Source organism: Schistocerca gregaria, chromosome 7, assembly GCF_023897955.1.
Source record: "Schistocerca gregaria isolate iqSchGreg1 chromosome 7, iqSchGreg1.2, whole genome shotgun sequence".
NCBI classification, from domain to species: Eukaryota; Metazoa; Arthropoda; class Insecta; order Orthoptera; family Acrididae; genus Schistocerca; species Schistocerca gregaria.
In genome coordinates this window covers 12,795,756-12,867,844 of record NC_064926.1, presented here as the reverse complement: position 1 = coordinate 12,867,844, position 72,089 = coordinate 12,795,756, and positions in this window count along the sequence as shown.

Below are 72,089 nucleotides of genomic sequence, written 5' to 3'. Positions count from 1 at the left end.
TCGGAAACTACTACTGGTCTTCCAGAGAACCATCAAAGCGTAAACTGTTTGAGACACTACTCCCATGGAGGAAAGTGCGCATGGTGAATGTTGTATTCACTGCCGATGCAATTTTTGTGTTTCATCAACACTCTGATAGTCCACAGATTACAGAATGTCCCCAGATGTGCATCGAAAACTACACTGGTCTTCCAGGTAACGATAAAAGCGTAAACTGTTCAGACATTATTCCCATGGAGGAAAGTGCGCATGGTGACTGCTGCATTCAATCCCGAGACAATTTCTGTGTTTCATCAACACTTTTAAAGGTCCACAGATTACAGAAAGCCGCCAGATGTGCATCGGAAACTACTACTGGTCTTGCAGGGAACGATGAAAGCGTAGACTGTTTGAGACATTACACCCATGGAGGAAAGTGCGCATGGTGACTGTTGTATTCAATCCCGCGGCAATTTCTGTGTTTCATCAACACTTTGAAGGTCAACAGATTACAGAATGCCTACAGACGTGCATCGGAAACTACTACTGGTCTTGCAGGGAACGATCAAAGCGTAGACTGTTTGAGACATTACTCCCATGGAATAAGGTGCGCATGGTGACTGTTGTATTCAATCCCGATGCAATTTCTGTGTTTCATCAACACTCTCATAGTCCACACATTACAGAATGCCCCCAGATGTGCATCGGAAACCTCTACTGGTCTTCTATGGAACGATCAAAGCGTAGACTGTTTGAGACATTACTCCCATGCAGGAAAGTGCGCATGGTGACTGTTGTATTGAATCCCGATGCAATTTCTGTGTTTCATCAACACTCTGATAGTCCACAGATTACAGAATGTCCCCTGATGTGCATCGGAAACTACTACTGGTCTTGCAGGGAACGATCAAAGCGTAGACTGTTTGAGACATTACTCCCAAGGAGGAAAGTGTGCATGGTGACTGTTGTATTCAATCCCGCGGCAATTTCTGTGTTTCATCAACACTTTTAAGGTCCACAGATTACAGAACGCCTACAGACGTTAATCGGAAACTACTACTGGTCTTGCAGGGAACGATCAAAGCGTAGACTGTTTGAGACATTACTCTCATGGAGAAAAGTGCGCATGGTGACTGTTGTATTCAATCCCGATGCTATTTCTGTGTTTGAACAACACTCTGATAGTTTACAGATTACAGAATGCCTCCAGATGTGCATCGGAAACAACTACTGGTCTTCCAGGGATCGACCAAATCGTAGACTGTTTGAGACACTACTCCCATGGAGGAAAGTGCGCATGGTGACTGTTGTATTCAATCCCGATGCAATTTCTGTGTTTCAACAACACTGTGATAGTCCACACATTACAGAATGAACCCAGATGTTCATCGGAAAGTACTACTGGTCTTCCAGGGAACGATCAGAGCGTAGACTGTTTGAGACATTACTCCCATTTAGGAAAATTGCGCATGGTGACTGTTGTATTTAATCCCGATGCAAATTCTGTTTTTCAACAACATTCTGATAGTCCACACATTACAGAATGAACCCAGATGTTCATCGGAAACTACTACTGGTCTTCCAGGGAACGATCAAAGCGTAAACAGTTTGAGACATTACTCCCATGGAATAAGGTGCGCTTGGTGACTGTTGTATTCAATCCCGATGCAATTTCTGGGTTTCATCAACACTCTCATAGTCCACACTTTACAGAATGCCCCCAGATGTGCATCGGAAACCACTACTGGTCTTCAATGGAACGATCAAAGCGTAGACTGTTTGAGACATTACTCCCATGCAGGGAAGTGCGCATGGTTTCTGTTGTATTCACTCCCGATTCAATTTCTATGTTTCATGAACACTTTGAAGGTCCACAGATTACAGAATGCATCCAGAGGTGCATCGGAAACTACTACTGGTCTTCCAGGAAACGATCAAAGCGTAGACTGTTTGAGACACTACTCCCATGGAGGAAAGTGCGCATGGTGTCTGTTGTATTCATTCCCGATTCAATTTCTGTGTTTCATCAACACTCTGATAGTCAACAGATTACAGAATGTCCCCAGATGTGCATCGGAAACTACACTGGTCTTGCAGGGAACGATGGAAGCGTAGACTGTTTGAGACATTACTCCCATGGAGGAAAGTGCGCATGGTGACTGTAGTATTCAATGCCGATGCAATTTCTGTGTTTGAACAACACTCTGATAGTTTACAGATTACAGAATGCTTCCATATGTGCATCGGAAACTACTTCTGGTCTTCCAGGGAACGATCAAAGCGTAGACTGTTTGAGACATTACTCCCATGGAGGAAAGTGCACATGGTGACTTTTGTATTCAATCCCGAGGCAATTTCTGTGTTTGAACAAAACTCTGATAGTTTACAGATTACAGAATGGCTCCAGATGTGCATCGGAAACTACTACTGGTCTTCCAGGGATCGATCAAATCGTAGACAGTTTGAGACACTACCCCCATGGAGGAAAGTGCGCATGGTGACTGTTGTATTCAATCCCGATGCAATTTCTGTGTTTCAACAACACTCTAATAGTCCACACATTACAGAATGAACCCAGATGTTCATCGGAAACTACTACTGGTCATCCAGGGAACGATCAAAGCGTAGACTGTTTGAGACATTTCTCCCATTTAGGAAAATTGCGCAAGGTGACTGTTGTATTTAATCCCGATGCAATATCAGTTTTTCAACAACACTCTGATAGTCCACACATTACAGAATGAACCCAGATGTTCATCGGAAACTACTACTGGTCTTCCAGGGAACGATCAAAGCGTAAACAGTTTGAGACATTACTCCCATGGAATAAGGTGCGCATGGTGATTGTTGTATTCAATCCCAATGCAAATTCTGTGTTTCATCAACACTCTCATAGTCCACACATTACAGAATGCCCCCAGATGTGCATCGGAAACCACTACTGGTCTTCTATGGAACGATCAAAGCGTAGACTGTTTGAGACAATACTCCCATGCAGGAAAGTGCGCATGGTCTCTGTTGTATTCACTCCCGGTCCAATTTCTGTGTTTCATCAACACTTTGAAGGTCCACAGATTACAGAATGCCTCCAGAGGTGCATCGGAAACTACTACTGGTATTCCAGGAAACGATCAAAGCGTAGACTGTTTGAGACACTACTCCCATGGAGGTAAGTGCGCATGGTGACTGTTGTATTCACTCCCGATGACATTTCTTTGTTTCATCAACTCTCTGATAGTCCACAGATTACAGAATGTCCCCAGATGTGCATCGGAAACGACACTGGTCTTCCAGGTAACGATAAAAGCGTAAACTGTTCAGACATTATTCCCATGGAGGAAAGTGCGCATGGTGACTGTTGTATTGAATCCCGATGCAATTTCTGTGTTTCATCAACACTTTGAAGGTCCAAAGATTACAGAATGCCTCCAGATGTGCATCGGAAACTACTACTGGTCTTGCAGGGAACGATCAAAGCGTAGACTGTTTGAGACATTACTCCCATGGAGGAAAGTGCGCATGGTGACTGTTGTTATTCAATCCCGCGGCAATTTCTGTGTTTCAGCAACACTTTGAAGGTCCACAGATTACAGAATGCCTACAGACGTGCATCGAAAACTACTACTGGGCTTGCAGGGAACGATCAAAGCGTAGACTGTTTGAGACATTACTCCCATGGAGGAAAGTGCGCATGGTGACTGTTGTATTCAATCCCGATGCAATTTCTGTGTTTGAACAACACTCTGATAGTTTACAGATTACAGAATGCCTCCAGATGTGCATCGGAAACTACTACTGGTCTTCCAGGGATCGATCAAATCGTAGACGGTTTGAGACACTACTCCCATGGAGGAAAGTGCGCATGGTGACTGTTGTATTCAATCCCGATGCAATTTCTGTGTTTCAACAACACTCTGATAGTCCACACATTACAGAATGAACCCAGATGTTCATCGGAAACTACTACTGGTCTTCCGGGGAACGATCAAAGCGTAGACTGTTTGAGACATTACTCCCATTTAGGAAAATTGCGCATGGTGACTGTTGTATTTAATCCCGATGCAATTTCTGTTTTTCAACAACACTCTGATAGTCTACACATTACAGAATGAACCCAGATGTTCATCGGAAACTACTACTGGTCTTCCAGGGAACGATCAAAGCGTAAACTGTTTGAGACATTACTCCCACTGAATAAGGTGCGCATGGTGACTGTTGTATTCAATCCCGATGCAATTTCTGTGTTTCATCAACACTCTCATAGTCCACACATTACAGAATGCCCCCAGATGTGCATCGGAAACCACTACTGGTCTTCTATGGAACGATCAAAGCGTAGACTGTTTGAGACATTACTCCCATGCAGGAAAGTGCGCATGGTTTCTGTTGTATTCACTCCCGATTCAATTTCTGTGTTTCATCAACACTTTGAAGGTCCACAGATTACAGAATGCCTCCAGATGTGCATCGGAAACTACTACTGGTCTTCCAGGAAAAGATCAAAGCGTAGACTGTTTGAGACACTACTCCCATGGAGGAAAGTGCGCATGGTGGCTGTTGTATTCACTCCCGATGCAATTACTGTGTTTCATCAACACTCTGATAGTCCACAGATTACAGAATGTCCCCAGATGTGCATCGGAAACTACACTGGTCTTCCAGGTAACGATAAAAGCGTAAACTGTTCAGACATTATTCCCATGGAGGAAAGTGCGCATGGTGACTGTTGCATTCAATCCCGATTCAATATCTGTGTTTCATCAACACTTTAAAGGTCCACAGATTACAGAATGCCTCCAGATGTGCATCGTAAACTACACTGGCCTTGCAGGGTACGATAAAAGCGTAAACTGTTTGAGACATTACTCCCATGGAGTTAAGTGCGCATGGTGACTGTTGTATTGAATGCCGATGCAATTTCTGTGTTTCATCAACAATTTGAAGGTCCAAAGATTACAGAATGCCTCCAGATGTGCATCGGAAACTACTACTGGTCTTGAAGCGAACGATCAAAGCGTAGACTGTTTGAGACATTACTCCCATGGAGGAAAGTGTGCATGGTGACTGTTGTATTCAATCCCGATGCAATTTCTGTGTTTGAACCACACTCTGATAGTTTACAGATTACAGAATGCCTGCAGATGTGCATCGGAAACTACTACTGGTCATCCAGGGATCGATCAAATCGTAGACGGTTTGAGACACTACTCCCATGGAGGAAAGTGCGCATGGTGACTGTTGTATTCAATCCCGCGGCAATTTCTGTGTTTCATCAACTCTTTAAAGGTCCACAGATTACAGAATGCCTACAGACGTGCATCGGAAACTACTACTGGTCTTGCAGGGAACGATCAAAGCGTAGACTGTTTGAGACATTACTCCCATGGAGGAAAGTGTGCATGGTGACTGTTGTATTCAATCCCGATGCAATTTCTGTGTTTGAACCACACTCTGATAGTTTACAGATTACAGAATGCCTGCAGATGTGCATCGGAAACTACTACTGGTCTTCCAGGAAACGATCAAAGTGTAGACTGTTTGAGAACTTACTCCCATGGAGCAATGTGCGCATGGTGACTGTTGCATTCAATCCCGAGGCAATTTCTGTGTTTCATCAACACTTTAAAGGTCCACAGATTACAGAATGCCTCCAGATGAGCATTGGAAATTACACTGGTCTTGCAGGGAACGATCAAAGCGTAAACTGTTTGAGACCGTACTCCCATGGAGGAAGGTGCGCATGCTGACTGTTGTATTGAATCCCGATGCAATTTCTGTGTTTCATCAACACTTTGAAGGTCCACAGATTACAGAATGCCTCCAGATGTGCATCGGAGACTACTACTGGTCTTCCAGGAAACGATCAAATCGTAGACTGATTGAGACATTACTCCCATGGAGGAAAGTGCGAATGGTGACTGTTCTATTCAATCCCGAGGCAATTTCTGTGTTTCGTCAACACTTTGAAGGTCCACAGATTACAGAATGCCTATAGGTGTGCATCGGAAACTACTACTGGTCTTCCAGGAAACGATCAAAAACGTAGACTGTTTGAGACACTACTCCCATGGAGGAAAGTGCGCATCGTGACTGTTGTATTCAATCCCGAAGCAATTTCTGTGTTTCATCAACACTTTAAAGGTCCACATATTACAGAGTGCCTCCAGATGTGCATCGTAAACTACTACTGGTCTTACAGGGAACGATCAATGCGTAGACTGTTTGAGACATTACTCCCATGGAGGAAAGTGCGCATGGTGACTGTTGTATTCAATCCCGATGAAATTTCTGTGTTTCATCAACACCCTGATAGTCCACAGTTTGCAGAATATCCCCAGATGTGCATCGGAAAGTACTACTGGTCTTGCCGGGAACGATCAAAACGTAAACTGTTTGAGACATTACTCCCATGGAGGAAAGTGCGCATGGTGACTGTTGTATTCAATCCCAAAGAAATTTCTGTGTTTCATCAACACCCTGATAGTACACAGATTGCAGATTATCCCCAGATGTGCATCGGAAACTACTACTGGTCTTGCCGGGAACGATCAAAGCGTAAACTGTTTAAGACATTACTCCCATGGAGGAAAGTGTGCATGGTGACTGTTGCATTCAATCCCAATGCAATTTCTGCGTTTGAACAACACTCTGATAGTATACAGATTACAGAATGCCTCCAGAAGTGCATCGGAAACTACTACTGGTCTTGCAGGGAACGATCAAAGCGTAAACTGTTTGAGACATTACTCCCATGGAGGAAAGTGCGCATGGTGACTGTTGTATTGAATCCCGATGCAATTTCTGTGTTTCATCAACACTTTGAAGGTCCACAGATTACAGAATGCCTCCAGAGGTGCATCGGAAACTACTACTGGTCTTCCAGGAAACGATAAAAGCGTAGACTGTTTGAGACACTACTCCCATGGAGGAAAGTGCGCATGGTGACTGTTGTTTTCAATCCCGATGCAATTTCTTTGTTTCATCAGCACTCTGATAGTCCACACATTACAGAATGCCCCCAGATGTGCATCGGAAACTACCACTTGTCTTCCAGGGAACGATCAAAGCGTAAACTGTTTGAGACATTACTCCCATGCAGGAAAGTGCGCATTGTGACTGTTGTAATCAATCCCGATGCAATTTCTGTGTTTGAACAACACTCTGATAGTTTACAGATTACAGAATGCCTCCAGATGTGCATCGGAAACTACTACTGGTCATCCAGGGAACGATCAAAGCGTAAACTGTTTGAGACATTACTCCCATGCAGGAAAGTGCGCATGGTGATTGTTGTATGCAATCCCGATGCAATTTCTGTGTTTCATCAACACTCTGATAGTCCACAGATTACAGAATGACACTACATGTGCATCGGAAACTACTACTGGTCTTCCAGGGAACGATCAAAGCGTAGACTTTTTGACACATTACTCCCATGGAGGAAAGTGCGCATGGTGACTGTTGTATTCAATCCCGATGCAATTTCTGTGTTTCATCAACACTCTGATAGTCCACAGATTACAGAATGCCCCAGGTGTGCATCGGAATCTACACTGGTTTTCCAGGTAACGATAAAAGCGTAACTTGTTTGAGACATTACTCCCATGGAGGAAAGTGCGCATAGTGACTGTTGTATTCACTCCCGATGCAATTTCTGTGTTTCATCAACACTTTGAAGGTTCAAAGGTAACAGAATGCCTCCTGATGTGCATCGGAAACTACTACTGGTCTTCCAGGAAACGATTAAAGTGTAGACTGTTTGAGAACTTACTCCCATGGAGGAAAGTGCGCATGGTGACTGTTGCTTCCAATCCCGAGGCAATTTCTGTGTTTCATCAACACTTTAAAGGTCCACGGATTACAGAATGCCTCCAGATGTGCATCGGAAATTACACTGGTCTTCCAAGAAACGATCAAAGCGCAAACTGTTTGAGACATTACTCCCATGGAGGAAAGTGTGCATGGTGACTGTTGTATTCAATCCCAATGCTATTTCTGTGTTTGAACAACACTCTGATAGTATACAGATTACAGAATGCCTCCAGAAGTGCATCGGAAACTACTACTGGTCTTCCGGGGAACGATCAAAGCGTAGACTGTTTGAGACATTACTCCCATTTAGGAAAATTGCGCATGGTGACTGTTGTATTTAATCCCGATGCAATTTCTGTTTTTCAACAACACTCTGATAGTCTACACATTACAGAATGAACCCAGATGTTCATCGGAAACTACTACTGGTCTTCCAGGGAACGATCAAAGCGTAAACTGTTTGAGACATTACTCCCACTGAATAAGGTGCGCATGGTGACTGTTGTATTCAATCCCGATGCAATTTCTGTGTTTCATCAACACTCTCATAGTCCACACATTACAGAATGCCCCCAGATGTGCATCGGAAACCACTACTGGTCTTCTATGGAACGATCAAAGCGTAGACTGTTTGAGACATTACTCCCATGCAGGAAAGTGCGCATGGTTTCTGTTGTATTCACTCCCGATTCAATTTCTGTGTTTCATCAACACTTTGAAGGTCCACAGATTACAGAATGCCTCCAGATGTGCATCGGAAACTACTACTGGTCTTCCAGGAAAAGATCAAAGCGTAGACTGTTTGAGACACTACTCCCATGGAGGAAAGTGCGCATGGTGGCTGTTGTATTCACTCCCGATGCAATTTCTGTGTTTCATCAACACTCTGATAGTCCACAGATTACAGAATGTCCCCAGATGTGCATCGGAAACTACACTGGTCTTCCAGGTAACGATAAAAGCGTAAACTGTTCAGACATTATTCCCATGGAGGAAAGTGCGCATGGTGACTGTTGCATTCAATCCCGATTCAATATCTGTGTTTCATCAACACTTTAAAGGTCCACAGATTACAGAATGCCTCCAGATGTGCATCGTAAACTACACTGGCCTTGCAGGGTACGATAAAAGCGTAAACTGTTTGAGACATTACTCCCATGGAGTTAAGTGCGCATGGTGACTGTTGTATTGAATGCCGATGCAATTTCTGTGTTTCATCAACAATTTGAAGGTCCAAAGATTACAGAATGCCTCCAGATGTGCATCGGAAACTACTACTGGTCTTGAAGCGAACGATCAAAGCGTAGACTGTTTGAGACATTACTCCCATGGAGGAAAGTGTGCATGGTGACTGTTGTATTCAATCCCGATGCAATTTCTGTGTTTGAACCACACTCTGATAGTTTACAGATTACAGAATGCCTGCAGATGTGCATCGGAAACTACTACTGGTCATCCAGGGATCGATCAAATCGTAGACGGTTTGAGACACTACTCCCATGGAGGAAAGTGCGCATGGTGACTGTTGTATTCAATCCCGCGGCAATTTCTGTGTTTCATCAACTCTTTAAAGGTCCACAGATTACAGAATGCCTACAGACGTGCATCGGAAACTACTACTGGTCTTGCAGGGAACGATCAAAGCGTAGACTGTTTGAGACATTACTCCCATGGAGGAAAGTGTGCATGGTGACTGTTGTATTCAATCCCGATGCAATTTCTGTGTTTGAACCACACTCTGATAGTTTACAGATTACAGAATGCCTGCAGATGTGCATCGGAAACTACTACTGGTCTTCCAGGAAACGATCAAAGTGTAGACTGTTTGAGAACTTACTCCCATGGAGCAATGTGCGCATGGTGACTGTTGCATTCAATCCCGAGGCAATTTCTGTGTTTCATCAACACTTTAAAGGTCCACAGATTACAGAATGCCTCCAGATGAGCATTGGAAATTACACTGGTCTTGCAGGGAACGATCAAAGCGTAAACTGTTTGAGACCGTACTCCCATGGAGGAAGGTGCGCATGCTGACTGTTGTATTGAATCCCGATGCAATTTCTGTGTTTCATCAACACTTTGAAGGTGCACAGATTACAGAATGCCTCCAGATGTGCATCGGAGACTACTACTGGTCTTCCAGGAAACGATCAAATCGTAGACTGATTGAGACATTACTCCCATGGAGGAAAGTGCGAATGGTGACTGTTCTATTCAATCCCGAGGCAATTTCTGTGTTTCGTCAACACTTTGAAGGTCCACAGATTACAGAATGCCTATAGGTGTGCATCGGAAACTACTACTGGTCTTCCAGGAAACGATCAAAAACGTAGACTGTTTGAGACACTACTCCCATGGAGGAAAGTGCGCATCGTGACTGTTGTATTCAATCCCGAAGCAATTTCTGTGTTTCATCAACACTTTAAAGGTCCACATATTACAGAGTGCCTCCAGATGTGCATCGTAAACTACTACTGGTCTTACAGGGAACGATCAATGCGTAGACTGTTTGAGACATTACTCCCATGGAGGAAAGTGCGCATGGTGACTGTTGTATTCAATCCCGATGAAATTTCTGTGTTTCATCAACACCCTGATAGTCCACAGTTTGCAGAATATCCCCAGATGTGCATCGGAAAGTACTACTGGTCTTGCCGGGAACGATCAAAACGTAAACTGTTTGAGACATTACTCCCATGGAGGAAAGTGCGCATGGTGACTGTTGTATTCAATCCCAAAGAAATTTCTGTGTTTCATCAACACCCTGATAGTACACAGATTGCAGATTATCCCCAGATGTGCATCGGAAACTACTACTGGTCTTGCCGGGAACGATCAAAGCGTAAACTGTTTAAGACATTACTCCCATGGAGGAAAGTGTGCATGGTGACTGTTGCATTCAATCCCAATGCAATTTCTGCGTTTGAACAACACTCTGATAGTATACAGATTACAGAATGCCTCCAGAAGTGCATCGGAAACTACTACTGGTCTTGCAGGGAACGATCAAAGCGTAAACTGTTTGAGACATTACTCCCATGGAGGAAAGTGCGCATGGTGACTGTTGTATTGAATCCCGATGCAATCTCTGTGTTTCATCAACACTTTGAAGGTCCACAGATTACAGAATGCCTCCAGAGGTGCATCGGAAACTACTACTGGTCTTCCAGGAAACGATAAAAGCGTAGACTGTTTGAGACACTACTCCCATGGAGGAAAGTGCGCATGGTGACTGTTGTTTTCAATCCCGATGCAATTTCTTTGTTTCATCAGCACTCTGATAGTCCACACATTACAGAATGCCCCCAGATGTGCATCGGAAACTACCACTTGTCTTCCAGGGAACGATCAAAGCGTAAACTGTTTGAGACATTACTCCCATGCAGGAAAGTGCGCATTGTGACTGTTGTAATCAATCCCGATGCAATTTCTGTGTTTGAACAACACTCTGATAGTTTACAGATTACAGAATGCCTCCAGATGTGCATCGGAAACTACTACTGGTCATCCAGGGAACGATCAAAGCGTAAACTGTTTGAGACATTACTCCCATGCAGGAAAGTGCGCATGGTGATTGTTGTATGCAATCCCGATGCAATTTCTGTGTTTCATCAACACTCTGATAGTCCACAGATTACAGAATGACACTACATGTGCATCGGAAACTACTACTGGTCTTCCAGGGAACGATCAAAGCGTAGACTTTTTGACACATTACTCCCATGGAGGAAAGTGCGCATGGTGACTGTTGTATTCAATCCCGATGCAATTTCTGTGTTTCATCAACACTCTGATAGTCCACAGATTACAGAATGCCCCAGGTGTGCATCGGAATCTACACTGGTTTTCCAGGTAACGATAAAAGCGTAACTTGTTTGAGACATTACTCCCATGGAGGAAAGTGCGCATAGTGACTGTTGTATTCACTCCCGATGCAATTTCTGTGTTTCATCAACACTTTGAAGGTTCAAAGGTAACAGAATGCCTCCTGATGTGCATCGGAAACTACTACTGGTCTTCCAGGAAACGATTAAAGTGTAGACTGTTTGAGAACTTACTCCCATGGAGGAAAGTGCGCATGGTGACTGTTGCTTCCAATCCCGAGGCAATTTCTGTGTTTCATCAACACTTTAAAGGTCCACGGATTACAGAATGCCTCCAGATGTGCATCGGAAATTACACTGGTCTTCCAAGAAACGATCAAAGCGCAAACTGTTTGAGACATTACTCCCATGGAGGAAAGTGTGCATGGTGACTGTTGTATTCAATCCCAATGCTATTTCTGTGTTTGAACAACACTCTGATAGTATACAGATTACAGAATGCCTCCAGAAGTGCATCGGAAACTACTACTGGTCTTGCAGGGAACGATCAAAGCGTAAACTGTTTGAGACATTACTCCCATGGAGGAAAGTGCGCATGGTGACTGTTGTATTGAATCCCGATGCAATTTCTTTGTTTCATCAACAATTTGAAGGTCCACAGATTACAGAATGCCTCCAGATGTGCATCGGAGGCTACTACTGGTCTTCCAGGAAACGATCAAACCGTAGACTGTTTGAGACATTGCTCCCATGGAGGAAAGTGCGAATGGTGACTGTTCTATTCAATTCCGAGGCAATTTCTGTGTTTCGTCAACACTTTGAAGGTCCACAGATTACAGAATGCCTCCAGGTGTGCATCGGAAACTACTACTAATCTTCCAGGAAACGATCAAAAACGTAGACTGTTTGAGACACTACTCCCATGGAGGAAAGTGCGCATGGTGACTGTTGTATTCAATCCGGAAGCAATTTCTGTGTTTCATCAACACTTTAAAGGTTCACAGATTACAGAGTGCCTCTAGATGTGCATCGGAAACTACTACTGGTCTTACAGGGAACGATCAATTCGTAGACTGTTTGACACATTACTCCCATGGAGGAAAGTGCGCATGGTGACTGTTGTATTCAATCCCGGTGAAATTTCTGTGTTTCATCAACACCCTGATAGTCCACAGATTACAGAATGCCCCCAGATGTGCATCGGAAACTACACTGGTTTTCCAGATAACGATAAAAGCGTAAACTGTTTGAGACATTACTCCCATAGAGGAAAGTGCGCATAGTGACTGTTGTATTCACTCCCGATGCAATTTCTGTGTTTCATCAACACTTTAAAGGTCCACAGATTACAGAATGCCTCCAGATGTGCATTGGAAATTACACTGGTCTTCCAGGAAACGATCAAAGTGTAAACTGTTTGAGAACTTACTCCCATGGAGGAAAGTGCGCATGGTGACTGTTGCATTCAATCCCGAGGCAATTTCTGTGTTTCATCAACACTTTAAAGGTCCACATATTACAGAATGCCTCCAGATGTGGATTGGAAATTACACTGGTCTTGCAGGGAACGATCAAAGCGTAAACTGTTTGAGACATTACTCCCATGGAGGAAAGTGCGCATGGTGACTGTTGTATTGAATCCCGATGCAATTTCTGTGTTTCATCAACACTTTGAAAGTCCACAGATTACAGAATGCCTCCAGATGTGCATCGGAGACTACTAGTGGTCTTCCAGAAAACGATGAAACCGTAGACTGTTTGAGACATTACTCCCATGGAGGTAAGTGCGAATGGTGACTGTTCTATTCAATCCCGCGGCAATTTCTGTGTTTCGTCAACACTTTGAAGGTCCACAGATTACAGAATGCCACCAGGTGTGCATCGTAAACTACTACTGGTCTTCCAGGAAACGATCAAAGCGTAAACTGTTTGAGACATTACTCCCATGGAGGAAAGTGTGCATGGTGACTGTTGTATTCAATCCCAATGCTATTTCTGTGTTTGAACAACACTCTGATAGTATACAGATTACAGAATGCCTCCAGAAGTGCATCGGAAACTACTACTGGTCTTGCAGGGAACGATCAAAGCGTAAACTGTTTGAGACATTACTCCCATGGAGGAAAGTGCGCATGGTGACTGTTGTATTGAATCCCGATGCAATTTCTGTGTTTCATCAACACTTCGAAGGTCCACAGATTACAGAATGCCTCCAGATGTGCATCGGAGGCTACTACTGGTCTTCCAGGAAACGATCAAACCGTAGACTGTTTGAGACATTGCTCCCATGGAGGAAAGTGCGAATGGTGACTGTTCTATTCAATTCCGAGGCAATTTCTGTGTTTCGTCAACACTTTGAAGGTCCACAGATTACAGAATGCCTCCAGGTGTGCATCGGAAACTACTACTAGTCTTCCAGGAAACGATCAAAAACGTTGACTGTTTGAGACACTACTCCCATGGAGGAAAGTGCGCATGGTGACTGTTGTATTCAATCCCGAAGCAATTTCTGTGTTTCATCAACACTTTAAAGGTTCACAGATTACACAGTGCCTCCAGATGTGCATCGGAAACTACTACTGGTCTTACAGGGAACGATCAATTCGTAGACTGTTTGACACATTTCTCCCATGGAGGAAAGTGCGCATGGTGACTGTTGTATTCAATCCCGGTGAAATTTCTGTGTTTCATCAACACCCTGATAGTCCACAGATTACAGAATGCCCCCAGATGTGCATCGGAAACTACACTGGTTTTCCAGATAACGATAAAAGCGTAAACTGTTTGAGACATTACTCCCATGGATGAAAGTGCGCATAGTGACTGTTGTATTCACTCCCGATGCAATTTCTGTGTTTCATCAACACTCTGATAGTCCACAGATTAGGAAATGCCACCAGATGTGCATCGGAAACTACTACTGGTCTTCCAGGAAACGATCAAAGTGTAAACTGTTTGAGAACTTACTCCCATGGAGGAAAGTGCGCATGGTGACTGTTGCATTCAATCCCGAGGCAATTTCTGTGTTTCATCAACACTTTAAAGGTCCACAGATTACAGAATGCCTCCAGATGTGCATTGGAAATTACACTGGTCTTGCAGGGAACGATCAAAGCGTAAACTGTTTGAGACATTACTCCCATGGAGGAAGGTGCGCATGGTGACTGTTGTATTGAATCCCGATGCAATTTCTGTGTTTCATCAACACTTTGAAGGTCCACAGATTACAGAATGCCTCCAGATGAGCATCGGAGACTACTACTGGTCTTCCAGGAAACGATCAAATCGTAGACTGTTAGAGACATTACTCCCATGGAGGAAAGTGCGAATGGTGACTGTTCTATTCAATCCCGAGGCAATTTCTGTGTTTCGTCAACACTTTGAAGGTCCACAGATTACAGAATGCCTATAGGTGTGCATCGGAAACTGCTACTGGTCTTCCAGGAAACGATCAAAAACGTAGACTGTTTGAGACACTACTCCCACGGAGGAAAGTGCGCATCGTGACTGTTGTGTTCAATCCCGAAGCAATTTCTGTGTTTCATCAACACTTTAAAGGTCCACAGATTACAGAGTGCCTCCAGATGTGCATCGTAAACTACTACTGGTCTTACAGGGAACGATCAATGCGTAGACTGTTTGAGGCATTACTCCCATGGAGGAAAGTGCGCATGGTGACTGTTGTATTCAATCCCGATGAAATTTCTGTGTTTCATCAACACCCTGATAGTCCACAGATTGCAGAATATCCCCAGATGTGCATCGGAAAGTACTACTGGTCTTGCCGGGACCGATCAAAGCGTAAACTGTTTGAGACATTACTCCCATGGAGGAAAAAGCGCATGGTGACTGTTGTATTCAATCCCGATGAAATTTCTGTGTTTCATCAACACCCTGATAGTACACAGATTGCAGATTATCCCCAGATGTGCATCGGAAACTACTACTGGTCTTGCCGGGAACGATCAAAGCGTAAACTGTTTGAGACATTACTCCCATTGAGGAAAGTGTGCATGGTGACTGTTGTATTCAATCCCAATGCAATTTCTGTGTTTGAACAACACTCTGATAGTATACAGATTACAGAATGCCTCCAGATGTGCATCGGAAACTACTACTGGTCTTGCAGGGAACGATCAAAGCGTAAACTGTTTGAGACATTACTCCCATGGAGGAAAGTGCGCATGGTGACTGTTGTATTGAATCCCGATGCAATTTCTTTGTTTCATCAACACTTTGAAGGTCCACAGATTACAGAATGCCTCCAGAGGTGCATCGGAAACTACTAATGGTCTTCCAGGAAACGATAAAAGCGTAGACTGTTTGAGACACTACTCCCATGGAGGAAAGTGCGCATGGTGACTGTTGTATTCAATCCTGATGCAATTTCTGTGTTTCAACAACACTCTGGTAGTCCACACATTACAGAATGAACCCAGATGTTCATTGGAAACTACTACTGGTCTTCCAGGGAACGATCAAAGCGTAAACTGCTTGAGACATTACTCCCATGGAATAAAGTGCGCATGGTGACTGATGTATTCAATCCCGATGCAATTTCTGTGTTTCATCAACACTCTGATAGTCCACACATTACAGAATGCCCCCAGATGTGCATCGGAAACTACTACTGGTCTTCTATGGAACGATCAATGCGTAGACTGTTTGAGACATTACTCCCATGGAGGAAAGCGCGCATGGTGACTGTTGTTTTCAATCCCGATGCAATTTCTGTGTTTCATCAGCACTCTGATTGTCCACACATTACAGAATGCCCCCAGATGTGCATCGGAAACTACCACTGGTCTTCCAGGGAAAGATCAAAGAGTAAACTGTTTGAGACATTACTCCCATGCAGGAAAGTGCGCATGGTGACTGTTGTATTCAATCCCGATGCAATTTCTGTGTTTGAACAACACTCTGATAATTTACAGATTACAGAATGCCTCCAGATGTGCATCGGAAACTACTACTGGTCATCCAGGGATCGATCAAAGCGTAGACTGTTTGAGACATTACTCCATGGAGGAAAATGCGCATGATGACTGTTGTATTCAATCCCGAGGCAATATCTGTGTTTCATCAAAACTTTGAAGATCCACAGATTACAGAATGCCTCCAGATATGCATCATAAACTACTACTGGCATTGCAGGGAACGATCAAAACGTAGACTGTTTGAGACATAACTCCCATCGAGCAAAGTGCGCATCGTGACTGTTGTATTCAATCCCGATTCAATTTCTGTGTTTGAACAACACTCTGATAGTTTACAGATTACAGAATGCCTCCAGATGTGCATCGGAAGAAACTACTGGTCATCCAGGGATCGATCAAAGCGTAGACTGTTTGAGACATTACTCCCATGGAATAAAGTGCGCATGGTGACTGATGTATTCAATCCCGATGCAATTTATGTGTTTCATCAACAATCTGATAGTCCACACATTACAGAATGCCCCCAGATGTGCATCGGAAACTACTACTGGTCTTCTATGGAACGATCAATGCGTAGACTGTTTGAGACATTACTCCCATGGAGGTAAGCGCGCATGGTGACTGTTGTTTTCAATCCCGATGCAATTTCTGTGTTTCATCAGCACTCTGATAGTCCACACATTACAGAATGCCCCCAGATGTAGATCGGAAACTACCACTGGTCTTCCAGGGAACGATCAAAGCGTAAACTGTTTGAGACATTACTCCCATGGAACAAAGTGCGCAAGGTGACTATTGTAATCAATCCCGATGCAATTTCTGTGTTTCATCAACACTCTGATAGTCCACACATTACAGAATGCCCCCAGATGTGCATCGGAAACTACTACTGGTCTTCTATGGAACGATCAAAACGTAGACTGTTTGAGACATTACTCCCATGGAGGAAAGTGCGAATGGTGACTGTTGTATTCAATCCCGACGCAATTTCTGTGTTTCATCAACACTTCGAAGGTCCACAGATTACAGAGTGCCTCCAGATGTGCATCGGAAGCTACTACTGGTCTTACAGGGAACGATCAAAGCGTAAACTGTTAGAGACATTACTCCCATGGAGGAAAGTGTGCATGGTGAATGTTGTATTCAATCCCAATGCAATTTCTGTGTTTGAACAACACTCTGATATTATACAGATTACAGAATGCCTCCAGATGTGCATCGGAAACTACTACTGGTCTTGCAGGGAACGATCAAAGCGTAAACTGTTAGAGACATTGCTCCCATGGAGGAAAGTGCGAATGGTGACTGTTCTATTCAATCCCGAGGCAATTTCTGTGTTTCGTCAACACTTTGAAGGTCCACAGATTACAGAATGCCTCCAGGTGTGCATCGGAAACTACTACTAGTCTTCCAGGAAACGATCACAAACGCAGACTGATTGAGACACTACTCCCATGGAGGAAAGTGCGCATGGTGACTGTTGTATTCAATCCCGAAGCAATTTCTGTGTTTCATCAACACTTTAAAGGTCCACAGATTACAGAGTGCTTCCAGATGTGCATCGTGAACTACTACTGGTCTTACAGGGAACGATCAATGCGTAGACTGTTTGAGACATTACTCCCATGGAGGAAAGTGCGCATGGTGACTGTTGTATTCAATTCCGATGAAATTTCTGTGTTTCATCAACGCCTGATAGTCCACAGATTGCAGAATATCCCCAGATGTGCATCGGAAAGTACTACTGGGCTTGCCGGGAACGATCAAAGCGTAAACTGTTTGAGACATTACTCCCATGGAGGAAAGTGCGCATGGTGACTGTTGTATTCAATCCCGATGAAATTTCTGTGTTTCATCAACACCCTGATAGTCCACAGATTGCAGATTATCCCCAGATTTGCATCGGAAACTACTACTGGTCTTGCCGGGAACGATCAAAGCGTAAACTGTTTGAGACATTACTCCCATGGAGGAAAGTGTGCATGGTGACTGTTGTATTCAATCCCAATGCAATTTCTGTGTTTGAACAACACTCTGATAGTATACAGATTACAGAATGCCTCCAGATGTGCATCGGAAACTACTACTGGTCTTGCAGGGAACGATCAAAGCGTAAACTGTTTAAGACATTACTCCCATGGAGGAAAGTGCGCATGGTGACTGTTGTATTGAATCCCGATGCAATTTCTGTGTTTCATCAACACTTTGAAGGTCCACAGATTACAGAATGCCTCCAGAGGTGCATCGGAAACTACTACTGGACTTCCAGGAAACGATAAAAGCGTAAACTGTTCAGACATTATTCCCATGGAGGAATGTGCGGATGGTGACTGTTGCATTCAATCCCGAGGCAATTTCTGTGTTTCATCAACACTTTAAAGGTCCACAGATTACAGAATGCCTCCAGATGTGCATCGTAAACTACACTGGTCTTGCAGGGAACGATAAAAACGTAAACTGTTTGAGACATTACTCCCATGGAGGAAAGTGCGCATGGTGACTGTTGTATTGAATCCTGATGCAATTTCTGTGTTTCATCAACACTTTGAAGGTCCGAAGCTTACAGAATGCCTCCAGATGTTCATCGGAGACTACCACTGGTCTTCCAGGAAACGATCAAACCGTAGACTGTTTGAGACAGTACTCCCATGGAGGAAAGTGCGAATGGTGACTGTTGTATTCAATCCCGAGGCAATTTCTGTGTTTCATCAACACTTCGAAGGTCCACAGATTACAGAATGCCTCCAGATGTGCATCGGAAACTACTACTGGTCTTGCGGGGAACGATGAAAGCGTAGATTGTTTGAGACATTACTCCCATGGAGGAAAGTGCGCATGGTGAATGTTGTATTCAATCTCGCGGCAATTTCTGTGTTTCATCAACACTTTGAAGTTCCACAGATTACAGAACGCCTACAGAAGTGCATCGGAAACTACTACTGGTCTTGCATTGAACGATCAAAGCGTAGACTGTTTGAGACTTTACTCCCATGGAGGAAAGTGCGCATGGTGACTGTTGTATTCAATCCCGATGCAATTTCTGTGTTTGAACAACACTCTGATAGTTAACAGATTACAGAATGCCTCCAGATGTGCATCGGAAACTACTACTGGTCTTCCAGAGATCGATCAAAGCGTAGGCTGTTTGAGACACTACTCCCATGGAGGAAAGTGCGCATGGTGACTGTTGTATTAAACCCGATGCAATTTCTGTATTTCATCAACACTTTAATGGTCCACAGATTACAGAGTGCCTCCAGATGTGCATCGGAAACAACTACTGGTCTTCCAGGAAACGATCAAACCGTAGACTGTTTGAGACATTACTCCCATGGAGGAAAGTGCGCATGGTGACTGTTGTTTTCAAACCCGGTGCAATTTCTGTGTTTCATCAACACTTTGAAGGTCCACAGATTACAGAATGTCCCCAGATGTGTATCGGAAACTACACTGGTCTTCCAGGTAACGATAAAAGCGTAAACTGTTCAGACATTATTCCCATGGAGGAAAGTGCGGATGGTGACTGTTGCATTCAATCCCGAGGCAATTTCTGTGTTTCATCAACACTTTAGAGGTCCAAAGATTACAGAATGCCTCCAGATGTGCATCGTAAACTACACTGGTCTTGCAGGGAACGATAAAAGCGTAGACTGTTTTAGACATTACTCCCATGGAGGAAGTGCGCATGGTGACTGTTGTATTCAATCCCGATGCAATTTCTGTGTTTCATCAACACTGTAATGGGCCACACATTACAGAATGCCTCCAGATGTGCATCGGAAACTACTACTGGTCTTGCGGGGAACGATGAAAGCGTAGATTGTTTGAGACATTACTCCCATGGAGGAAAGTGCGCATGGTGAATGTTGTATTCAATCTCGCGGCAATTTCTGTGTTTCATCAACACTTTGAAGTTCCACAGATTACAGAACGCCTACAGAAGTGCATCGGAAACTACTACTGGTCTTGCATTGAACGATCAAAGCGTAGACTGTTTGAGACTTTACTCCCATGGAGGAAAGTGCGCATGGTGACTGTTGTATTCAATCCCGATGCAATTTCTGTGTTTGAACAACACTCTGATAGTTAACAGATTACAGAATGCCTCCAGATGTGCATCGGAAACTACTACTGGTCTTCCAGAGATCGATCAAAGCGTAGGCTGTTTGAGACACTACTCCCATGGAGGAAAGTGCGCATGGTGACTGTTGTATTAAACCCGATGCAATTTCTGTATTTCATCAACACTTTAATGGTCCACAGATTACAGAGTGCCTCCAGATGTGCATCGGAAACAACTACTGGTCTTCCAGGAAACGATCAAACCGTAGACTGTTTGAGACATTACTCCCATGGAGGAAAGTGCGCATGGTGACTGTTGTTTTCAAACCCGGTGCAATTTCTGTGTTTCATCAACACTTTGAAGGTCCACAGATTACAGAATGTCCCCAGATGTGTATCGGAAACTACACTGGTCTTCCAGGTAACGATAAAAGCGTAAACTGTTCAGACATTATTCCCATGGAGGAAAGTGCGGATGGTGACTGTTGCATTCAATCCCGAGGCAATTTCTGTGTTTCATCAACACTTTAGAGGTCCAAAGATTACAGAATGCCTCCAGATGTGCATCGTAAACTACACTGGTCTTGCAGGGAACGATAAAAACGTAAACTGTTTGAGACATTACTCCCATGGAGGAAAGTGCGAATGGTGACTGTTGTATTCAATCCCGATGCAATTTCTGTGTTTCATCAACACTCTGATAACCCACAGATTACAGAATGTCCAGAGATGTGCATCGGAAACTACACTGGTCTTCCAGGTAACGATAAAAGCTTAAACTGTTCAGACATTATTCCCATGGAGGAAAGTGCGAATGGTGACTGTTGCATTCAATCCCGAGGCAATTTCTGTGTATCATCAACACTTTAAAGGTCCACAGATTACAGAATGCCTCCAGATGTGCATCGTAAACTACACTGGTCTTGTAGCTAACGATAAAAGCGTAAACAGTTCGAGACATTACTCCCATGTAGGAAAGTGCGCATGGCAACTGTTGTATTCTACCCCGATGCAATTTCTGTTTTTCATCAACACTTTAAAGGTCCACATTTTACAGAGTGCCTCCAGATGTGCATCGGAGACTACTACTGGTCTTACAGGGAACGATCAAAGCGTAGACTGTTTGAGACATTACTCCCATGGAGGAAAGTGCGCAAGGTGACTGTTGTATTCAATCCCGATGCAATTTCTGTGTTTCATCAACACTCTGATAGTACACAGATTACAGAATGTCCCCAGATGTGCATCGGAAACTACACTGGTCTTCCAGGTAACGATAAAAGCGTAAACTGTTCAGACATTATTCTCATGGAGGAAAGTGCGCATGGTGACTGTTGCATTCAATCCCGAGGCAATTTCTGTGTTTCATCAACACTTTAAAGGTCCACAGATTGCAGAATGCCTCCAGATGTGCATCGGAAACTACTACTGGTCTTCCAGGGTACGATAAAAGCGTAAACTGTTTGAGACATTACTCCCATGGAGGAAAGTGCGAATGGTGACTGTTGTATTCAATCCCGATGCAATTTCTGTGTTTCATCAACACTCTGATAACCCACAGATTACAGAATGCCTCCAGATGTGCATCGTAAACTACACTGGTCTTTCAGGGAACGATAAAAGCGTAAACTGTTTGAGACATTACTCCCATGGAGGTAAGTGCGCATGGTGATTGTTGTATTGAATCCAAATGCAATTTCTGTGTTTCATCAACACTTGGAAGGTCCAAAGATTACAGAATGCCTCCAGATGTGAATCGGAGACTACTACTGGTCTTCCAGGAAATGATCAATCCGTAGACTGTTTGAGACATTACTCCCATGGAGGAAAGTGCGCATGGTGACTGTTGTATTCATTCCCGATGCAATTTCTGTGTTTCATCAACACTCTAATGGTCCACACATGACAGAATGAACCCAGATGTTCATTGGAAACTACTAATGGTCTTCCAGGGAATGATCAAAAGCGTAAACTGTTTGAGACATTTCTCCCATGGAATAAAGTGCGCATGGTGACTGTAGTATTCAATCCCGATGCAATTTCTGTATTTCATCAACACTTTAAAGGTCCACAGATTACAGAATGCCTCCAGATGTGCATCGGAAACTACTACTCGTCTTGCAGGGAACGATGAAAGCGTAGACTGTTTGAGACGTTACTCCCATGGAGGAAAGTGCGCATGGTGACTGTTGTATTCAATCCCGCGGCAAATTTCAGTGTTTCATCAACACTTTGAAGGTCCACAGATTACAGAATGCCTACAGACGTGCATCGGAAACTACTACAGGTCTTGCATTGAACGTTCAAAACGTAGACTGTTTGAGACATTACTCCCATGGAGGAAAGTGCTCATGGTGACTGTTGTATGCAATCCCGATGCAATTTCTGTGGTTCATCAGCACTCTGATAGTCCACACATTACAGAATGCCCCAGATGTGCATCGGAAATTACCACTGGTCTTCCAGGGAACGATCAAAGCGTAAACTGTTTGAGACATTACTCCCATGCAGGAAAGTGCGCATGGTGACTGTTGTATGCAATCCCGATGCAATTTCTGTGTTTCATCAACACTCTGATAGTCCACAGATTACAGGATGCCCCCAGATGTGCATCGGAAACTACACTGGTTTTCCAGGTAACGATAAAAGCGTAACTTGTTTGAGACATTACTCCCATGGAGGAAAGTGCGCATAGTGACTGTTGTATTCTCTCCCGATGCTATTTTGGTGTTTCATCAACACTTTGAAGGTCCAAAGATTACAGAATGCCTCCTGATGTGCATCGGAAACTACTACTGGTCTTCCAGGAAACGATTAAAGTGTAGTCTGTTTGAGAACTTACTCCCATGGAGGAAAGTGCGCATTGTGACTGTTGCATTCAATCCCGAGACAATTTCTGTGTTTCATCAACACTTTAAAGGTCCACAGATTACAGAATGATTCCAGATGTGCATCGGAAATAACACTGGTCTTGCAGGGAACGATCAAAGCGTAAACTGTTTGAGACATTACTCCCATGGAGGAAAGTGCGCATGGTGACTGTTGTATTCAATCCCGATGAAATTTCTGTGTTTCATCAACACCCTGATAGTCCACAGATTGCAGATTATCCCCAGATTTGCATCGGAAACTACTACTGGTCTTGCCGGGAACGATCAAAGCGTAAACTGTTTGAGACATTACTCTCATGGAGGAAAGTGTGCATGGTGACTGTTGTATTCAATCCCAATGCAATTTCTGTGTTTGAACAACACTCTGATAGTATACAGATTACAGAATGCCTCCAGATGTGCATCGGAAACTACTACTGGTCTTGCAGGGAACGATCAAAGCGTAAACTGTTTGAGACATTACTCCCATGGAGGAAAGTGCGCATGGTGACTGTTGTATTGAATCCCGATGCAATTTCTGTGTTTCTTCAACACATTGAAGGTCCACAGATTACAGAATGCCACCAGATGTGCATCGGAAACTACTATTGGTCTTGCAGGGAACGATAAAAGCGTAAACAGTTTGAGACATTACTCCCATGGAGGAAAGTGCGCATGGTGACTGTTGTATTGAATCCTGATGCAATTTCTGTGTTTCATCAACACTTTGAAGGTCCGAAGCTTACAGAATGCCTCCAGATGTTCATCGGAGACTACCACTGGTCTTCCAGGAAACGATCAAACCGTAGACTGTTTGAGACAGTACTCCCATGGAGGAAAGTGCGAATGGTGACTGTTGTATTCAATCCCGAGGCAATTTCTGTGTTTCATCAACACTTCGAAGGTCCACAGATTACAGAATGCCTCCAGATGTGCATCGGAAGCTACTACTGGTCTTGCGGGGAACGATGAAAGCGTAGATTGTTTGAGACATTACTCCCATGGAGGAAAGTGCGCATGGTGAATGTTGTATTCAATCTCGCGGCAATTTCTGTGTTTCATCAACACTTTGAAGTTCCACAGATTACAGAACGCCTACAGAAGTGCATCGGAAACTACTACTGGTCTTGCATTGAACGATCAAAGCGTAGACTGTTTGAGACTTTACTCCCATGGAGGAAAGTGCGCATGGTGACTGTTGTATTCAATCCCGATGCAATTTCTGTGTTTGAACAACACTCTGATAGTTAACAGATTACAGAATGCCTCCAGATGTGCATCGGAAACTACTACTGGTCTTCCAGAGATCGATCAAAGCGTAGGCTGTTTGAGACACTACTCCCATGGAGGAAAGTGCGCATGGTGACTGTTGTATTAAACCCGATGCAATTTCTGTATTTCATCAACACTTTAATGGTCCACAGATTACAGAGTGCCTCCAGATGTGCATCGGAAACAACTACTGGTCTTCCAGGAAACGATCAAACCGTAGACTGTTTGAGACATTACTCCCATGGAGGAAAGTGCGCATGGTGACTGTTGTTTTCAAACCCGGTGCAATTTCTGTGTTTCATCAACACTTTGAAGGCCCACAGATTACAGAATGTCCCCAGATGTGTATCGGAAACTACACTGGTCTTCCAGGTAACGATAAAAGCGTAAACTGTTCAGACATTATTCCCATGGAGGAAAGTGCGGATGGTGACTGTTGCATTCAATCCCGAGGCAATTTCTGTGTTTCATCAACACTTTAGAGGTCCAAAGATTACAGAATGCCTCCAGATGTGCATCGTAAACTACACTGGTCTTGCAGGGAACGATAAAAGCGTAGACTGTTTTAGACATTACTCCCATGGAGGAAGTGCGCATGGTGACTGTTGTATTCAATCCCGATGCAATTTCTGTGTTTCATCAACACTGTAATGGGCCACACATTACAGAATGCCTCCAGATGTGCATCGGAAACTACTACTGGTCTTGCGGGGAACGATGAAAGCGTAGATTGTTTGAGACATTACTCCCATGGAGGAAAGTGCGCATGGTGAATGTTGTATTCAATCTCGCGGCAATTTCTGTGTTTCATCAACACTTTGAAGTTCCACAGATTACAGAACGCCTACAGAAGTGCATCGGAAACTACTACTGGTCTTGCATTGAACGATCAAAGCGTAGACTGTTTGAGACTTTACTCCCATGGAGGAAAGTGCGCATGGTGACTGTTGTATTCAATCCCGATGCAATTTCTGTGTTTGAACAACACTCTGATAGTTAACAGATTACAGAATGCCTCCAGATGTGCATCGGAAACTACTACTGGTCTTCCAGAGATCGATCAAAGCGTAGGCTGTTTGAGACACTACTCCCATGGAGGAAAGTGCGCATGGTGACTGTTGTATTAAACCCGATGCAATTTCTGTATTTCATCAACACTTTAATGGTCCACAGATTACAGAGTGCCTCCAGATGTGCATCGGAAACAACTACTGGTCTTCCAGGAAACGATCAAACCGTAGACTGTTTGAGACATTACTCCCATGGAGGAAAGTGCGCATGGTGACTGTTGTTTTCAAACCCGGTGCAATTTCTGTGTTTCATCAACACTTTGAAGGTCCACAGATTACAGAATGTCCCCAGATGTGTATCGGAAACTACACTGGTCTTCCAGGTAACGATAAAAGCGTAAACTGTTCAGACATTATTCCCATGGAGGAAAGTGCGGATGGTGACTGTTGCATTCAATCCCGAGGCAATTTCTGTGTTTCATCAACACTTTAGAGGTCCAAAGATTACAGAATGCCTCCAGATGTGCATCGTAAACTACACTGGTCTTGCAGGGAACGATAAAAGCGTAAACTGTTTGAGACATTACTCCCATGGAGGAAAGTGCGAATGGTGACTGTTGTATTCAATCCCGATGCAATTTCTGTGTTTCATCAACACTCTGATAACCCACAGATTACAGAATGTCCAGAGATGTGCATCGGAAACTACACTGGTCTTCCAGGTAACGATAAAAGCTTAAACTGTTCAGACATTATTCCCATGGAGGAAAGTGCGAATGGTGACTGTTGCATTCAATCCCGAGGCAATTTCTGTGTATCATCAACACTTTAAAGGTCCACAGATTACAGAATGCCTCCAGATGTGCATCGTAAACTACACTGGTCTTGTAGCTAACGATAAAAGCGTAAACAGTTCGAGACATTACTCCCATGTAGGAAAGTGCGCATGGCGACTGTTGTATTCTACCCCGATGCAATTTCTGTTTTTCATCAACACTTTAAAGGTCCACATTTTACAGAGTGCCTCCAGATGTGCATCGGAGACTACTACTGGTCTTACAGGGAACGATCAAAGCGTAGACTGTTTGAGACATTACTCCCATGGAGGAAAGTGCGCAAGGTGACTGTTGTATTCAATCCCGATGCAATTTCTGTGTTTCATCAACACTCTGATAGTACACAGATTACAGAATGTCCCCAGATGTGCATCGGAAACTACACTGGTCTTCCAGGTAACGATAAAAGCGTAAACTGTTCAGACATTATTCTCATGGAGGAAAGTGCGCATGGTGACTGTTGCATTCAATCCCGAGGCAATTTCTGTGTTTCATCAACACTTTAAAGGTCCACAGATTGCAGAATGCCTCCAGATGTGCATCGGAAACTACTACTGGTCTTCCAGGGTACGATAAAAGCGTAAACTGTTTGAGACATTACTCCCATGGAGGAAAGTGCGAATGGTGACTGTTGTATTCAATCCCGATGCAATTTCTGTGTTTCATCAACACTCTGATAACCCACAGATTACAGAATGCCTCCAGATGTGCATCGTAAACTACACTGGTCTTTCAGGGAACGATAAAAGCGTAAACTGTTTGAGACATTACTCCCATGGAGGTAAGTGCGCATGGTGATTGTTGTATTGAATCCAAATGCAATTTCTGTGTTTCATCAACACTTGGAAGGTCCAAAGATTACAGAATGCCTCCAGATGTGAATCGGAGACTACTACTGGTCTTCCAGGAAATGATCAATCCGTAGACTGTTTGAGACATTACTCCCATGGAGGAAAGTGCGCATGGTGACTGTTGTATTCATTCCCGATGCAATTTCTGTGTTTCATCAACACTCTAATGGTCCACACATGACAGAATGAACCCAGATGTTCATTGGAAACTACTAATGGTCTTCCAGGGAATGATCAAAAGCGTAAACTGTTTGAGACATTTCTCCCATGGAATAAAGTGCGCATGGTGACTGTAGTATTCAATCCCGATGCAATTTCTGTATTTCATCAACACTTTAAAGGTCCACAGATTACAGAATGCCTCCAGATGTGCATCGGAAACTACTACTCGTCTTGCAGGGAACGATGAAAGCGTAGACTGTTTGAGACGTTACTCCCATGGAGGAAAGTGCTCATGGTGACTGTTGTATTCAATCCCGCGGCAAATTTCAGTGTTTCATCAACACTTTGAAGGTCCACAGATTACAGAATGCCTACAGACGTGCATCGGAAACTACTACAGGTCTTGCATTGAACGTTCAAAACGTAGACTGTTTGAGACATTACTCCCATGGAGGAAAGTGCTCATGGTGACTGTTGTATGCAATCCCGATGCAATTTCTGTGGTTCATCAGCACTCTGATAGTCCACACATTACAGAATGCCCCAGATGTGCATCGGAAACTACCACTGGTCTTCCAGGGAACGATCAAAGCGTAAACTGTTTGACACATTACTCCCATGCAGGAAAGTGCGCATGGTGACTGTTGTATGCAATCCCGATGCAATTTCTGTGTTTCATCAACACTCTGATAGTCCACAGATTACAGGATGCCCCCAGATGTGCATCGGAAACTACACTGGTTTTCCAGGTAACGATAAAAGCGTAACTTGTTTGAGACATTACTCCCATGGAGGAAAGTGCGCATAGTGACTGTTGTATTCTCTCCCGATGCTATTTCGGTGTTTCATCAACACTTTGAAGGTCCAAAGATTACAGAATGCCTCCTGATGTGCATCGGAAACTACTACTGGTCTTCCAGGAAACGATTAAAGTGTAGTCTGTTTGAGAACTTACTCCCATGGAGGAAAGTGCGCATTGTGACTGTTGCATTCAATCCCGAGACAATTTCTGTGTTTCATCAACACTTTAAAGGTCCACAGATTACAGAATGATTCCAGATGTGCATCGGAAATAACACTGGTCTTGCAGGGAACGATCAAAGCGTAAACTGTTTGAGACATTACTCCCATGGAGGAAAGTGCGAATGGTGACTGTTGTATTGAATCCCGATGCAATTTCTGTGTTTCATAAACACTTTGAAAGTCCACAGATTACAGAATGCCTCCAGATGTGCATCGGAGACTACTACTGGTCTTCCAGAAAACGATGAAGCCGTAGACTGTTTGAGACATTACTCCCATGGAGGAAAGTGCGAATGGTGACTGTTCTATTCAATCCCGAAGCAATTTCTGTGTTTCATCATCACTTAAAGGTTCACAGATTACAGAGTGCCTCCAGATGTGCATCGGAAAGTACTGCTGGTCTTACAGGGAACGATCAATTCGTAGACTGTTTGACACATTACTCCCATGGAGGAAAGTGCGCATGGTGACTTTTTTATTCAATCCCGGTGAAATTTCTGTGTTTCATCAACACCCTGATAGTCCACAGATTTCAGAATATCCCCAGATGTGCATCGGAAACTACTACTGGTCTTGCCGGGAACGATCAAAGCGTAAACTGTTTGAGACATTACTCCCATGGAGGAAAGTGCGCATGGTGAATGTTGTATTCAATCCCGATGCAATTTCTGTGATTGAACAACACTCTGATAGTTTACAGATTACAGAATGCCTCCAGATGTGCATCGGAAACTACTACCGGTCTTCCAGGGATCGATCAAAGCGTAGACTGTTTGAGACATTACTCCCATGCAGGAAAGTGCGAATGGTGACTGTTGTATGCAATCCCGATGCAATTTCTGTGTTTCATAAACACTCTCATAGTCCACAGATTACAGAATGACACTACATGAGCATCGGAAACTACTACTGGTCTTCCAGGGAACGATAAAAGCGTAGACTGTTTGAGACATTACTCCCATGGAGGAAAGTGCGCATGGTGACTGTTGTATTCAATCCCGATGCAATTTCTGTGTTTCATCAACACTCTGATAGTCCACAGATTACAGAATGCCCCCAGATGTGCATCAGAAACTACACTGGTTTTCCAGATAACGATAAAAGCGTAAACTGTTTGAGACATTTCTCCCATGGAGGAAAGTGCGCATCGTGACTGTTGTATTCACTCCCGATGCAATTTCTGTGTTTCATCAACACTTTGAAGGTCCACAGATTACAGAATGCCTCCTGATGTGCATAGGAAACTACTACTGGTCTTCCAGGAAACGATCAAAGTGTAGACTGTTTGAGAACTTACTCCCATGGAGGGAAGTGCGCATGGTGACTGTTGCATTCAATCCCGAGGCAATTTCTGTGTTTCATCAACACTTTAAAGTTCCACAGATTGCAGAATGCCTCCAGATGTGCATTGGAAATTACACTGGTCTTGCAGGGAACGATCAAAGCGTAAACTGTTTGAGACATTACTCCCATGGAGGAATGTGCGCATGGTGACTGTTGTATTGAATCCCGATGCAATTTCTGTGTTTCATCAACACTTTGAAGGTCCACAGATTACAGAATGCCTCCAGATGTGCATCGGAGACTACTTCTTGTCTTCCAGGAAACGATCAAATCGTAGACTGTTTGAGACATTACTCCCATGGAGGAAAGTGCGAATGGTGACTATTCTATTCAATCCCGAGGCAATTTCTGTGTTTCGTCAACACTTTGAAGGTCCACAGATTACAGAATGGCTATTGGTGTGCATCGGAAACTACTACTGGTCTTCCAGGAAACGATCTAAAACGTAGACTGTTTGAGACACTACTCTCATGGAGGAAAGTGCGCATCGTGTCTGTTGTATTCAATCCCGAAGCAATTTCTGTGTTTCATCAACACTTTAAAGGTCCACTGATTACAGAGTGCCTCCAGATATGCATCGTAAACTACTACTGGTCTTACAGGGAACGATCAACGCGTAGACTGTTTTAGACATTACTCCCATGGAGGAAAGTGCGCATGGTGACTGTTGTATTCAATCCCGATGAAATTTCTGTGTTTCATCAACACCCTGATAGTCCACAGTTTGCAGAATATCCCCAGATGTGCATCGGAAAGTACTACTGGTCTTGCCGGGAACGATCAAAGCGTAAACTGTTTGAGACATTACTCCCATGGAGGAAAGTGCGCATGGTGACTGTTGTATTCAATACCGATGAAATTTCTGCGTTTTATCAACACCCTGATAGTAAACAGATTGCAGAATATCCCCAGATGTGCATCGGAAACTACTACTGGTCTTGCCGGGAGCGATCAAAGCGTAAACTGTTTGAGACATTACTCCCATGCAGGAAAGTGCGAATGGTGACTGTTGTATGCAAGCCCGATGCAATTTCTGTGTTTCATCAGCACTCTGATAGTCCACAGGATACAGAATGACACTACATGTGCATCGGAAACTACTACTGGTCTTCCAGGGAACGATCAAAGCGTAGACTGTTTGAGACATTACTCCCATGGAGGAAAGTGCGCATGGTGACTGTTGTATTCAATCCCGATGTAATTTCTGTGTTTCATCAACACCCTGATAGTAAACAGATTGCAGAATATCCCCAGATGTGCATCGGAAACTACTACTGGTCTTGCCGGGAGCGATCAAAGCGTAAACTGTTTGAGACATTACGCCCATGGAGGAAAGTGCGCATGGTGAATGTTGTATTCAATACCGATGCAATTTCTATGTTTGAACAACACTCTGATAGTTTACAGATTACAGAATGCCTCCAGATGTGCATCGGAAACTACTACCGGTCTTCCAGGGATCGATCAAAGCGTAGACTGTTTGAGACATTACTCCCATGGAGGAAAATGCGCATGATGACTGTTGTATTCAATCCCGAGGCAATTTCTGTGTTTCATCAAAACTTTGAAGGTCCACAGATTACAGAATGCCTCCACATATGCATCGGAAACTAGTACTGGCCTTGCAGGGAACGATCAAAGCGTAGACTGAGACATAACTCCTATATAGGAAAGATGCATCGTGACTGTTGTATTCAATCCCGATTCAATTTCTGTGTTTCATCAACAATCTGATAGTCCAAAGATTACAGAATGACACCAGATGTGCATCGGAAACTACTACTGGTCTTCCAGGGAACGATCAAAGCGCAAACTGTTTGAGACATTACTCCCATGCAGGAAAGTGCGAATGGTGACTGTTGTATGCAATCCCGATGCAATTTCTGTGTTTCATCAACACTCTGATAGTCCACAGGTTACAGAATGACACTACATGTGCATCGGAAACTACTACTGGTCTTCCAGGGAACGATCAAAGCGTAGACTGTTTGAGACATTACTCCCATGGAGGAAAGTGCGCATGGTGACTGTTGTATTCAATCCCGATGCAATTTCTGTGTTTCATCAACACTCTGATAGTCCACACACTACAGAATGCCCCCAGATGTGCATCGGAAACTACTACTGGTCTTCTTTGGAACGATCAATGCGTAGACTGTTTGAGACATTACTCCCATGGAGGAAAAGTGCGCATGGTGACTGTTGTTTTCAATCCCGATGCAATTTCTGTGTTTCATCAACACTCTGATAGTCCACAGATTACTGAATGCCCCCTGATGTGCATCAGAAACTACACTGGTTTTCCAGATAACGATAAAAGCGTAAACTGTTTGAGACATTACTCCCATGGAGGAAAGTTCGCATTGTGACTGTTGTATTCACTCCCGATGCAATTTCTGTGTTTCATCAACACTTTGAAGGTCCACAGATTACAGAATGCCTCCTGATGTGCATCGGAAACTACTACTGGTCTTCCAGGAAACGATCAAAGTGTAGACTGTTTGAGAACTTACTCCCATGGAGGAAAGTGCGCATGGTGACTGTTGCATCCAATCCCGAGGCAATTTCTTTGTTTCATCAACATTTTAAAGGTCCACAGATTACAGAATGCCTCCAGATGTGCTTTGGAAATTACACTGGTCTTGCAGGGAACGATCAAAGCGTAAACTGTTTGAGACATTACTCCCATGGAGGAAGTTGCGCATGGTGACTGTTGTATTGAATCCCGATGCAATTTCTGTGTTTCATCAACACTTCGAAGGTCCACAGATTATAGAATGCCTCCAGATGTGCATCGGAGACTACTACTGGTCTTCCGGGAAACGATCAAATCGTAGACTGTTTGAGACATTACTCCTATGGGGAAAGTGCGAATGGTGACTGTTCTATTCAATCCCGAGGGAATTTCTGTGTTTCGTCAAATCTTTGAAGGTCCACAGATTACGGAATGCCTCCAGGTGTGCATCGGAAACTACTACTGGTCTTCCAGGAAACGATCAAAAACGTATACTGTTTGAGAAACTACTCCCATGGAGGAAAGTGCGCATGGTGACTGTTGTATTCAATCCCGAAGCAATTTCTGTGTTTCATCAACACTTTAAAGGTCCACAGATTACAGAGTGCCTCCAGATGTGCATCGTAAACTACTACTGGTCTTACAGGGAACGATCAATGCGTAGACTGTTTGAGACATTACTCCCATGGAGGAAAGTGCGCATGGTGACTGTTGTATTCAAACCCGATGAAATTTCTGTATTTCATCAACACCCTGATAGTCCACAGATTGCAGAATATCCCCAGATGTTCATCGGAAACTACTACTGGTCTTGCCGGGAATGATCAAAGCGTAAACTTTTTGAGACATTACTCCCATGGAGGAAAGTGCGCATGGTGACTGTTGTATTCAATCCCGATGAAATTTCTGTGTTTCATCAACACCCTCATAGTCCACAGATTGCAGAATATCCCCAGATGTGCATCGGAAACTACTACTGGTCTTGCCGGGAACGATCAAAGCGTAAACTGTTTGAGACATTACTCCCATGGAGGAAAGTGCGCATGGTGACTGTTGTATTCAATCCCGATGCAATTTCTGTGTTTGAACAACACTCTGATAGTTTACAGATTACAGAATGCCTCCAGATGTGCATCGGAAACTACTACTGGTCTTCCAGGGAACGATGAAAGCGTAAACTGTTAGAGACATTACTCCCATGCAGGAAAGTGCGCATAGTGACTGTTGTATTCAATCCCGATGCAATTTCTGTGTTTGAACAACACTCTGATAGTTTACAGATTACAGAATGCCTCCAGATGTGCATCGGAAACTACTACTGGTCTTCCAGGGATCGATCAAAGCGTAGACTGTTTGAGACATTATTCCCATGGAGGAAAATGCGCATGATGACTGTTGTATTCAATCCCGAGGCAATTTCTGTGTTTCATCAAAACTTTGAAGGTCCACAGATTACAGAATGCCTCCAGATATGCATCGGAAACTAGTACTGGCCTTGCAGGGAACGATCAAAGCGTAGACTGTTTGAGACATAACTCCCATCGCGGAAAGTTGCATCGTGACTGTTGTATTCAATCCCGATTCAATATCTGTGCTTCATCAACAATCTGATAGTCCACAGATTACAGAATGACACCAGATGTGCATCGGAAACTACTACTGGTCTTCCAGGGAACGATCAAAGCGTAAACTGTTTGATACATTACTCCCATGCAGGAAAGTGCGCATGGTGACTGTTGTATGCAATCCCGATGCAATTTCTGTGTTTCATCAACACTCTGATAGTCCACAGATTACAGAATGACACTACATGTGCATCGGAAACTACTACTGGTCTTCCAGGGAACGATGAAAGCGTAGACTGTTTGAGACATTACCCCCATGGAGGAAAGTCCGCATGGTGACTGTTGTATTTTATCCCGATGCAATTTCTGTGTTTCATCAACACTCTGATAGTCCACAGATTACAGAATGCCACCAGATGTGCATCGGAAACTACACTGGTTTTCCAGGTAACGATAAAAGCGTAAACTGTTTGAGACATTACTCAAATGGACGAAAGTGCGCATAGTGACTGTTGTATTCACTCCCGATGCAATTTCTGTGTTTCATCAACACTTTGAAGGTCCACAGTTTACAGAGTACATCCTGATGTGCATCGTAAACTACTACTGGTCTTCCAGGAAACGATCAAAGTGTAGACTGCTTGAGAACTTACTCCCGTGGAGGAAAGTGCGCATGGCGACTGTTGCATTCAATCCCGAGGCAATTTCTGTGTTTCATCAACACTTTAAAGGTCCACAGATTACAGATTGCGTCCAGATGTGCATCGGAAATTACACTGGCCTTGCAGGGAACGATCAAAGCGTAAACTGTTCAGACATTATTCCCACGGAAGAAAGTGCGCATGGTGACTGTTGTATTCAATCGCGATGCAATTTCTGTGTTTGAACAACACTCTGATAGTTTACAGATTACAGAATGCCTCCAGATGTGCATCGGAAACTACTACTGGTCTTCCAGGGATCGATCAAAGCGTAGACTGTTTGAGACATTACTCCCATGGAGGAAAATGGGCATGATTGTTGTATTCAATCCCGAGGAAATTTCTGCGTTTCATCAAAACTTTCAACGTCCACAGAATCCAGAATGCCTCCAGATGTGCATCGGAAACTACTACTGGCTTTGCAGGGAACGATCAAAGCGTAGACTGTTTGAGACATAACTCCCATGGAGGAAAGTGCGCATGGTGACTTTTGTATTCAATCCCGATTCAATTCCTGTGTTTCATCAACACTCTGATAGTCCAAAGATTACAGAATGACACCACATGTGCTTTGGAAACTACTACTGGTCTTCCAGGTAACGATCAAAGCGTAAACTGTTTAGACATTACTCCCATGGAGGAAAGTGCGAATGGTGACTGTTGTATTCAATCCCGAAGCAATTTCTGTGTTTCATCAACACTCTGATAGTCCACAGATTACACAATGACACCAGATGTGCATCGGAAACTACTACTGGTCTTCCAGGGAACGATCAAAGCGTAGACTGTTTGAGACATTACTCCCATTTAGGAAAATTGCGCATGGTGACTGTTGTATTTAATCCTGATGCAATTTCTGTGTTTCAACAACACTCTGATAGTCCACACATTACAGAATGAACCCAGATGTTCATCGGAAACTACAACTGGTCTTCCAGGGAACGATCAAAGCGTAAACTGTTTGAGACATTACTCCCATGGAGGAAAGTGCGCATGGTGACTGTTGTATTCAATCCCGATGCAATTTCTGTGTTTGACCAACACTCTGATAGTTTACAGAATACAGAATTCCTCCAGATGTGCATCGGAAACTACTACTGGTCTTGCAGGGATCGATCAAATCGTAAACTGTTTAGACATTACTCCCATGGAGGAAAGGGCGAATGGTGACTGTTTTATTCAATCCCGATGCAATTTCTGTGTTTCATCAACACTCTGATAGACCACACATTACAGAATGCCCAAAGATGTTCATCGGAAACAACTACTGGTCTTGCTGGGAACCATCAAAGCGTAAACTGATTGAGACATTACTCCCATGGAGGAAAGTGCACATGGTGACTGTTGTATTCCATCCCGAAGCAATTTCTGTGTTTCATCAACACTCTGATAGTCCACAGATTACAGACTGACACCAGATGTGCATCGGAAACTACTACTGGTCTTCCAGGGAACGATCAAAGCGTAGACCGTTTGAGACATTACTCCCATGGAGGAAAGTGCGCATGGTGACTGTTGTATTCAATCCCGATGCAATTTCTGTGTTTCATCAACACTCTGATAGTCCACAGATTACAGAATGCCCCCAGATGTGAATCGGAAACTACACTGGTCTTCCAGGTAACGAAAAAAGCGTTAACTGTTTGAGACATTACTCCCATGGAGGAAAGTACGCATTGTGACTGTTGTATTCAATCCCGATGCAATTTCTGTGTTTCATCAACACTCTGATAGTCCACAGATTACAGAATGTTCCCAGATGTGCATCGGAACCTACACTGGTCTTCCAGGTAACGATAAAAGCGTAAACTGTTCAGACATTATTCCCACGGAAGAAAGTGCGCATGGTGACTGTTGCATTCAATCCCGAGGCAATTTCTGTGTTTCATCAACACTTTGAAGGTCCAAAGATTACAGAATGCCTCCAGATGTGCATCGGAGACTACTACTGGTCTTCCAGGAAACAATCAAACCGTATAATGTTTGAGACATTTCTCCCATGGAGGAAAGTGCGAATGGTGACTGTTGTATTCAATCCCGAGGCAATTTCTTTGTTTCATCAACACTTTGAAGGTCCACACATTACAGAATGCCTCCAGATGTGCATCGGAAACTACTACTTGTCTTCCAGTGAACGATCAAAGCGGAGACAGTTTGAGACATTACTCCCATTTAGGAAAATTGCGCATGGTGACTGTTGTATTTAATCCTGATGCAATTTCTGTGTTTCATCAACACTCTGATAGTCCACAGATTACAGAATGACACTACATGTGCATCGGAAACTACTACTGGTCTTCCAGGGAACGATGAAAGCGTAGACTGTTTGAGACATTACCCCCATGGAGGAAAGTCCGCATGGTGACTGTTGTATTCAATCCCGATGCAATTTCTGTGTTTCATCAACACTCTGATAGTCCACAGATTACAGAATGCCACCAGATGTGCATCGGAAACTACACTGGTTTTCCAGGTAACGATAAAAGCGTAAACTGTTTGAGACATTACTCAAATGGACGAAAGTGCGCATAGTGACTGTTGTATTCACTCCCGATGCAATTTCTGTGTTTCATCAACACTTTGAAGGTCCACAGTTTACAGAGTACATCCTGATGTGCATCGTAAACTACTACTGGTCTTCCAGGAAACGATCAAAGTGTAGACTGCTTGAGAACTTACTCCCGTGGAGGAAAGTGCGCATGGCGACTGTTGCATTCAATCCCGAGGCAATTTCTGTGTTTCATCAACACTTTAAAGGTCCACAGATTACAGATTGCGTCCAGATGTGCATCGGAAATTACACTGGCCTTGCAGGGAACGATCAAAGCGTAAACTGTTCAGACATTATTCCCACGGAAGAAAGTGCGCATGGTGACTGTTGTATTCAATCCCGATGCAATTTCTGTGTTTGAACAACACTCTGATAGTTTACAGATTACAGAATGCCTCCAGATGTGCATCGGAAACTACTACTGGTCTTCCAGGGATCGATCAAAGCGTAGACTGTTTGAGACATTACTCCCATGGAGGAAAATGGGCATGATGACTGTTGTATTCAATCCCGAGGCAATTTCTGCGTTTCATCAAAACTTTCAACGTCCACAGAATCCAGAATGCCTCCAGATGTGCATCGGAAACTACTACTGGCTTTGCAGGGAACGATCAAAGCGTAGACTGTTTGAGACATAACTCCCATGGAGGAAAGTGCGCATGGTGACTTTTGTATTCAATCCCGATTCAATTCCTGTGTTTCGTCAACACTCTGATAGTCCAAAGATTACAGAATGACACCACATGTGCTTTGGAAACTACTACTGGTCTTCCAGGTAACGATCAAAGCGTAAACTGTTTAGACATTACTCCCATGGAGGAAAGTGCGAATGGTGACTGTTGTATTCAATCCCGAAGCAATTTCTGTGTTTCATCAACACTCTGATAGTCCACAGATTACAGAATGACACCAGATGTGCATCGGAAACTACTACTGGTCTTCCAGGGAACGATCAAAGCGTAGACTGTTTGAGACATTACTCCCATTTAGGAAAATTGCGCATGGTGACTGTTGTATTTAATCCTGATGCAATTTCTGTGTTTCAACAACACTCTGATAGTCCACACATTACAGAATGAACCCAGATGTTCATCGGAAACTACAACTGGTCTTCCAGGGAACGATCAAAGCGTAAACTGTTTGAGACATTACTCCCATGGAATTAAGTGCGCATGGTGACTGTTGTATTCAATCCCGATGCATTTTCTGTGTTTCATCAACACTCTGATAGTCCAAACATTAGAGAATGCCCCCAGATGTGCATCGGAAACTACTACTGGTCTTCTATGGAACGATCAAAGCGTAGACTGTTTGAGACATTTCTCCCATGGAGGAAAGTGCGAATGGTGACTGTTGTATTCAATCCCGTGGCAATTTCTGTGTTTCATCAACACTTTGAAGGTCCACAGATTACAGAATGCCCCAAGATGTGCATCGGAAACTACTAGTGGTCTTCCAGGGAACGATCAAAGCGTAGACTGTTTGAGACATTACTTTCATGGAGAAAAGTGCGCATGGTGACTGTTGTATTCAATCCCGATGTAATTTCTGTGTTTCATCAACACTTTGAAGGTCCACAGATTACAGAATGCCTCCTGATGTGCATCGGAAACTACTACTGGTCTTCCAGGAAACGATCAAAGTGTAGACTGCTTGAGAACTTACTCCCGTGGAGGAAAGTGCGCATGGTGACTGTTGCATTCAATCCCGAGGCAATTTCTGTGTTTCATCAACACTCTGATAGTCCACACATTACAGAATGCCTCCAGATGTGCATAGGAAACTACTACTTGTCTTCCAGTGAACGATCAAAGCGTAGACAGTTTGAGACATTACTCCCATTTAGGAAAATTGCGCATGGTGACTGTTGTATTTAATCCTGATGCAATTTCTGTGTTTCAACAACACTCTGATAGTCCCCACATTACAGAATGAACCCAGATGTGCATCGGAAACTACTACTGGTCTTCTATGGAACGATCAAAGCGTAGACTGTTTGAGACATTACTCCCATGGAGGAAAATGCGCATGATGACTCTTGTATTCAATCCTGAGGCAATTTCTGTGTTTCATCAACACTTTAAAGGTCCACAGATTACAGATTGCGTCCAGATATGCATCGGAAATTACACTGGCCTTGCAGGGAACGATCAAAGCGTAAACTGTTTGAGACATTACTCCCATGGAGGAAAGTGCGCATGGTGACTGTTGTATTCAATCCCGATGCAATTTCTGTGTTTGACCAACACTCTGATAGTTTACAGAATACAGAATTCCTCCAGATGTGCATCGGAAACTACTACTGGTCTTGCAGGGATCGATCAAATCGTAAACTGTTTAGACATTACTCCCATGGAGGAAAGGGCGAATGGTGACTGTTTTATTCAATCCCGATGCAATTTCTGTGTTTCATCAACACTCTGATAGACCACACATTACAGAATGCCCAAAGATGTTCATCGGAAACAACTACTGGTCTTGCAGGGAACCATCAAAGCGTAAACTGATTGAGACATTACTCCCATGGAGGAAAGTGCGCATGGTGACTGTTGTATTCCATCCCGAAGCAATTTCTGTGTTTCATCAACACTCTGATAGTCCACAGATTACAGAATGCCCCCAGATGTGCATCGGAAACCACACTGGTCTTCCAGGGAACGATCAAAGCGTAGACCGTTTGAGACATTACTCCCATGGAGGAAAGTGCGCATGGTGACTGTTGTATTCAATCCCGATGCAATTTCTGTGTTTCATCAACACTCTGATAGTCCACAGATTACAGAATGTCCCCAGATGTGCATCGGAAACTACACTGGTCTTCCAGGTAACGATAAAAGCGTAAACTGTTCAGACATTATTCCCGCAGAAGAAAGTGCGCATGGTGACTGTTGCATTCAATCCCGAGGCAATTTCTGTGTTTCATCAACACTTTGAAGGTCCAAAGATTACAGAATGCCTCCAGATGTGCATCGGAGACTACTACTGGTCTTCCAGGAAACAATCAAACCGTAGACTGTTTGAGACATCTCTCCCATGGAGGAAAGTGCGAATGGTGACTGTTGTATTCAATCCCGATGCAATTTCTGTGTTTCATCAACACTTTGAAGGTCCACAGATTACAGAATGCCTCCAGATAAGCATCGGAAACTACTACTGGTCTTGCAGGGGACGTTAAAAGCGTAGACTGTTTGGGACATTACTCCCATGGAGGAAAGTGCTCATGGTGACTGTTGTATTCAATCCCGTGGCAATTACTGTGTTTCATCAACACTTTGAAGGTCCACAGACTACAGAATGCCTCAAGACGTGCATCGGAAAGTACTACTTGTCTTACAGGGAACGATCAAATCGTGGACTGTTTCAGACATTACTCCCATGGAGGAAAGTGCGCATGGTGACTGTTGTATTCAATCACAATGCAATTTCTGTGTTTCATCAACACTTTGAAGGTCCACAGATTACAGAATGCCTCCAGAGGTGCATCGGAAACTACTACTGGTCTTACAGGGATCGATCAAATCGTAGACTGTTTAAGACACTACTCCCATGGAGGAAAGTGCGCATGGTTACTGTTGTATTCAATCCCGAAGCAATTTCTGTGATTCATCAACACTTCAAATGTCCACAGATTACAGAGTGCCTCCAGATGTGCATCGGGTACTACTACTGTTCTTCCAGTTAACGATCAATGCGTAGATTGTTTGAGACAATACTCCCATGGAGGAAAGTGCGCATGGTGACTGTTGTATTCAATCCCGATGAGATTTCTGTGTTTCATCAACACTCTGATAGTTTACAGATTACAGAATGACACTAGATGTGCATCGGAAACTACTACTGGTCTTCCAGGGAATTATCAAAGCGTAGACTGTTTGAGACATTACTCCCATGGAAGAAAGTGCGCATGGTGACTGTTGTATTCATTCTCGATGCAATTTCTGTGTTTCATCAACACTTTGAAGGTCCACAGATTACAGAATGACACTAGATGTGCATCGGAAACTACTACTGGTCTTCCAGGGAACGATCAAAGCGTAGACTTTTTGAGACATTACTCCCATGGAAGAAAGTGCGCATGGTGACTGTTGTATTCACTCCCGATGCAATTTCTGTGTTTCATCAACACTTTGAAGGTCCACAGATTACAGAATGCCTCCTCATGTGCATCGGAAACTACTACTGGTCTTCCAGGAAACGATCAAAGCGTAGACGGTTTGAGAACTTACTCCCATGGAGGAAAGTGCACATGGTGACTGTTGTGTTCAATCCCGATGCAATTTCTGTGTTTCATCAACACTTTGAAGGTCCAAAGATTATAGAATGAATCCAGATGTGCATCGGAGGCTACTACTGGTCTTCCAGGAAACGATCAAATCGTAGACTAATTGAGACATTACTCCCATGGAGGAAAAAGCGAATGGTGACTGTTCTATTCAATCCCGAGGCAATTTCTGTGTTTCATCAACACTTTGAAGGTCCACAGATTAAAGAATGCCTCCTGATGTGCATCGGAAACTACTACTGGTCTTCCAGGAAACGATCAAAGCGTAGACGGTTTGAGAACTTACCCCCATGGAGGAAAGTGCGCATGGTGACTGTTGAATTCAATCCCTATGCAATTTCTGTGTTTCAACAACACTCTGGTAGTTTACAGATTAACGAATGCCTCCAGATGTGCATCGGAAACTACTACTGGTCTTCCAGGGATCGATCAAAGCGTAGACTGTTTGAGACATTACTGACATGGAGGAAAATGCGCATGATGACTGTTGTATTCAATCCCGAGGCAATTTCTTTGTTTTATCAAGCATTTGAAGGTCCACAGATTACAGAATGCCTCCAGATGTGCATCGGAGACTACTACTGGCCTTGCATGGAACGATCAAAGAGTAGACTGTTTGAGACATAACTCCCATGGAGGAGAGTGCGAATGGTGACTGTTGTATTCAATCCCGATGCAATTTCTGTGTTTCATCAACACTCTGATAGACCACACATTACAGCATGCTCCCAGATGTACATCGGAAACAACTACTGGTCTTCCCGGGGAACCATCAAAGCGTAAACTGATTGTGACATTACTCCCATGGAGGAATGTTCACATGGTGACTGTTGTATTCAATCCCGAAGCAATTTCTGTGTTTCATCAACACTTTGAAGGTCCACACATTACAGAAGGCCCCCAATGAGCATCGGAAACTACTACTGGTCTTCCAGGGAACGATCAAAGCGTAAACTGTTTGAGACATTAGTCCCATGGAGGAAAGTGCGCATGGTGCCTGTTGTATACAATCCCGATGCAATTTCTGTGTTTCATCAACACTCTGATAGACCACACATTACAGCATGCTCCCAGATGTACATCGGAAACAACTACTGGTCTTCCCGGGGAACCATCAAAGCGTAAACTGATTGTGACATTACTCCCATGGAGGAATGTTCACATGGTGACTGTTGTATTCAATCCCGAAGCAATTTCTGTGTTTCATCAACACTCTGATAGTCCACACATTACAGAATGCCTCCAGATGTGCATCGGAAACTAATACTGGTCTTCCAGTGATCGATCAAAGCGTAGACTGTTTGAGACACTACTACCATGGAGGAAAGTGCGCATGGTGACTGTTGTATTCAATCCCGATAAGATTTCTGTGTTTCAGCAACACTCTGATAGTCCACGCATTGCAGAATGCCCCCAGATGTGCATCGGAAACTATATCTGGTCTTGCAGGGAACGATCAAAGCGTAAACTGTTTGAGACATTACTCCCAATTAGGAAAGTGCGCATGGTGACTGTTGTATTCAATCCCGAGCAAATTTCTGTGTTCCATCAGCACTCTGATAGTCTACACATTACAGAATGCCCCCAGATGTGCATCGGACACTGCCACTGGTCTTCCAGGGAACGATCAAAGCGTAAACTGTTTGACACATTACTCCCATGGAGGAAAGTGCGCATGGTGACTGTTGTATTCAATCCCGATGCAATTTCTGTGTTTCACCAGCACTCTGATAGTCCACACATTACTGAATGCCCCCAGACGTGCATCGGAAACTACCACTGGTCTTCCAGGGAACGATCAAAGCGTAAACTGTTTGACACATTACTCCCATGCAGGAAAGTGCGCATGGTGACTGTTGTATTTAATCCCGATGCAATTTCTGTGTTTGAACAACACTCTGATAGTTTACAGATTACAGAATGCCTCCAGATGTGCATCGAAAACTACTACTGGTCTTCCAGGGATCTATCAAAGCGTAGACTGTTTGAGACATTACTCCCAGGGAGGAAAATGAGCATGATGACTGTTGTATTCAATCCCGAGGCAATTTCTGTGTTTCATCAAAACTTTGAAAGTCCACAGATTACAGAATGCCTCCAGATATGCACCGGAAACTACTACTGGCCTTGCAGGGAACGATCAAAGCGTAGACTGTTTAAGACATAACCCTCATTTAGGAAAGTGCTCATCGTGACTGTTGTATCCAATCCCGAGGCAATTTCTGTGTTTCATCAACACTCTGATAGTTTACAGATTACAGAATGACACTAGATGTGCATCGGAAACTACTACTGGTCTTGCAGGGAACGATCAAAGCGTAAACTGTTTGAGACATTACTCCCATGGAGGAAAGTGCGGAAGGTGACTGTTGTATTCAATCCCGATGCAATTTCTGTGTTTCATCAGCACTCTGATAGTCCACACATTACAGAATGCCCCAGACGTGCATCGGAAACTACCACTGGTCTTCCAGGGAACGATCAAAGCGTAAACTGTTTGACACATTACTCCCATGCAGGAAAGTGCGCATGGTGACTGTTGTATTTAATCCCGATGCAATTTCTGTGTTTGAACAACACTCTGATAGTTTACAGATTACAGAATGCCTCCAGATGTGCATCGAAAACTACTACTGGTCTTCCAGGGATCGATCAAAGCGTAGACTGTTTGAGACATTACTCCCAGGGAGGAAAATGCGCATGATGACTGTTGTATTCAATCCCGAGGCAATTTCTGTGTTTCATCAAAACTTTGAAAGCCCACAGATTACAGAATGCCTCCAGATATGCACCGGAAACTACTACTGGCCTTGCAGGGAACGATCAAAGCGTAGACTGTTTAAGACATAACCCTCATTTAGGAAAGTGCTCATCGTGACTGTTGTATCCAATCCCGAGGCAATTTCTGTGTTTCATCAAAACTCTGATAGTTTACAGATTACAGAATGACACTAGATGTGCATCGGAAACTACTACTGGTCTTCCAGGGAATTATCATAGCGTAGACTGTTTTAGACATTACTCCCATGGAAGAAAGTACGCATGGTGACTGTTGTATTCATTCTCGATGCAATTTCTGTGTTTCATCAACACTTTGAAGGTCCACACATTACAGAATGCCCAAAGATGTTCATCGGAAACAACTACTGGTCTTGCAGGGAACCATCAAAGCGTAAACTGATTGAGACATTACTCCCATGGAGGAAAGTGCGCATGGTGACTGTTGTATTCCATCCCGAAGCAATTTCTGTGTTTCATCAACACTCTGATAGTCCACAGATTACAGAATGCCCCCAGATGTGCATCGGAAACCACACTGGTCTTCCAGGGAACGATCAAAGCGTAGACCGTTTGAGACATTACTCCCATGGAGGAAAGTGCGCATGGTGACTGTTGTATTCAATCCCGATGCAATTTCTGTGTTTCATCAACACTCTGATAGTCCACAGATTACAGAATGTCCCCAGATGTGCATCGGAAACTACACTGGTCTTCCAGGTAACGATAAAAGCGTAAACTGTTCAGACATTATTCCCGCAGAAGAAAGTGCGCATGGTGACTGTTGCATTCAATCCCGAGGCAGTTTCTGTGTTTCATCAACACTTTGAAGGTCCAAAGATTACAGAATGCCTCCAGATGTGCATCGGAGACTACTACTGGTCTTCCAGGAAACAATCAAACCGTAGACTGTTTGAGACATCTCTCCCATGGAGGAAAGTGCGAATGGTGACTGTTGTATTCAATCCCGATGCAATTTCTGTGTTTCATCAACACTTTGAAGGTCCACAGATTACAGAATGCCTCCAGATAAGCATCGGAAACTACTACTGGTCTTGCAGGGGACGTTAAAAGCGTAGACTGTTTGGGACATTACTCCCATGGAGGAAAGTGCTCATGGTGACTGTTGTATTCAATCCCGTGGCAATTACTGTGTTTCATCAACACTTTGAAGGTCCACAGACTACAGAATGCCTCAAGACGTGCATCGGAAAGTACTACTTGTCTTACAGGGAACGATCAAAGCGTGGACTGTTTCAGACATTACTCCCATGGAGGAAAGTGCGCATGGTGACTGTTGTATTCAATCACAATGCAATTTCTGTGTTTCATCAACACTTTGAAGGTCCACAGATTACAGAATGCCTCCAGAGGTGCATCGGAAACTACTACTGGTCTTACAGGGATCGATCAAATCGTAGACTGTTTAAGACACTACTCCCATGGAGGAAAGTGCGCATGGTTACTGTTGTATTCAATCCCGAAGCAATTTCTGTGATTCATCAACACTTCAAATGTCCACAGATTACAGAGTGCCTCCAGATGTGCATCGGGTACTACTACTGTTCTTCCAGTTAACGATCAATGCGTAGATTGTTTGAGACAATACTCCCATGGAGGAAAGTGCGCATGGTGACTGTTGTATTCAATCCCGATGAGATTTCTGTGTTTCATCAACACTCTGATAGTTTACAGATTACAGAATGACACTAGATGTGCATCGGAAACTACTACTGGTCTTCCAGGGAATTATCAAAGCGTAGACTGTTTGAGACATTACTCCCATGGAAGAAAGTGCGCATGGTGACTGTTGTATTCATTCTCGATGCAATTTCTGTGTTTCATCAACACTTTGAAGGTCCACAGATTACAGAATGACACTAGATGTGCATCGGAAACTACTACTGGTCTTCCAGGGAACGATCAAAGCGTAGACTTTTTGAGACATTACTCCCATGGAAGAAAGTGCGCATGGTGACTGTTGTATTCACTCCCGATGCAATTTCTGTGTTTCATCAACACTTTGAAGGTCCACAGATTACAGAATGCCTCCTCATATGCATCGGAAACTACTACTGGTCTTCCAGGAAACGATCAAAGCGTAGACGGTTTGAGAACTTACTCCCATGGAGGAAAGTGCACATGGTGACTGTTGTGTTCAATCCCGATGCAATTTCTGTGTTTCATCAACACTTTGAAGGTCCAAAGATTATAGAATGAATCCAGATGTGCATCGGAGACTACTACTGGTCTTCCAGGAAACGATCAAATCGTAGACTAATTGAGACATTACTCCCATGGAGGAAAAAGCGAATGGTGACTGTTCTATTCAATCCCGAGGCAATTTCTGTGTTTCATCAACACTTTGAAGGTCCACAGATTAAAGAATGCCTCCTGATGTGCATCGGAAACTACTACTGGTCTTCCAGGAAACGATCAAAGCGTAGACGGTTTGAGAACTTACCCCCATGGAGGAAAGTGCGCATGGTGACTGTTGAATTCAATCCCTAGGCAATTTCTGTGTTTCAACAACACTCTGGTAGTTTACAGATTAACGAATGCCTCCAGATGTGCATCGGAAACTACTACTGGTCTTCCAGGGATCGATCAAAGCGTAGACTGTTTGAGACATTACTGACATGGAGGAAAATGCGCATGATGACTGTTGTATTCAATCCCGAGGCAATTTCTTTGTTTTATCAAGCATTTGAAGGTCCACAGATTACAGAATGCCTCCAGATGTGCATCGGAGACTACTACTGGCCTTGCATGGAACGATCAAAGAGTAGACTGTTTGAGACATAACTCCCATGGAGGAGAGTGCGAATGGTGACTGTTGTATTCAATCCCGCGGCAATTTCTGTGTTTCATCAACACTTTGAAGGTCCACACATTACAGAAGGCCCCCAATGAGCATCGGAAACTACTACTGGTCTTCCAGGGAACGATCAAAGCGTAAACTGTTTGAGACATTAGTCCCATGGAGGAAAGTGCGCATGGTGCCTGTTGTATACAATCCCGATGCAATTTCTGTGTTTCATCAACACTCTGATAGACCACACATTACAGCATGCTCCCAGATGTACATCGGAAACAACTACTGGTCTTCCCGGGGAACCATCAAAGCGTAAACTGATTGTGACATTACTCCCATGGAGGAATGTTCACATGGTGACTGTTGTATTCAATCCCGAAGCAATTTCTGTGTTTCATCAACACTCTGATAGTCCACACATTACAGAATGCCTCCAGATGTGCATCGGAAACTAATACTGGTCTTCCAGTGATCGATCAAAGCGTAGACTGTTTGAGACACTACTACCATGGAGGAAAGTGCGCATGGTGACTGTTGTATTCAATCCCGATAAGATTTCTGTGTTTCAGCAACACTCTGATAGTCCACGCATTGCAGAATGCCCCCAGATGTGCATCGGAAACTACATCTGGTCTTGCAGGGAACGATCAAAGCGTAAACTGTTTGAGACATTACTCCCAATTAGGAAAGTGCGCATGGTGACTGTTGTATTCAATCCCGAGCAAATATCTGTGTTCCATCAGCACTCTGATAGTCCACACATTACAGAATGCCCCCAGATGTGCATCGGAAACTGCCACTGGTCTTCCAGGGAACGATCAAAGCGTAAACTGTTTGACACATTACTCCCGTGGAGGAAAGTGCGCATGGTGACTGTTGTATTCAATCCCGATGCAATTTCTGTGTTTCACCAGCACTCTGATAGTCCACACATTACTGAATGCCCCCAGACGTGCATCGGAAACTACCACTGGTCTTCCAGGGAACGATCAAAGCGTAAACTGTTTGACACATTACTCCCATGCAGGAAAGTGCGCATGGTGACTGTTGTATTTAATCCCGATGCAATTTCTGTGTTTGAACAACACTCTGATAGTTTACAGATTACAGAATGCCTCCAGATGTGCATCGAAAACTACTACTGGTCTTCCAGGGATCTATCAAAGCGTAGACTGTTTGAGACATTACTCCCAGGGAGGAAAATGCGCATGATGACTGTTGTATTTAATCCCGAGGCAATTTCTGTGTTTCATCAAAACTTTGAAAGTCCACAGATTACAGAATGCCTCCAGATATGCACCGGAAACTACTACTGGCCTTGCAGGGAACGATCAAAGCGTAGACTGTTTAAGACATAACCCTCATTTAGGAAAGTGCTCATCGTGACTGTTGTATCCAATCCCGAGGCAATTTCTGTGTTTCATCAACACTCTGATAGTTTACAGATTACAGAATGACACTAGATGTGCATCGGAAACTACTACTGGTCTTGCAGGGAACGATCAAAGCGTAAACTGTTTGAGACATTACTCCCATGGAGGAAAGTGCGGAAGGTGACTGTTGTATTCAATCCCGATGCAATTTCTGTGTTTCATCAGCACTCTGATAGTCCACACATTACAGAATGCCCCCAGACGTGCATCGGAAACTACCACTGGTCTTCCAGGGAACGATCAAAGCGTAAACTGTTTGACACATTACTCCCATGCAGGAAAGTGCGCATGGTGACTGTTGTATTTAATCCCGATGCAATTTCTGTGTTTGAACAACACTCTGATAGTTTACAGATTACAGAATGCCTCCAGATGTGCATCGAAAACTACTACTGGTCTTCCAGGGATCGATCAAAGCGTAGACTGTTTGAGACATTACTCCCAGGGAGGAAAATGCGCATGATGACTGTTGTATTCAATCCCGAGGCAATTTCTGTGTTTCATCAAAACTTTGAAAGCCCACAGATTACAGAATGCCTCCAGATATGCACCGGAAACTACTACTGGCCTTGCAGGGAACGATCAAAGCGTAGACTGTTTAAGACATAACCCTCATTTAGGAAAGTGCTCATCGTGACTGTTGTATCCAATCCCGAGGCAATTTCTGTGTTTCATCAAAACTCTGATAGTTTACAGATTACAGAATGACACTAGATGTGCATCGGAAACTACTACTGGTCTTCCAGGGAATTATCATAGCGTAGACTGTTTTAGACATTACTCCCATGGAAGAAAGTACGCATGGTGACTGTTGTATTCATTCTCGATGCAATTTCTGTGTTTCATCAACACTTTGAAGGTCCACAGATTACAGAATGACACTAGATGTGCATCGGAAACTACTACTGGTCTTCCAGGGAACGATCAAAGCGTAGACTGTTTGAGACATTACTCCCATGGAAGAAAGTGCGCATGGTGACTGTTGTATTCACTCCCGATGCAATTTCTGTGTTTCATCAACACTTTGAAGGTCCACAGATTACAGAATGCCTCCTCATGTGCATCGGAAACTACTACTGGTCTTCCAGGAAACGATCAAAGCGTAGACGGTTTGAGAACTTACTCCCATGGAGGAAAGTGCACATGGTGACTGTTGTATTCAATCCCGATGCAATTTCTGTGTTTCATCAACACTTTGAAGGTCCAAAGATTATAGAATGAATCCAGATGTGCATCGGAGACTACCACTGGTCTTCCAGGAAACGATCAAATCGTAGACTAATTGAGACATTACTCCCATGGAGGAAAGTGCGAATGGTGACTGTTCTATTCAATCCCGAGGCAATTTCTGTGTTTCATCAAAACTTTGAAAGCCCACAGATTACAGAATGCCTCCAGATATGCACCGGAAACTACTACTGGCCTTGCAGGGAACGATCAAAGCGTAGACTGTTTAAGACATAACCCTCATTTAGGAAAGTGCTCATCGTGACTGTTGTATCCAATCCCGAGGCAATTTCTGTGTTTCATCAAAACTCTGATAGTTTACAGATTACAGAATGACACTAGATGTGCATCGGAAACTACTACTGGTCTTCCAGGGAATTATCATAGCGTAGACTGTTTGAGACATTACTCCCATGGAAGAAAGTGCGCATGGTGACTGTTGTATTCATTCTCGATGCAATTTCTGTGTTTCATCAACACTTTGAAGGTCCACAGATTACAGAATGACACTAGATGTGCATCGGAAACTACTACTGGTCTTACAGGGAACGATCAAAGCGTAGACTGTTTGAGACATTACTCCCATGGTAGAAAGTGCGCATGGTGACTGTTGTATTTAATCCCGATGCAATTTCTGTGTTTGAACAACACTCTGATAGTTTACAGATTACAGAATGCCTCCAGATGTGCATCGAAAACTACTACTGGTCTTCCAGGGATCGATCAAAGCATAGACTGTTTGAGACATTACTGACATGGAGGAAAATGCGCATGATGACTGTTGTATTCAATCCCGAGGCAATTTCTTTGTTTTATCAAACATTTGAAGGTCCACAGATTACAGAATGCCGCCAGATGTGCATCGGAGACTACTACTGGCCTTGCGTGGAACGATCAAAGAGTAGACTGTTTGAGACATAACTCCCATGGAGGAAAGTGCGAATGGTGACTGTTGTATTCAATCCCCCGGCAATTTCTGTGTTTCATCAACACTTTGAAGGTCCACACATTACAGAAGGCCCCCTGATGAGCATCGGAAACTACTACTGGTCTTCCAGGGAACGATCAAAGCGTAAACTGTTTGAGACATTACTCCCATGGAGGAAAGTGCGCATGGTGCCTGTTGTATACAATCCCGATGCAATTTCTGTGTTTCATCAACACTCTGATAGACCACACATTACAGCATGCTCCCAGATGTACATCGGAAACAACTACTGGTCTTCCCGGGGAACCATCAAAGCGTAAACTGATTGAGACATTACTCCCATGGAGGAATGTTCACATGGTGACTGTTGTATTCAATCCCGAAGCAATTTCTGTGTTTCATCAACACTCTGATAGACCACAGATTACAGAATGTCACCAGATGTGCATCGGAAACTACACTGGTCTTCCGGGTAACGATAAAAGCGTAATTTGTTCAGACATTATTCCCATGGAGGAAAGTGCGCATTGTGACTGATGCATTCAATCCCGAGGCAATTTCTGTGTTTCATCAACACTTTAAAGGTCCACAGATTACAGAATGCCACCAGATGTGCATCGGAAACTACACTGGTCTTGCAGGGAACGATAATAGCGTAAACAGTTTGAGACATTACTCCCATGGAGGAAAGTGCGCATGGTGACTGTTCTATTAAATCCCGATGCCATTTCTGTGTTTCATCAACACTTTGAAGGTCCACAGATTACAGAATGCCTCCAGAAGTGCAACGGAAACTACTACTGGTCTTGCAGGGAACGATGAAAGCGTAGACTGTTTGAGACATTACTCCCATGGCGGAAAGTGCGCATGGTTACTGTTGTATTCACTCCCGATGCAATTTTTGTGTTTCATCAACACTTTGAATGTCTACAGATTACAGAATGCCTCCAGATGTGCATCCGAAACTACTACTGGTCTTACAGGGACGATCAATGCGTAGACCGTTTGAGACATTACTCCCATGGAGGGAAGTTCGCATGGTGACTGTTGTATTCAATCCCGATGAAATTTCTGTGTTTCATCAACTCTCTGATAGTCCACACATTACAGAATGAACCCAGCTGTTCATCGGTAACTACAACTGGTCTTCCAGGGAACGATCAAAGCGTAAACTGTTTGAGACATTACTCCCATGGAATTAAGTGCGCATGGTGACTGTTGTATTCAATCCCGATGCAATTTCTGTGTTTCATCAGCACTCTGATAGTCCACACATTACAGAATGCCCCCAGATGTGCTTCGGAAACTACCACTGGTCTTCCAGGGAACGATCAAAGCGTAAACTGTTTGAGACATTACTCCCATGGAGGAAAGTGCGCATGGTGACTGTTGTATTCAATCCCGATGCAATTTCTGTGTTTCCTCAGCACTCTGATAGTCCACACATTACAGAATGCCCCCAGATGTGCATCGGAAACTACTACTGGTTTTCCAGGGATTGATCAAAGCGTAGACTGTTTGAGACATTACTCCCATGCAGGAAAGTGCGCATGGTGACTGTTGTATTTAATCCCGTTGCAATTTCTGTGTTTGAACAACACTCTGATAGTTTACAGATTACAGAATGCCTCCAGATGTGCATCGAAAACTACTACTGGTCTTCCAGGGATCTATCAAAGCGTAGGCTGTTTGAGACATTACTCCCAGGGAGGAAAATGCGCATGATGACTGTTGTATTCAATCCCGAGGCAATTTCTGTGTTTCATCAAAACTTTGAAGTCCACAGATTACAGAATGCCTCCTGATATGCACCGGAAACTACTACTGGCCTTGCAGGGAACGATCAAAATGTAGACTGTTTAAGACATAACCCTCATTTAGGAAAGTGCTCATCGTGACTGTTGTATCCAATCCCGAGGCAATTTCTGTGTTTCATCAACACTCTGATAGTTTACAGATTACAGAATGACACTAGATGTGCATCGGAAACTACTACTGGTTTTGCAGGGAACGATCAAAGCGTAAACTGTTTGAGACATTACTCCCATGGAGGAAAGTGCGCATGGTGACTGTTGTATTCAATCCCGATGCAATTTCTGTGTTTCATCAGCACTCTGATAGTCCACACATTACTGAATGCCCCCAGACGTGCATCGGAAACTACCACTGGTCTTCCAGGGAACGATCAAAGCGTAAACTGTTTGACACATTACTCCCATGCAGGAAAGTGCGCATGGTGACTGTTGTATTTAATCCCGATGCAATTTCTGTGTTTGAACAACACTCTGATAGTTTACAGATTACAGAATGCCTCCAGATGTGCATCGAAAACTACTACTGGTCTTCCAGGGATCGATCAAAGCGTAGACTGTTTGAGACATTACTCCCAGGGAGGAAAATGCGCATGATGACTGTTGTATTCAATCCCGAGGCAATTTCTGTGTTTCATCAAAACTTTGAAAGTCCACAGATTACAGAATGCCTCCAGATATGCACCGGAAACTACTACTGGCCTTGCAGGGAACGATCAAAGCGTAGACTGTTTAAGACATAACCCTCATTTAGGAAAGTGCTCATCGTGACTGTTGTATCCAATCCCGAGAAAATTTCTGTGTTTCACCAAAACTCTGATAGTTTACAGATTACAGAATGACACTAGATGTGCATCGGAAAATACTACTGGTCTTCCAGGGAATTATCATAGCGTAGACTGTTTGAGACATTACTCCCATGGAAGAAAGTGCGCATGGTGACTGTTGTATTCATTCTCGATGCAATTTCTGTGTTTCATCAACACTTTGAAGGTCCACAGATTACAGAATGACACTAGATGTGCATCGTAAACTACTACTGGTCTTCCAGGGAACGATCAAAGCGTAGACTGTTTGAGACATTACTCCCATGGAAGGAAGTGCGCATGGTGACTGTTGTATTCACTCCCGATGCAATTTCTGTGTTTCATAAACACTTTGAAGGTCCACAGATTACAGAATGCCTCCTCATGTGCATCGGAAACTACTACTGGTCTTCCAGGAAACGATCAAAGCGTAGACGGTTTGAGAACTTACTCCCATGGAGGAAAGTGCACATGGTGACTGTTGTATTCAATCCCGATGCAATTTCTGTGTTTCATCAACACTTTGAAGGTCCAAAGATTATAGAATGAATCCAGATGTGCATCGGAGACTACCACTGGTCTTCCAGGAAACGATCAAATCGTAGACTAATTGAGACATTACTCCCATGGAGGAAAGTGCGAATGGTGACTGTTCTATTCAATCCCGAGGCAATTTCTGTGTTTCATCAACACTTTGAAGGTCCACAGATTACAGAATGCCTCCTGATGTGCATCGGAAACTACTACTGGTCTTCCAGGGATCGATCAAAGCATAGACTGTTTGAGACATTACTGACATGGAGGAAAATGCGCATGATGACTGTTGTATTCAATCCCGAGGCAACTTCTTTGTTTTATCAAACATTTGAAGGTCCACAGATTACAGAATGCCGCCAGATGTGCATCGGAGACTACTACTGGCCTTGCGTGGAACGATCAAAGAGTAGACTGTTTGAGACATAACTCCCATGGAGGAAAGTGCGAATTGTGACTGTTGTATTCAATCCCGCGGCAATTTCTGTGTTTCATCAACACTTTGAAGGTCCACACATTACAGAAGGCCCCCTGATGAGCATCGGAAACTACTACTGGTCTTCCAGGGAACGATCAAAGCGTAAACTGTTTGAGACATTACTCCCATGGAGGAAAGTGCGCATGGTGCCTGTTGTATACAATCCCGATGCAATTTCTGTGTTTCATCAACACTCTGATAGACCACACATTACAGCATGCTCCCAGATGTACATCGGAAACAACTACTGGTCTTCCCGGGGAACCATCAAAGCGTAAACTGATTGAGACATTACTCCCATGGAGGAATGTTCACATGGTGACTGTTGTATTCAATCCCGAAGCAATTTCTGTGTTTCATCAACACTCTGATAGACCACAGATTACAGAATGTCACCAGATGTGCATCGGAAACTACACTGGTCTTCCGGGTAACGATAAAAGCGTAATTTGTTCAGACATTATTCCCATGGAGGAAAGTGCGCATTGTGACTGATGCATTCAATCCCGAGGCAATTTCTGTGTTTCATCAACACTTTAAAGGTCCACAGATTACAGAATGCCACCAGATGTGCATCGGAAACTACACTGGTCTTGCAGGGAACGATAATAGCGTAAACAGTTTGAGACATTACTCCCATGGAGGAAAGTGCGCATGGTGACTGTTCTATTAAATCCCGATGCAATTTCTGTGTTTCATCAACACTTTGAAGGTCCACAGATTACAGAATGCCTCCAGAAGTGCAACGGAAACTACTACTGGTCTTGCAGGGAACGATGAAAGCGTAGACTGTTTGAGACATTACTCCCATGGCGGAAAGTGCGCATGGTTACTGTTGTATTCACTCCCGATGCAATTTTTGTGTTTCATCAACACTTTGAATGTCCACAGATTACAGAATGCCTCCAGATGTGCATCCGAAACTACTACTGGTCTTACAGGGAACGATCAATGCGTAGACCGTTTGAGACATTACTCCCATGGAGGGAAGTTCGCATGGTGACTGTTGTATTCAATCCCGATGAAATTTCTGTGTTTCATCAACTCTCTGATAGTCCACACTTTACAGAATGAACCCAGCTGTTCATCGGTAACTACAACTGGTCTTTCAGGGAACGATCAAAGCGTAAACTGTGTGAGACATTACTCCCATGGAATAAAGTGCGCATGGTGACTGTTGTATTCAATCCCGATGCAATTTCTGTGTTTCATCAGCACTCTGATAGTCCACACATTACAGAATGCCCCCAGATGTGCTTCGGAAACTACCACTGGTCTTCCAGGGAACGATCAAAGCGTAAACTGTTTGAGACATTACTCCCATGGAGGAAAGTGCGCCTGGTGACTGTTGTATTCAATCCCGATGCAATTTCTGTGTTTCCTCTGCACTCTGATAGTCCACACATTACAGAATGCCCCCAGATGTGCATCGGAAACTACTACTGGTTTTCCAGGGATTGATCAAAGCGTAGACTGTTTGAGACATTACTCCCATGCAGGAAAGTGCGCATGGTGACTGTTGTATTCAATCCCGATGCAATTTCTGTGTTTGAACAACACTCTGATAGTTTACAGATTACAGAATGCCTCCAGATGTGCATCGGAAACTACTACTGGTCTTCCAGGGATCGGTCAAAGCGTAGACTGTTTGAGACATTACTCCCATGGAGGACCGTGAGCATGGTGACTGTTATATTCAATCCCGATGCAATTTCTGTGTTTCATCAACACTTTGAAGGACCACAGATGACAGAAAGCCTCCAGATGTGCATCGCAGACTACTACTGGCTTTGCAGGGAACGATCAAAGCGTAGACTGTTTGAGACAAAACTCCCATGGATGAAAGTGCGCATGGTGAATCTTGTATTCAATCCCGATTCAATTTCTGTGTTTCATCAACAATCTGATAGTCCACAGATTACAGAATGACAACAGATATGCATCGGAAACTACTACTGGTCTTCCAGGGAACGATGAAATCGTAAATTGTTTGAGACATTACTCCCATGGACGAAAGTGTGCATGGTGACTGTTGCATTCAATCACGATGTTATTTCTGTGTTTCATCAACACTCTGATAGACCACACATTACAGAATGAATCCAGATGTTCATCGGAAACAACTACTGGTCTTCCAGGGCACCATCAAAGCGTAAACTGATTGAGATATTACTCCCATGGAGGAAAGTGCGCATGATGACTGATGTATTCAATCCCGAGGCAAATCTGTGTTTCATCAAAACTTTCAAGGTCCACAGATTACAGAATGCCTCCAGATGTGCATCGGAGACTACTACTGGCCTTGCAGGGACGATCAAAGCGTAGACTGTTTGAGACATCACTCCCATGGAGGAAAGTGCGCATGGTGACTGTTGTATTCAATCCCGCGGCAATTTTGTGTTTCATCAACACCTTGAATGTCCACACATTACAGAAGGCCCCCTGATGAGCATTGGATACTACTACTGGTCTTCCAGGGAACGATCAAAGCGTAAACTGTTTGAGACATTACTCCTATGGAAGAAAGTGCGCATGGTGATTGTTATATTCAATCCCGATGCAAATTCTGTGTTTCATCAACACTCCGATAGACCACACATTACAGAATGCTCCCAGATGTTCATCGGAAACAACTACTGGTCTTCCAGGGAACCATCAAAGCGTAAACTGATTGAGAAATTACTCCCATGGAGGAAAGTGCACATGGTGACTGTTGTATTCAATCCCGAAGCAATTTCTGTGTTTCATCAACACTCTGATAGTCCACACATTACAGAATGACCAAAGATATGCTTCGGAAACAACCACTGGTCTTCCAGAGAACGATCAAAGCGTAAACTGTTTGAGACATTACTCCCATGGAGGAAAGTGCGCATGGTGACTGTTGTATTCAATCCCGATGCAATTTCTGTGTTTCATCAGCACCCTGATAGTCCACACATTACAGAATGACCAAAGATATGCTTCGGAAACAACCACTGGTCTTCCAGAGAACGATCAAAGCGTAAACTGTTTGAGACATTACTCCCATGCAGGAAAGTGCGCATGGTGACTGTTGTATTCAATCCAGATGCAATTTCTGTGTTTGAATAACACTCTGATAGTTTACAGATTACAGAATGCCCCCAGATGTGCTTCGGAAACTACCACTGGTCTTCCAGGGAACGATCAAAGCGTACACTGATTGAGACATTACTCCATGGAGGAAAGAGCACATGGTGACTGTTGTATTCAATCCCGAAGCAATTTCTGTGTTTCATCAACACTTTGAAGGTCCACAAATTACAATAGGCCCCGTGATGAGAATCGGAAACTACTACTGGTCTTGCAGGGAACGATCAAAGCGTAAACTGTTTGAGACATTACACCCATGGAGGAAAGTGCTCATGGTGACTGTTGTATTCAATCCCGAGGCAATTTCTGTATTTCATCAACACTTTAAAGGTCCACAGATTACAGAGTGCCTGCAGATGTGCTTCGGAAACTACTACTGGTCTTCCAGGGAACGATCAAAGCGGAGACTGTTTGAGACATTACTCCCATGGAGGAAAGTGCGCATAGCGACTGTTTTATACACTCCCGATGCAATTGCTGTGTTTCATCAACACTTTGAAGGTCCTCAGATTACAGAACGCCTCCTGGTGTGCGTCGGAAACTACTACTGGTCTTCCAGGAAACGATCAAAGCGTAGACTGTTTGAGAACTTACACCGATGGAGGAAAGTGCGAATGGTGACTGTTGCATTCAATCCCGAGTCAATTTCCGTGTTTCATCAACTCTTTAAAGATCCACAGATTACAGAATGCCTCCAGATGTGCATCGGAAACTACACTGGTCTTGCAGGGAACGATAAAAGCGTAAACCGTTTGACACATTACTCCCATGGAGGAAAGTGCGCATGGTGGCTGTTGTATTGAATCCCGATGCAATTTCTGTGTTTCATCAACACTTTGAAGGTCCAAAGATAACAGGATGCCTAAAGATGTGCGTCGGATACTACTACTGGTCTTCCAGGAAACGATCAAACCGTAGACTGTTTGAGATATTACTCCCATGGAGGAAAGTGCGAATGGTGACTGTTCTATTCAATCCCGAGGCAATTTCTGTGTTTCATCAACACTTTGAAGGTCCACAGATTACAGAATGCTGCAGATGTGCATTGGAAACTACTGCTGGTCTTGCAGGGAACGATGAAAGCGTAGACTGTTTGAGACATTACCCCCATGGAGGTAAGTGCGCATGGTGACTGTTGTATTCAGTCCCGCGGCTATTTTTGTGTTTCATCGACACTTTGACGGTCCACAGATTACAGAATGCCTCCAGATGTGCATCGGAAACTACTACTGGTCTTGCAGGGAACGATCAAAGCGTAGACTCTTTGAGACATTACTCCCATGGAGGAAAATGCACATGGTGACTGTAGTATTCAATCCCGAGGCAATTTCTGTGTTTCATCAAGACTTTGAAGGTCCATAGATTACAGAAAGCATCCAGTTGTGCATCGGAAACTACTACTGGCCTTGCAGGGAACGATCAAATCGTAGACTGTTTGAGACATTACTCCCATTTAGGGAGATTGCGCATGCTGACTATTGTATATAATCCCGATGCAATTTCTGTGTTTCAACAACACTCTGATAGTCCACACATTACAGAATGAACCAAGATGTTCTTCGAAAACTACAACTGGTCTTCCAGGGAACGATCAAAGCGTAAACTCTTTGAGACATTAGTCCCATGGAGGAAAGTGCGCATGGTGACTGTTGTATTCAATCCCGATGCAACTTCTGTGTTTCAACAACACTCCGATAGTCCACAGATTACAGAATGCCTCCAGATGTGCATCGGAAACTGCTACTGGCCTTCCAAGGAGCGATCAAAGCGTAGACTGTTTGAGACATTACTCCCATTTAGGAAAATTTCGAATGGTGACTGTTGTATTCTATCCCGATTCAATTTCTGTGTTTCAACAACACTCAGATAGTCCACACATTACAGAATGCAACAAGATGTGCATCGGAAACTACTACTGGTCTTCTAGGGAACGATCAGAGCGTACACTGTTTAAAACATTACTAACATGGAGGAAAGTCCGCATGGTGACTGATGTATTGAATCCCGATGCTATTTCTGTGTTTCATCAACACTTTAAAGGTCCACAGATTACAGAGTGCCTCCAGATGTGCTTCGGAAACTACTACTGGTCTTACAGGGAACGATCAATGCGTAGACTGTTTGGGACATTACTCCCATGGGGGAAAGTGCGCATGGTGACTGTTGTATTCAATCCCGATGAAATTTCTGTGTTTCATCAACACTCTGATAGACCACACATTGCAGAATGCCCCCAGATGTGCATCGGAAACTGCTACTGGTCTTGCAGGGAACGATCAAAGCGTAAACTGTTTGAGACATTACTCCCATGGACGAAAGTGCGCATGGTGACTGTTGTATTCAATCCCGATGCAATTTCTGTGTTTCATCAGTACTCTGATAGTCCACACATTACAGAATGACCAAAGATATGCTTCGGAAACAACCACTGGTCTTCCAGAGAACGATCAAAGCGTAAACTGTTTGAGACATTACTCCCATGCAGGAAAGTGCGCATGGTGACTGTTGTATTCAATCCAGATGCAATTTCTGTGTTTGAATAACACTCTGATAGTTTACAGATTACAGAATGCCCCCAGATGTGCTTCGGAAAGTACCACTGTTCTTCCAGGGAACGATCAAAGCGTACACTGATTGAGACATTACTCCATGGAGGAAAGAGCACATGGTGACTGTTGTATTCAATCCCGAAGCAATTTCTGTGTTTCATCAACACTTTGAAGGTCCACAAATTACAGAAGGCCCCCTGATGAGAATCGGAAACTACTACTGGTCTTGCAGGGAACGATCAAAGCGTAAACTGTTTGAGACATTACACCCATGGAGGAAAGTGCGCATGGTGACTGTTGTATTCAATCCCGAGGCAATTTCTGTGTTTCATCAACACATTAAAGGTCCACAGATTACAGAGTGCCTGCAGATGTGCTTCGGAAACTGCTACTGGTCTTCCAGGGAACGATCAAAGCGGAGACTGTTTGAGACATTACTCCCATGGAGGAAAGTGCGCTTAGCGACTGTTTTATACACTCCCGATGCAATTGCTGTGTTTCATCAACACTTTGAAGGTCCTCAGATTACAGAACGCCTCCTGATGTGCATCGGAAACTACTACTGGTCTTCCAGGAAACGATCAAAGCGTAGACTGTTTGAGAACTTACACCGATGGAGGAAAGTGCGAATGGTGACTGTTGCATTCAATCCCGAGGCAATTTCCGTGTTTCATCAACTCTTTAAAGATCCACAGATTACAGAATGCCTCCAGATGTGCATCGGAAACTACACTGGTCTTGCAGGGAACTATAAAAGCGTAAACCGTTTGACACATTACTCCCATGGAGGAAAGTGCGCATGGTGACTGTTGTATTCAATCCCGAGGCAATTTCTGTGTTTCATCAACACATTAAAGGTCCACAGATTACAGAGTGCCTGCAGATGTGCTTCGGAAACTGCTACTGGTCTTCCAGGGAACGATCAAAGCGGAGACTGTTTGAGACATTACTCCCATGGAGGAAAGTGCGCTTAGCGACTGTTTTATACACTCCCGATGCAATTGCTGTGTTTCATCAACACTTTGAAGGTCCTCAGATTACAGAACGCCTCCTGATGTGCATCGGAAACTACTACTGGTCTTCCAGGAAACGATCAAACCGTAGACTGTTTGAGATATTACTCCCATGGAGGAAAGTGCGAATGGTGACTGTTCTATTCAATCCCGAGGCAATATCTGTGTTTCATCAACACTTTGAAGGTCCACAGATTACAGAATGCCTGCAGATGTGCATTGGAAACTACTGCTGGTCTTGCAGGGAACGATGAAAGCGTAGACTGTTTGAGACATTACCCCCATGGAGGAAAGTGCGCATGGTGACTGTTGTATTCATTCCCGCGGCTATTTTTGTGTTTCATCGACACTTTGAAGGTCCACAGATTACAGAATGCCTCCAGATGTGCATCGGAAACTACTACTAGTCTTGCAGGGAACGATCAAAGCGTAGACTCTTTGAGACATTACTCCCATGGAGGAAAATTCACATGGTGACTGTAGTATTCAATCCCGAGGCAATTTCTGTGTTTCATCAAGACTTTGAAGGTCCACAGATTACAGAAAGCATACAGATGTGCATCGGAAACTACTACTGGCCTTGCAGGGAACGATCAAATCGTAGACTGTTTGAGACATTACTCCCATTTAGGGAAATTGCGCATGCTGACTATTGTATTTAATCCCGATGCAATTTCTGTGTTTCAACAACACTCTGATAGTCCACACATTACAGAATGAACCCAGATGTTCTTCGAAAACTACAACTGGTCTTCCAGGGAACGATCAAAGCGTAAACTGTTTGAGACATTACTCCCATGGAATAAAGTGCGCATGGTCACTGTTGTATTCAATCCCGATGCAATTTCTGTGTTTCATCAGCACTTTGAAGGTCCAAAAATTACAGAATGCCTCCAGATGTGCATTGGAAACTACTACTGGTCTTGCAGGGAACGATCAAATCGTAGACAGTTTGAGACATTAGTCCCATGGAGGAAAGTGCGCATGGTGACTGTTGTATTCAATCCCGATGCAATTCCTGTGTTTCATCAACACTTTGAAGGTCCACAGGTTACACAATGCCTCCAGATGTGCATCGGAAACTACTACTGGTCTTCCAGGAAGGATGAAGGTGTAGACTGTTTGAGACACTACTCCCATGGAGGAAAGTGCCCATGGTGACTGTTGTATTCAATCCCGATGCAATTTCTGTGTTTCATCAACACTAAGATAGTCCAGACATTAGAGAATTCCCCCAGATGTGCATCGGTAACTACTACTGGTCCTCCAGGGAACGATCAAAGCGTAAACTGTATGAGACATTACTCCCGTTGAGGAAAGTGCGCATGGTGACTGTTGTGTTCAATCCCGATGCACTTTCTGTGTTTCAACAACACTCTGATAATCCACAGATTACTGAATGCCCCCAGATTTGCATCGGAAACTACTACTGGTCTTCCAGAGAACGATAAAAGCGTAGACTGTTTGAGACATTACTCCCATGGAGGAAAGTGCGCGTGGTGACTGTTGTATTCATTCCCGATGCAGTTTCTGTGTGTCATCAACACTTTGAAGGTCCACAGATTACAGAATGCCTCCAGATATCCACCGGAAACTACTACTGGTTTTTCAGGAATCGATCAAAGCGTAGACTGTTTGAGACATTACTCCCATGGAGGTAAGTGCGCATGGTGACTGTTGTATTCAATCCCGATGCAATTTATGTGTTTCAACAACACTCAGATAGTCCACAGATTACAGAATTCCTCCAGATAGGAATCGGAAACTACTACTCTTTCAACAGGGATCGATCAAAGCGTAGACTGTTTGAGACATTACTCACATGGAGGAAAGTGCGCATGGTGATTGTTGTATTCAATCCCGATTTAATATCTGTGTTTCAACAACACTCTGATAGTCCACACATTACAGAATGCCCCCAGATGTTGATCGGAAACTACTACTGGTCTTCCAGGGAACGATCAAAGCGTAAACTTGTTGAGACATTACTCCCATGGAGGAAAGTGCGCATGGTGACTGTTGTATTCAATCCCGATGCAATTTCTGTGTTTCATCAACACTTTAAAGGTCCACAGATTACAGAGTGCCTGCAGATGTGCTTCGGAAACTACTACTGGTCTTCCAGGGAACGATCAAAGCGTAGACTGTTTGAGACATTACTCCCATGGAGGAAAGTGCGCATAGCGACTGTTGTATACACTCCCGATGCAATTGCTGTGTTTCATCAACACTTTGAAGGTATTCAGATTACAGAACGCCTCCTGATGTGCATCGGAAACTACTACAGGTCTTCCAGGAAACGATCAAAGCGTAGACTGTTTGAGAACTTACACCCATGGAGGAAAGTGCGCATGGTGACTGTTGCATTCAATCCCGAGGCAATTTCTGTGTTTCACCAACTCTTTAAAGGTCCACAGATTACAGAATGCCTCCAGATGTGCATCGGAAACTACTACTGGTCTTGCAGGGAACGATCAAAGCGTAGACTCTTTGAGTCATTGCTCCCATGGAGGAAAATGCACATGGTGACTGTAATAATCAATCCCCAGGCAATTTCTGTGTTTCATCAAGACTTTGAAGGTCCACAGATTACAGAAAGTATCCAGATGTGCATCGGAAACTACTACTGGCCTTGCAGGGAGCGATCAAATCGTAGACTGTTTGAGACATTACTCCCATTTAGGAAAATTGCGCATGCTGACTATTGTATTTAATCCCGATGCAATTTCTGTGTTTCAACAACACTCTGATAGTCCACACATAACAGAATGAACCCAGATGTTCATCGAAAACTACTACTGGTCCTCCAGGAAACGATCAAAGCATAGACTGTTTGAGACACTACTCCCATGGAGGAAAGTGCGCATGGTGACTGTTGTATTCAACCCCGATGCAATTTCTGTGTTTCATCAACACTTTAAAGGTCCACAGATTACAGAGTGCCTCCAGATGTGCTTCGGAAACTACTTCTGGTGTTACAGGGAACGATCAATGCGTAGACTGTTTGAGACATAACTCCCATGGAGGAAAGTGCGCATGGTGACTTTTGTATTCAATCCCGATTCAATTTCTGTGTTTCATCAACACTTTGAAGGTCTTCAGATTACAGAATGCCTCCTGATGTGCATCTGAAACTACTACTGGTCTTCCAGGAAACGATCAAAGCGTAGACTGTTTGAGAACTTACTCCCATGGACGAAAGTGCGCATGGTGACTGTTGCATTCAATCCCGAGGCAATTTCTGTGTTTCATCAAAACTTTGAAGGTCCACACATTACAGAATGCCTCCAGATGCGCATCGCAGACTACTACTGGCCTTGCAGGGAACGATCAAATCGTAGAATGTTTGAGACATAACTCCCATGGAGGAAAGTGCGCATGGTGACTTTTGTATTCAATCCCGATTCAATTTCTGTGTTTCATGAACACTCTGATAGTCCACAGATTACAGAATGACACCAGATGCGGATCGGAAACTACTACTGGTCTTCCAGGGAACGATCAAAGCGTAGACTGTTTGAGACATTACTCCCATGGAGGAAAGTGCGCATGGTGACTGTAGTATTCAATCCCGATGCAATTTCTGTGTTTCATCAACACTCTGATAGTACACAGATTACAGAATGCCCTGAAATGAGCATCGGAAACTACACTGGTCTTCGAGGTAACGATAAAAGCGTAAACTGTTTGAGACATCACTCCCATGGAGGAAAGTGCGCATAGTGACTGTTGTATACACTCCCGATGCAATTGCTGTGTTTCATCAACACTTTGAAGGTCCTCAGATTACAGAATGCCTCCTGATGTGCATCGGAAACTACTTCTGGTCTTCCAGGAAACGATCAAAGCGTAGACTGTTTGAGAACTTACACCCATGGAGGAAAGTGCGCATGGTGACTGTTGTATTCAACCCCGATGCAATTTCTTTGTTTCATCAACACTTTAAAGGTCCACAGATTTCAGAGTGCTTCCAGATGTGCTTCGGAAACTACTACTGGTCTTACAAGGAACGATAAATGCGTAGACTGTTTGAGACATTACTCCCATGGAGGAAAGTGCGCATGGTGACTTTTGTATTCAATCCGGATTCAATTTCTGTGTTTCATCAACACTTTGAAGGTCCTCAGATTACAGAATGAATCCAGATGTGCATCGGAAACTGCTACTGGTCTTCCAGGGAACGATCAAAGCGTAGACTGTTTGAGACATTACTCCGATTTAGGAAAATTGCGCATGGTGACTGTTGTATTCTATCCCGATTCAATTTCTGTGTTTCAACAACACTCAGATAGTCCACACATTACAGAATGCCCTCAGATGTGCATCGGAAACTACTACTGGTCTTCTAGGGAACGATCAAAGCGTACACTGTTTGAGACATTACTCCCATGGAGGGAAGTGCTCATGGTGACTGTTGTATTCTCTCCCGAAGCAATTTCTGTGTTTCATCAACACTTTGAAGGTCCACAGATTACACAATGCCTCCAGATGTGCATCGGAAACTACTACTGGTATTCCAGGAAGGATGAAAGTGTAGACTGTTTGAGACACTACTGCCATGGAGGAATGTACCCATGGTGACTGTTGTATTCAATCCCGATGCAATTTCTGTGTTTCATCAACACTAAGATAGTCCACACATTACAGAATGCCCCCAGATGTGCATCGGTAACTACTACTGGTCTTCCTGGGAACGATCAAAGCGTAAACTGTATGAGACATTACTCCCGTGGAGGAAAGTGCGCATGGTGACTGTTGTGTTCAATCCCGATGCAATTTCTGTGTTTCATCAACACTCTGATAGTCCACAGATTACAGAATGCCCCCAGATGTGCATCGGAAACTACTACTGGTCCTCCAGAGAACGATCAAAGCGTAAACTGTTTGACACATTACTCCCACGGAGGAAAGTGCGCATGGTGACTGTTGTATTCACTCCAGAAGCAATTTCTGTGTTTCATCAACACTTTGAAGGTCCACAGATTACACAATGCCTCCAGATGTGCATCGGAAACTACTACTGGTATTCCAGGAAGGATGAAAGTGTAGACTGTTTGAGACACTACTGCAATGGAGGAATGTACCCATGGTGACTGTTGTATTCAATCCCGATGCAATTTCTGTGTTTCATCAACACTCTGATGGTCCACAGATTACAGAATGCCCCCAGATGTGCATCGGAAACTACTACTGGTCTTCCAGAGAACGATCAAAGCGTAAACTGTTTGAGACATTACTCCCGTGGAGGAAAGTGCGCATGGTGACTGTTGTATTCACTCCAGAAGCAATTTCTGTGTTTCATCAACACTTTAAAGGTTCACAGATTTCAGAGTGCCTCCAGAAGTGCTTCGGAAACTACTACTGGTCTTACAGGGAACGATCAATGCGTAGACTGTTTGTGACATTACTCCAATGGATGAAAGTGCGCGTGGTGACTGTTGTATTCTTTCCCGATGCAATTTCTGTGTTTCATCAACACTTTGAACGTCCACAGATTACAGAATGCCTCCAGATGTGCATCGGAAACTACTACTGGTCCTCCAGAGAACGATCAAAGCGTAAACTGTTTGACACATTACTCCCATGGAGGAAAGTGCGCATGGTGACTGTTGTATTCACTCCAGAAGCAATTTCTGTGTTTCATCAACACATTAAAGGTCCACAGATTTCAGAGTGCCTCCAGATGTGCTTCGGAAACTGCTACTGGTCTTACAGGGAACGATCAATGCGTAGACTGTTTGAGACATTACTCCAATGGAGGAAAGTGCGCGTGGTGACTGTTGTATTCATTCCCGATGCATTTTCTGTGTTTCATCAACAGTTTGAAGGTCCACAGATTACAGAATGCTTCCAGATGTCCATCGGAAACTACTACTGGTCTTTCAGGAATCGATCAAAGCGTGGACTGTTTTAGACATTACCCCCATGGAGGAAAGTACGCATGGTGACTGTTGTATTCAATCCCGATGCAACTTCTGTGTTTCAACAACACTCTGATAGTCCACAGATTACAGAATGCCTACAGATGAGCATCGGAAACTACTACTGGTCTTCCAGGGAACGATCAAAGCGTAAACTGTATGAGACATTACTCCCGTGGAGGAAAGTGCGCACGGTGACTGTTGTATTCACTCCCGAAGCAATTTCTGTGTTTCATCAACACTATGATAGTCCACAGATTACAGAATGCCTACAGATGAGCATCGGAAACTACTACTGGTCTTCCAGGGAACGAACAAAGCGTAGACTGTTTGAAACATTACTTGCATGGAGGAAAATTGTGCATGGTGACTGTTATATACAATCCCGATGCAATTTCTGTGTTTCAACAACATTGTGATAGTCCACACATTACAGAATGATCCCAGATGTTCATCGGAAACTACTACTGGTCTTCCAAGGAACAATCAAATCGTAAACAGTTTGAGACATTACTCCCATGGAGGAAAGTGCGCATGGTGACTGTTGTATTCACTCCCGAAGCAATTTCTGTGTTTCATCAACACTATGAAGGTCCACAGATTACACAATGCCTCCAGATGTGCATCGGAAACTACTACTGGTATTCCATGAAGGATGAAAGTGTAGACTGTTTGAGACACTACTGCCATGGAGGAATGTACCCATGGTGACTGTTGTATTCAATCCCGATGCAATTTCTGTGTTTCATCAACACTAAGATAGTCCACACATTACAGAATGCCCCCAGATGTGCATCGGTAACTACTACTGGTCTTCCTGGGAACGATCAAAGCGTAAACTGTATGAGACATTACTCCCGTGGAGGAAAGTGCGCACGGTGACTGTTGTGTTCAATCCCGATGCAATTTCTGTGTTTCATCAACACTCTGATAGTCCACAGATTACAGAATGCCCCCAGATGTGCATCGGAAACTACTACTGGTCTTCCAGAGAACGATCAAAGCGTAAACTGTTTGAGACATTACTCCCGTGGAGGAAAGTGCGCATGGTGACAGTTGTATTCACTCCAGAAGCAATTTCTGTGTTTCATTACACTTTAAAGGTCCACAGATTTCAGAGTGCCTCCAGATGTGCTTCGGAAACTACTACTGGTCTTACAGGGAACGATCAATGCGTAGACTGTTTGAGACATTACTCCAATGGAGGAAAGTGCGCGTGGTGACTGTTGTATTCATTCCCGATGCAATTTCTGTGTTTCATCAACACTTTGAACGTCCACAGATTACAGAATGCCTACAGATGTGCATCGGAAACTACTACTGGTCCTCCAGAGAACGATCAAAGCGTAAACTGTTTGACACATTACTCCCGTGGAGGAAAGTGCGCATGGTGACTGTTGTATTCACTCCAGAAGCAATTTCTGTGTTTCATCAACACTTTAAAGGTCCACAGATTTCAGAGTGCCTCCAGATGTGCTTCGGAAACTGCTACTGGTCTTACAGGGAACGATCAATGCGTAGACTGTTTGAGACATTACTCCAATGGAGGAAAGTGCACGTGGTGACTGTTGTATTCATTCCCGATGCATTTTCTGTGTTTCATCAACAGTTTGAAGGTCCACAGGTTACAGAATGCTTCCAGATATCCATCGGAAACTACTACTGGTCTTTCAGGAATCGATCAAAGCGTGGACTGTTTTAGACATTACTCCCATGGAGGAAAGTACGCATGGTGACTGTTGTATTCAATCCCGATGCAACTTCTGTGTTTCAACAACACTCAGATAGTCCACAGATTACAGAAAGGCCTCCAGATAGGCATCGGGAACTACTACTGGTCTTCCAGAGAACGATCAAAGCGTAGCCTGTTTGAGACATTACTCCCATGGAGGAAAGTGCGCATGGTGACTGTTGTATTCAATCCCGATGCAATTTCTGTGTTTCAACAACACTCTGATAGTCCACAGATTACAGAATGCCTACAGATGAGCATCGGAAACTACTACTGGTCTTCCAGGGAACGATCAAAGCGTAGACTGTTTGAAACATTACTTGCATGGAGGAAAATTGGGCATGGTGACTGTTGTATACAATCCCGATGCAATTTCTGTGTTTCAACAACATTCTGATAGTCCACACATTACAGAATGATCCCAGATGTTCATCGGAAACTACTACTGGTCTTCCAAGGAACGATCAAATCGTAAACAGTTTGAGACATTACTCCCATGGAGGAAAGTGCGCATGGTGACTGTTGTATTCAATCCTGATTCAACTTCTGTGTTTCATCAACACCCTGATAGTCCACACATTACAGAAGCCCCCCTGATGTGCATCGGAAACTACTACTGGACTTCCAGGGAACGATGAAAGCGTAAACTGTTTGAGACATTACTCCCATGGAGAAAAGTGCGCATGGTGACTGTTGTATGAAATCCCGATGCAATTTTTGTGTTTCATCAACACTCTGATAGTCCACACATTACAGAATGACACCAGATGTGCATCGGAAACTACTACTGGTCTTCCAGGGAACGATCAAAGCGTACACTGTTTGAGACATTACTCCCATGGAGGAAAGTGTTCATGGTGACTGTTGTATTCAATCCCGATGCAATTTCTGTGTTTCTTCAACACTCTGATAGTCCACACATTACAGAATGCCTCCAGATGTGTATCGGAAACTACTACTGGTCTTCCAGGGAACGATCAGAGCGTAAACTGTTTGAGACATTACACGCATGGAGGAAAGTGCGCATGGTGACTGTTGTATTCAATCCCGATGCAATTTCTGTGGTTCATCAACACCCAGATAGTCCACACATTACAGAAGGCCCCCAGATGTGCATCGGAAACTACGACTGGTCTTCCAGGGAACGATCAAAGCGTAAACTGTTTGAGACATTACTCCCACGGAGGAAAGTGCGCATGATGACTGTTGTATTCAATCCCGATGCATTTTCTGTGTTTCATCAACACTTTGAAGGTCAACGGATTACAGAATGCCTCCAGATGTGCATCGGAAACTACTACTGGTCTTTCAGGAATGGATGAAAGCGTTACGGTTTGAGACATTACTCCCATGGAGGTAAGTCGCATGGTGACTGTTGTATTCAATCCCGATGCAATTTATGTGTTTCAACAACACTCAGATAGTCCACAGATTACAGAATGACACCAGATGTGCATCGGAAACTACAACTTGTCTTCCAGGGAACGATCAAAGCGTAGACTGTTTCAGACATTACTCCTATAGAGGAAAGTGTGCGTGGTGACTGTTGTATTCATTCCCGATGCAATTTCTGTGTTTCATCAACACTTTGAAGGTCCACAGATTACACAGTGCTCCAGATGTGCATCGGAAACTACTACTGGTCCTCCAGGAAACGATCAAAGCGTAAACTGTTTGAGACATTACTCCCACGGAGTAAAGTGCCAATGGTGACTGTTGTATTCAATCCCGATGCAGTTTCTTTGTTTCATCAACACTCTGATATTCCACACATTACAGAATGCCCCCAGATGTGCATCGGAAACTACTACTGGTCTTCCAGGGAACGATCAAGGCGTAAACTGTTTGAGACATTACTCCCATGGAGGAAAGTGCGCATGGTGACTGTTGTATATAATCCCGATGCAATTTCTGTGTTTCGTCACCACTCTGATAGTCTACAGCTTTTAGAATGCCTCCAGATATGCATCGGATACTACTACTGGTCTTCCAGGGAACGACCAAGGCGTAGACTGTTTGAGACATTACTCCTATGGAGGAAAGTGTGCATGGTTACTGTTGTATTCAATCCCGTTGCAATTTCTGTGTTTCATCAACACTCTGATAGACCACACATTACAGAATGCCCCTAGATGTTCATCGGAAACAACTACTGGTCTTCCATGGAACCATCAAATCGTAAACTGATTGAGATATTACTCCCATGGAGGAAAGTGCGAATGGTGACTTTTCTATTGAATCCCGAGGCAATTTCTGTGTTTCATCAACACTTTGAAGGTCCTCAGATTACAGAATGCCTCCAGATGTGCATCGCAGACTACTACTGGCCTTGCAGGGAACGATCAAAGCGTAGACTGTTTGAGACATAACTCCCATGGAGGAAAGTGCGCATGGTGACTTTTTTATTCAATCCCGATTCAATTTCTGTGTTTCATCAACACTTTGAAGGTCCTCAGATTAAAGAATGCCTCCAGATGTGCATCGGAAACTGCTACTGGTCTTCCAGGGAACGATCAAAGCGTAGACTGTTTGAGACATTACCCGGATTTTGGAAAAAAGCGCATGGTGACTGTTGTATTCTATCCCGATTCAATTTCTGTGTTTCAACAACACTCTGATAGTCCACAGATTACAGAATGCCTACAGATGAGCATCGGAAACTACTACTGGTCTTCCAGGGAACGATCAAAGCGTAGACTGTTTGAAACATTACTTGCATGGAGGAAAATTGGGCATGGTGACTGTTGTATACAATCCCGATGCAATTTCTGTGTTTCAACAACATTCTGATAGCCCACACATTACAGAATGATCCCAGATGTTCATCGGAAACTACTACTGGTCTTCCAAGGAGCGATCAAATCGTAAACAGTTTGAGACATTACTCCCGTGGAGGAAAGTGCGCATGGTGACTGTTGTGTTCAATCCCGATGCAATTTCTGTGTTTCATCAACACTCTGACAGTCCACAGATTACAGAATGCCCCCAGATGTGCATCGGAAACTACTACTGGTCTTCCAGAGAACGATCAAAGCGTAAACTGTTTGGGACATTACTCCCATGGAGGAAAGTGCGCGTGGTGACTGTTGTATTCATTCCCTATGCAATTTCTGTGTTTCATCAACACTTTGAAGGTCACAGATTACAAAATGCCTCCAGATGTGCATCGGAAACTACTACTGGTCCTCCAGAGAACGATCAAAGCGTTAACTGTTTGACACATAACTCCCATGGAGGGAAGTGCGCATGGTGACTGTTGTATTCAATCCCGATGCATTTTCTGTGATTCATCAACAGTTTGACGGTCCACAGATTACAGAATGCCTCTAGATATCCATCGGAAACTACTACTGG